The sequence below is a fragment of the Sabethes cyaneus genome, chromosome 1, assembly GCF_943734655.1.
Source record: "Sabethes cyaneus chromosome 1, idSabCyanKW18_F2, whole genome shotgun sequence".
NCBI classification, from domain to species: Eukaryota; Metazoa; Arthropoda; class Insecta; order Diptera; family Culicidae; genus Sabethes; species Sabethes cyaneus.
The window spans coordinates 426,054-498,142 of NC_071353.1; the positions used below are offsets into that span (position 1 = coordinate 426,054).

Here is a 72,089-nt window from a genome sequence, read left to right on the forward strand (position 1 = left end):
CTTACTACGTTAAGCCCTCCTTCAATACCATCCTTTTTCTTTAGCCGCTGGATGGCTTCTTCAACTTAGCTTATCGGTGGCAGTAGTACATATCCGTCGCTTAACTTACTGTTCCAAGGAAGTCGCTTTCTTCATTTTCATAGTCTTCCGCCTGCACGCCATTCAGATATGCTGCAGATTGTAGTGATGCTTCCGATCACTGGACGGTCGTCTCTCAAAATACCTCCATCCTTACTTTGAAAATTTGAATACCCGAACTCGAACCGTACCCGATTAAGAAAAAAAATGAAAACCCGTACCCGACCCGAACCCGCAAGTTTTTTTTTGATTCCCGAACTCGACCGGAACCCGTGGGGTACGGGTACAGGCCCGGGTTCCGGACCATCTTTAGTGGTTTCAAAAACACACATTAGGAACCCTTACCCGAGCCGAAAGCTTTTTTGGAAATTTTGTCAAATTGCACTTGAATGATTACGATAGAATTCCCTCTTATTCGTATTGGCTTACCAATACATAGTTTTTAAATGATCAAAATTTCACGATGGCATTATTTTTTATTCCTGAGCTATATCTAAAAATTAACGATTGACAAAGGCACGTGACCGACCGTTAGATTTTCCGTCATAACTCAGGAAAGAAACACAACACAAATTTGCTTAAATTTTCATAAAAAAATGTTTGTTCAAAGACGCTTTTGAACTTTTGAAATAAGCAATTTCCCAAAAAATTTTTTTGGAAAAAAATGGAAATGGGACCTAGAATTTTTTAAATTTTGTTTTCATTAATAAGCCCATGCCCATATACCATGCCTGTGTATAAAATTTAACGAAATTTTGAGACTCTTCGATCCAAAGCAAAATAAAACAATGGGTATAAACGTTTATCGACTGACTTCGCAGCCAGTTATTAGAGTACACAGGAAAACTACGGGGCTGGGGTAAAGATCCTATTGACTTAATAGCGGCACCACCCTGTCGTGATTCGAACCCACGATGGCTGACTTGTTAGACCAGCATCGTACCCTGGAGCCAACTGGGCGGGGGCCCTTCGATTTATATTGTAGGATAATTTGGAAAAATATCAAATTACTGCAGGCCTACAGTATAACGTTTATAATTCTGTCGGGTGGGTCTGCACCGTGGTAATCAAATCAGTTACATACGTCAATTCGGTACCACACAGCCTAAGATGTTCGCCGGGGCGCTGCGCTAATAATTTATTTAATGGAGCTCCAACAGACCTCAGCGTGGGCTTCATCAGATCATCGCCTTCCCGTAGTGCAACTTCGAGGAATTACGCGTAGTTTTTGGTCGCATTGGGTTGCTTCAGTCGCCTTAGATTATAATGTAGTAAGCGTCGGTATCGTATAAAGATAAAACAGCAAATAATTTTTGGCGTATCTTAGTCATCAATCTGTGATCCGAATCAATGCTAGCGCATCAATAGATTCTGACGTCTATAATATCTGAGAAGTGCCAGCTATCTATCAAAGCTCGGTCGATTTGTTATCGACATCATGTCTTGAGCAACAATTTGAGTTTTATTGCACTCTTATGATGGTATTTCTAACCAATTTTGGTCATGAAAACCACCATAAGAGTGTAATTGTTAATTATATTAACACAAAACATTGACGTAATTTTGCTGAAAATGCATTGAGCTTACTAGAGTACTATCATAAACACAACTTGGCAAAATAAACCCATTTTTGATTAATTGCCGGTTACGTCACTTTTGCATTAGACCAGTGGTGCCCAGGTATAGGCATGATGCGGGCCAAACGAGATCGTCCCATGATGTCGTGGGCCGAAAATTCCTCTGGCCATTCCTGCGCATAACAAAATGCAAAATATGCGGCAATAAAAACCGTTTTCTGGGAATTACCACCAAGATTTAAACCGGAAAGCATTCGGAACTACAAAATGCACGAGGCATTATGGCTGATTTGAGTGACCCCTGTGTCATCATAAAAGTTACTCGTAAGTCCACCATCTCTCAAATCAGTCCGCGGGCCGCATAAAATATTTTGAAGGGCCGCGGTTTGGCCATCACCAGTGGTGCCCAGGCATACGCGTGGTGCGAGCCAAATCAGATCACCTCATGAGTCCGCGGGCCGCAATGACCTTTGGCCGTTCCTGCGCATAACAAAATGTAAAATAGGCGGCAGCAAAAGTCGATTTTTAGCTATCACGACAAAATTTAAACTGGAAAGCAATCAGATCTACAATATGCACGAGGTATTACGACTGAACTGAGTGACCCCTGTGTCATCAAAAAAATTATTCATAAGTCCGCCATCCTTTAAATCAGTCCGCGGGCCGCACGAATCATCACGAAGGGCCACGGTTTGGCTATCACTGATCTAAACCAAAGTTTTCCTGTAACTTTCAGCTTGTTATTTCTGCTGGAAAAAGTTTGCAGCTTAATGGGTTAAAGAGTACATCAGAGGCATTTTAACAGGGGCTCAATAGGCTATTGGGACCGATATTAGTAATAAATAGTAGATTGTAGGATATATATTTGTAGTTGAAACTGAAACGAGGTTTGCTTAGAAATATCGGATATAGCAATTTAAAAAGGCTTCTTCTTCTTTTTCTTCAGCATAGAGCCGGGGTGGCTCGTGCTGTTTCAAGCACTCGTCTTCATTCAACTCGGCTTGGGCCACTCGTCGCCAATTTCCTAGTCGTCTCAGAAGTCGCAAATCGCTTTCGACCTGGTCGAGCCATCGTGCACGTTGCGCCCCCCCTGTTCCTGGTGCCGGTGGGGTTGTTGAAGAGGACTATTTTCGTCGCACTGTCGTCCGGCATCCTTACGATGTGTCCGGCCCACCGTAGCCTGCTATCTTTCGCAGGATGTACGATGGGAGTCTCCCCAAGCAGTGCTTATAGCTCGTAATTCATACGCCTCCGCCACTCTCCGCTTTCAGTTTGTACTCCGCCAAATGTCGTCCGCAGTACTTTCGGCTCGAACACGACAAGGGCGCGTATGTCCTTCGTGAGCTGCGTCACGGCTTCAAGTCCATAAAGAACTACCGATCTAATAAGGGTTTTGTACATTGTTAGCTTCGTGCGGCGGCGTATGCTTCCTGATCGTAGAGTTTTACGAAGGGCAAAGTAGGCCTGATTTCCCGTTTGGATGCGCCGCTGGATCTCTTTACTAGTGTTGTTGTCCAGCGATCTCAAATACACGAACGCCTCTACCACTTTTAGTTCGTCGCCGTCAACGGTTACCGTCCGTGGGAGACGCGCGTTTGTTTCCTTTGAGCCTCTTCCTTTCATGTATTTGGTCTTCGACGCGGATTGCCTCCGCCGTCGCAAAATTCCTGGCCATGATATCGAAATCATCTGCAAAGCCTAGAAGTTGGCTACCCTTGGTAAAAATCGTGCCTCTCGTTTCGATGCCCGCTCGTCGGATCACCCTCTCAAGAGCGATGTTGAACAGCATGCAGGATAAATCATCACCTTATCTCAACTCTCGTCGCGTCTCGAAGGGACTCGAGAGTGTCCCAGAGATGCGTACGAAACACATCACACGATCCAATGTAGCTCTGATTAGTCGCGTCAGTTTGTCCGGAAAACCGTGTTAAGGCCCAGACACAATGCATACGGATTTTACTACGTTGCGGATATTTGACAGAAAACCCATGGAAAAACTGTCAAATTGCCGCAACGTAGTAAAATCCGTATGCATTGTGTTTGGGCCTTTAAAAAGGCTTGCGTTACGTTATTTGACAATAAATAACTCTCATTACTATACGATGTGATGTAGTAAATTTAATTAAGATTCCAGCGGAAAATGTTTGCATTAAAATTTACTTTGACTTCCCAAAAAGGATTGAAAAATATATATAAACGTCTACATCACGTAATGATTGTGTACCTATCATTTCTTTACCTAGTATCTTTACTTTCCAAGAAACTGTCCATACTGGAGAAGAATACAAGTAGGTGTCGTAAACGAAACAAGCGTATCGGTAACAACCACGTAATATTTGGTATAGTACATTCAAATGAAATTTACTAAGACGCTTAAATTTTTTTTCGATTATTCTGGCAATTGGCTTTTGAGCCCAATAAGTTATTTGATCTCGATTTATGGATATTACGGGCTTAGTAATTTTCACGTTAAAAATAATTCAATGTTTTTCTTGGTTCGTGACTTTGATATTGAAAAGCATGGTGCTACTGATCTGAAAACTGTGTCGGTTTATAAAAGGTATAATTGGGTATCTTTACTGGATTTGGGGTATCGTGCCATGGTTTTACTTGCCGTTTATGTGTCGAATTATAAGAAAATTTGAAGAATGCGCAATTTTTTCTTTAGCATTAGTGAATGTCTGAAATGAATTCAGAAAAAAAATATATTTAAAATATCCAGCCGATTTCAAGTCCAAATTCTCTATTTAGACGTATTTTCAACATATAGAGAATAAATCTGAATTGCTACAGTCAGCATAACCTTTTTCCTGTTCTGTTTCTTAGTTTTGTATGCTTTTTGTCATTTAGCTCGTTATTTTTCGCATTGTTATGTCGATTACTCGGATATTTTGCTACTGAATTCATATGAAATTCCTTTGTAAAACACTTCACAGTTAGTTATTAGAGTTCAGGATAATTGGCCGCCCAGTTAGCTTCGAGGTACGATGCTGGTCTAACAAGCCAGTCGTCGTATGTTCGAATCTCGGCTAGGCGGTGCTGCTAGATAGAGTCAGTAGGATTTTGGCACTAGCCCCGTAACTGTCCTGTACCGACTGAGAAGTTTGTCGTCAAAGAAGGGTCAAGTCTTTAACGACGTTTATACCCATGGCTTTGATTTTTACTATTGCTTAAATAAAATGCACCATAACTTTTAAAAATACTATCAAGACGAGATATGGTTTACTAACTTTGAAAGTTTATGGGGTAGTGGACACATCCGGTAAAAAGTTATTTTTAATATTAAAAAGAAATATGTAATAAAATGTAGCGAGAAAGAAACAATGAAGACTTCAGATATTTGAATCCGATCATCATTATATATTTTGACGAAATTTACTTATTACGAACCTAGAATCTTCTTGTTACTAATTTTCAGTCGATTATTAGTTAGTTCAGTCAGCTTGAAAATTGATTTCGCTGCTTAATCGAGAGCATTTTATAATTCTGGCTTTAGTTTTCATAAGATCGCATAATGCATGCAAAAGGGTTGAATATGCGACCTTCTGAAAATCAAAGCTAGAATTCTTCCAATTATCTCAGTCCTGGGCCGATAGTCCCAGATCCGCGGGCACCTAGTGCTCGCCAAATCTTGCTCCATCTGGTTTTGCCATTTCTGTCGCTGCGCTCTACTGATTTATTATTCTTAATGGTAGTTCGGTATTGAAAAACTCATTTGGGAAAAATTTTTGTGTAAAAATTATTGTTTTGAAACTTCGTGAAAAATGAAATGTTGGTTGAAAAGTATCCTTCTTGAAAAAATCTCCTGCACGGCAACTCAAGCCGGCGGGATCCACCACCAGAGCAAAGTGAATACTTTTTCGTACGTATTTTCTATGCATAATTATTTTTTTATGATGGCATAGTTATTTGAAAACTGGATCAAAAAAAAAAAATATATATAATAGAATGACTGACACGTTGTGATCACAGGTCGGTGATATCGAGTGAGAGTTTAATGGATTTTTAATTAAATTTGCCACACCGAATGGCCTGGCTGGACCTATTTCGAGTGCCTGTAAAAACAAATGTCCAGCGAGTGTCTCTGGCAGAAAGTAATACCTATTATAGTGCAATAAAAATTCAAATATTATAAGAACAGTTTTATTACAACTTTAATGGGATCAGTTATGGGTTTCTTCTAATTGCTCCGCTTTTAAATTTATTTCTTCAGTGAACCTTCCTTATCAATAATTTTCCAAATAGCATCCAGGCAAAGCTTCTGAGTCGTAGCGTAGGGAAAAGTGGCTTCCATTAGCTTGATTAGCATGCCTTCATGGCGGCGCTAAGGGCCATAAAATATGAAAATATGTTCGTTCTGCCAGCGCAAGAATCCATCGTTAAATTGCTGTGGGACGAAGGAAAGGAGAAAGAACCAACCGGAGACTGCGCATGTGGTGAAAGTTCATTATCACCAATCGTTACGTCCACCATTTGCTGCACCGGCGGTTAAGGAAAATCAATTCGTTTGAGCAAGAGGGAAACGGATCGAGTTTGGGTTCTTCAGTGGGCGCATGTGTGAAAACGCCATACGAGCGAGATTGTTATGTTTAAGTATGTAGTGGTAATAGCATGATGGCCGATTTGGATTTGGGGTGTGGCATAGGAACCGGTTGCCTGTGACGACGATCGCCTTATACAGTGCGTAAAACGAATAGACGGACGAACGAAAAGGGCGAGAGAATGGCTGGTTGATCGTGTTGGTGGTCGCTCGGTCATGTACCAAGTCAAAGCATAGTTGACTAAAGTTTATGATAGTGTCGCATGCTTGTGATGCTTGTGGAAGCCTGAAGCTTTCAACATTTATCGGGTAAATGTCTTTTTCGTAATCCATGGAATTTATTTTGTATTCGCGACAGTGGTAAAAAAATTAGAAATCATTTTTATTTTTAGGCCTAGAAAAAAAAAGTCAGCTTTGCATAGCTCAAAAACAAGTTAGTATTAATAAAGCAATATTTGCCCGCTAGCATCATGCCGACACATGGCAAAAATTTGACATGATGATACGATATCCAACGGATAAATTATGCTAGGCAAAAAAGTGATTGAAAAAGATGATGGTAAAACCTTGATTAGGGCAAAAGCTGTACCCGAAGTTACCCCATCTGACAGCACGTGAGCCGAAAGTAGTCGAAAATTTTATGGCATGAAGCTTTCGAGCTACGGATGCGAACTCTAGAAGGATGACGAGGAAGTAGAAAGTGCCTTTAAATTTAGTGTAGGCTTGTTACAACTAGATAGCGCTGGCGTCTCCGTAAGCTTGGTTTGTTCCTGTAATAAATTTGGTCGAAATTACAAAAGGGACGCTAGCATTTTTTCCCCGCCACTCGTTATTCATTTTCATTTTCGATTATGCAGTGTAGCAGTCAGTGCCTTCCATTTTTTGCGATATGTACATATTTCTTTCCATTTGTTCCGAGTTCTGGTGACGTAACAATTATCGCGTGAAGTTTGCTATTCGCGAACCCTGAAGGACGTTTCGTAGCGAACTAAATGGTCAATTTAATTGATGGCATTATGTTTCATGTATCAATTTAATGAAAAATCATTCTTATAGGAACGAAAAAGCCTGATTTTGGAAGCTCTCTAATTCGACAACGTTAAATTACCATTGTTGTCGCATTGTGCAATCGTAATAATCAATTGTTATTATACGTTTTGATTTAATAGTAATAATCAAAGCAACCTAAGGCAGAATTACATAGCTCACAATCACAAGCAGCTTTTATTTTTTTTTCCTTTCAGTTTACCTGCCAGCCAATAATGCTGGTTAAATATCCAAGACGAGTGGTGCTATAGTACCGATTTAATGATTATTGACGACTACTGTTTTTGTAACTGAACAGAAATTGTGTTGAAAGTCTTGGCGGAAAATTATGTATTTTTCCGTGGGAGCGAAATCTGAATGAAGCCATTAACAGCGGCATTATTCAATAAACAAGTCTCGACTCATTTTTATAATTTGTTAACAATTACCTCCTTCCGTAATGTGGTGTTTGGCAGCAGCCTCGGAGAATAGACAGCTGATGGTTGGTCCGAGTTCGGGGACTCCTATAAACGACCGTATGAGAGACAACAATGAAATTTTTATGGTTACGAGCTTTGGTCTTGGGTGTGAGTAAGAGTAAAATCGCGACCGGGAAGCGTATGGTTCGGCCTGGGCGACATGCACATAAAAGCTCATAATTTTTATTGTTTTACAAAATGTTTCTACCCAAAACAAAAAAAGAGTCAAAGACAGGGCAAGGAAAAAGGAACGATCAGACTAAGATTTTCCCTCAGTCCGAGTTCTCATCACTTTTCCCTACTGTTGACTTGGAGTGTGCGTGGTTATGTGGTGTTAGATCGCATAAAGTCATATAAAAAAGCGTCAGCCAAACAAACCATAAACTTTTTGAAACCCTCGTAAAAGAAGCCATTTACGAGGGGTCGATAGGTGGTGACGGGAGCGTGTGTGATTATCAATTTTTGTTTGATTCAATTTTATTACAACACAAATGGTTGTAAAAATTATGGGAAATTATCATAAAGTACTACCGAGGATATATGACTGCAATTAAGAACTAATTAAGGAAGAAATTTATTGATTCAACAATTGGCACCTTTTGCTTTTCATTCACACGGTTGAAGTTATTCAATCTGGTTTATTTCAAGGATGGCAACAATGACCGACTGTCATGATTAATACAAGCTTTCAGGCTATCTGGCATCAATTAAATTTATTAAAATACGAAAAAAGAGATTGATAATTGTGAAACAAAAGATACAATCAGAAAGTTTTGTTTTTCTACCTAATTTAAATACCTATTGCTCGGTTCCCATTAGTGCGTTGCGGTCAGTGGGCGCAGGATTAAAAGTTTTAAAGAAGATATCATTTGACATTTTAACTAGAGGGTCGTAAATCACACCCGTTATTGCTACTCATCTGGAAGTCTTGGCCTTTGTGATCGTTTCCGATAATGGCGGCACAGTTCTGAAGGCTTTCGGTATTCTGTGAGCCCCCGGCAGCCTTCGTGAAACTGCGCTTCTAAGGAAAATTAAGATTTCAATTAATATCGGAGTTAATTATGAAGTCGTAAATTATAATTCTACTTCTACTTCTTTCATCGGTTGATTAATAATTTGCATATTCAGAGCAGAAGTTGCAGCTTTCGAAAACAGAACATATACCGAAGTTAGGACTGATAGAAGGATAGTGGAATAGTTTGCAAATTTTTTGTTATCTGCGATTGTTTCGTTAAGATTAGCTGTAAGCTTTCGACTACGATCATCACGGTTTTGTTTTTTATTTTGCATCGGTATCCAAATTTTTATGAATTGAAGCCGATGAAACAAAACGGTTATATTTTTTCAAGAAAATGCGAATGTTTCTAATAACGTGGCAAATGTTCACCCTAACCTGCGATTAAAAATATTTCAACCATTGCCATTGTTATGGCTCCTGAGTAAATTTGCTTCCATCGAAGTTTTCCTGTAGTATGGTTTAATATTTCTAATGACATGGTACAGTCATTATATCAACAATAGGTTTATAGTGAAGATAAATACATTAAATAATAATTTCTTACATTGAGGTCTATAAAGTATGTGTATGTGTTGATTTTTACAACTGATAATTTTCATATAACATTAAAAGTTATGTCTCTCATAAAGAAAATGCAGTTTTGTTTTAATCATATTATCTTCGATTATTTTTATAGCGCTAAATATTTGTTTAAAAAAAAGTGTTCTTTGAAACAGGTGAAATAATTGCACAGTAATAAGAAACAAGTTACATGCGTTGGTTGTACATTCGCTCGCTCGGTCGGCATAAATGTTCCCACAGTTTAGCTGTTTTTGTACATTGAAGGGCCGCGGCGTTTTGCGCGTTTGACTCATTCTTCCCAAATCGAGGCCTGAACATAAAACAGCAAAACTACGCAGGCGACTTCTCAAGTGGCTTTACATCCCGTCGGGTTTCTTCTGTCTTTACTATTCACATTTCAACCGTTGTCTTTTACCGGAGATAGATAGACGAAGGGAGTGGTATTCTGAGTCGCCTTGTGTTTTTTTATTTATTTTTTATCTGTATTTCTGTTTCTTGACATTGGATTTCTCTTTTCTTCTTCTTCTTCTAGACTATAGAGACAACGGGCAGGAAAAATTGAATATGAAAAGAAGTAAGAAAATTACACATGTGTATCAGATATTTCATTTTCAGTTTTTGTGTGCTTGGTTATCTTTCGTTCCATTTATACCCTCCCATTTTTGTTGAGTGTGCTGTTGCATGGCTTCAGTTTTTTACAGTGACCTGCCTGCCGCGGAGACAGTGCCAGTCGTGTGTACAGTGCTGACATGTTTCCTTTCTCTATCTTCCCTGTTACGGAGGAGTAAATAAGCTCACGCTTTTCCCGAAGTCAAGTGAATCCCCCGTCGGTTTTTCTTGTGTTGTTTTCTTTAATGGGAATTTATGTGGCAGCTTTGAATAAAATATTTAATTTAGATCTTTCTCTTTTTAATATCTTACGCCCGAGGAGCGGCAATTCTTAGAATAGAGGATTCGATTACTTTATTGAAATTTCGTGTCATGCCGTTCTATTTCCAATTTTGCTGAAACTTTTCAAGTAAGTAGATTATAATTGCGTGAATGATAATGGCTTTGGCTGGGGTTTGTAAATGCTTTTAATTGCTTACACATGTGTTAAAAGCGACGTCTATGTTTTATGCCATGATGTTTCAATATAAAACTAATCATGTTGCTTTGATTTTTATAAAAAAAAAACAGCAAAAATCAAAGCAAAAGTTTATGATCTTAGGATTGATGGCATTCTTTCAACTGAATCTGTTGAAAGTTTTAGCATCAAAAATAATAACATTGATCGGAGCGAATCGTTGTGTAATTGCCACCTTTATAATTATAGATCGCAAAGGGCTTTTGTTGCCTTAAATATCTACTGGGAACTCAGCTTCAGTAAACTAAGAAACACCATTTTAATGCTTCTTACAGATCGTATTTCCAGTACTAATATTTATTGCAAATAATAATTAGGGGGTAGCATATCAAACAGTGGAAATCATAGGTAATTTATTTAGTGCACAATATACATAAAACTATGGAGTCATAAAGATATTTTTTTTACGAAAAGCCAGATATTTGTTGCACCAAAGAATTGCAAAAAATTTAATTATTATATTATCGATTGTTTTTTTTGGCAATTTTCTTACCTGTAAGTAATACAATATAGCCTTGGTTATGGTTGCAGATTTGATAAAAACTGTGAAATTAACGCATTGATGCACGACTTTCTTACGCCCTTTAGTATTACAAACAAAAGTATCATTTAAGAACAAAATGAAGTAGGATGAGGACGCCATTATTAATCCTATTGCCTATATTGGTCCTATCTTCACTACAATCTATATATATCTGCAATGATAAACAATTTTCTCGCAGTTTTTCTAACCTAAGTGTAAATTTCATCTAAGCTTCAAGCAAAATGCGTTAAAAATATGGTTGTAATAGCCATTCATTGCAGATATAGCAGGTTGTAGTAAAAACAGGACCAATATAGACAATAGGACTAATAATGGCGCTCCCATCCTACTATATACTGGTATTGATCGATTCCGCTTAGCCAGTGTGTGAGTAATAGTCCCATCCGTCGTATAGGGAAGGATACGGTTCGAGTTAATCAAAGTCGGGAACATTCCGAAACTTAAAATTATACGTTTTTGTTGCTGTTATTTATTTACGACCTTTTATACTTTAATAGAGCATTCGTGTCGTGTAAGACTAGAAATGTAACATTAGATTTTCCATCATTCCTTACGGTTACAGCATGTTACCTTGATGTCGCACTTTTGGTATTCATATTTTGCATGTGAATTGCATATTGCATAAGAAGAAAAAGACTGAAAAGAGCGAAGATAGAAGCGGAGCTAAATCATGGATTTCCGACATTCGTATAGAAAAGCTACGCAAACTACGTGTTTTCAGTCTATTGTAAATTTGACTGATTCAAAGTTAAATAGTTTTAAAGGGTTGCGTGTGTAGGTGTGTTCGATCACCCAAGTAACGTCTGTCGATAATATAGTCATAAATACGGTAGTTATACGGACGTTTGTCATACGTCCGAATGCCACAAAAACGATTGCCGTAATGCATGTTCAACACAATGGACGAAAGTCATAATGTACGATAGCCATACTGTACGTTTGCCATACTCTTTATATTCACCTAGAGCCCACCAATTTTTATCAATACCTTACTCTAGTAAAAAAATTCATATAATGGTGAAGAACGGAAGTGGTTCGTCGGTTTACAAGGAAGATGTTATAAACACCTAATAGATGGCTCAGGGCGATACGATCACAGACCGCAAGTGTTGCCGACGACTCGCCGTTGGAAATTCTAGCCACTGGAAGACACTGAAGAAGGAGGAAAGGCACCCCCTCATAAGATATGCCATTTTTCTAGGTTTATTCCTAGAATTCTAGGTTTATTTCCCTTGGTCTACTGATTCTAATTAGTTTTTCCTAGTCTTCGCATCGATTCATCTTAGGTGTAACAGAAAGTGTTATTTTTTAAATTGTGTCGATTGAGCCTCTTGCAAGAGGAAGCTCAAAGCACACGGTCACGCTAGTCATTCAAACTAAACTACTGAAGAAGGCTGTAACTAACAATCGATATACGTATCTGCAGTGTATTTGTGTTAGTGGATAATTAGTATAGCTGTGTTATAGTTAAAGTGTAATTGTCCGGTGTTCAAGAAGTAATCGCCCTTAAACGCAATGTGGAGCAGTATCGAGGGATTTCCTGTTTGTGCGCCTGCTCTAATGTTTAGCATAAAAAACTACATTTCTACGGCTCAGCACGGATTTTTCTCTGGCAGGTCCGTAGCTACTAACTTATTAGAATTTACTTCTTTCTGCTTGCGTAGTATGGATCGAGGACTCCAGGTTGACGCTGTCTATACAGACCTGAAGGCGGTATTTGATCGTGTCGATCATGGAATACTGTGTGCTAAGTGCAACAAACTTGGAGTATCTGTCGCGATGGCAGAATGGTTAGAATCGTACCTGCGGAATCGCAAAATTGCTGTAAAATTGGGTACGTCACAATCTAGTTGTTTTAATAACAATTCCGAAGTTCCACTAGGCAGCATTCTGGGACCCCTACTGTTTTCGTTATTTATCAATGATATCACAAAGCTGTTACCTCGCGGAACACGATTATTGTATACGGACGACACTAATCTTTATCAGGTTATTCAAACACGTGATGATTGCTCCAGACTTCAAGCTTTAACTAATCTCTTTGCTGACTGGTGCCGACGTAACTACATGATACCGCAAAAAACAGCCTTTGCTATTTGACTACCGTATTGATGGGATATCTCTTCTACGCAAGGAAGTCGTAACTGATCTTGGTGTAATTTTGGACGCTCAACTGACATTTAGGCAGTATTATTCCATGATCATTAGCAAGCTAATCGTCAGCTAGGTTTATTTGTCAGAATCGGCAAGGAGTTTGATGATCCTGGGACCTTGCGGGCCCTCTATTGCTCGCTGGTACGCTCCATTCTAGAGTCTGCCTGTGTTGTATTGGACCCGTACTATGACATTTGGGTACAGCGTATTGAGCGTGTACAAAAAAATTTCATCCGACGTATTTGTCGTACACTGCCATCGAGAAATCCTGAGAGTTTGCCATCATATGAAGGCCTCTGCTTGCTATTTGGAATCAAACCCCTCGAACAGCGACGAAAGCATATCATGTCTCAAATGGCCCTCATGGTCTCAAAATTTTAACCATTACGACTGTCCTAATATCCTCGCTATGTTACAAATGCATTGTCCTTTGTGCCCGCAACGTCATCAACATCTTCTACTCTTAAACGTTTATCGTACGAATTACGGCCAACATGAACCCATCCGTCGTCTGGCACTGGCTTACAATGAAAGTGATAATAATTTTAACTTTTAATATTTCTGTTTTTTGTTCATTTTAAATTATTGTAATTGTTACTCTTATCCATTTAAGTTATAGTAAAGTTGTGATTAGTTAATAAGTTTTATTACCTTATAACATTCTGTGAAAAGTTGCAGGGTTTTTGTGCCGGCTTGAAACTGTCATTTGTGAATTTCAAGGTGGCTTTTCCCTACCATATTTGAATATTCTTTAAGACAACCTATGTCGGATGAAATTAATCAATAAATAACAAATAACAAATAACAAATAACAAATTACAGCATAGTGACATTTTGTTAATATTCGTGACGTGAGTATTGTGCAGGTTTCATTCAAGCGTTTCATTCAGCATTCAATATAAGTATTGTGTAGGTTTCATTCTAGCTTTGAACTGGTCAATGTAAAGTTCTGGGCTGTCATGCCAAAAAATCGAATTATGCCAAACATACATTATGACGTTTTCTCCCCCGTTATGGTGTATGGATATATAATCATACATATCACAAGCTTCGTTGAATCTTCGGCAACAGGTTTCCAGAGGATTAAATTGGCCATACTGCGTTCGATGATGAACCGTTCGGAAGAAAGTTCCCAGTCAGCATTTTCATATGTATAGTTAGATTGCAAATAAGAGTTACGTACTGATATGCATCAAACAAAATCGTATTCAACGCGCAAAAGCCGCTTATCCGTACCATTTTGGAGGCGATATACGCACTGAGGAATAATCTTGAGCGATACACTTATATAGGTATTTCAGTACGATAAGATCCGATTAAGCGCGACAAGCTTCATATAGCTATACGACTTTGTGCTGAAAATCGTATGTTTGTCAGCTACTAGCATTATAAACGACAGAATATCAACTTGTGCGCACTTTATTAGGCTTTATTTACGAATCCGAATCTGTTAAGAGATATTTACGATAATTTTCGTACATTGATATACGAGTTGGTGCTGGCTGGGTTGATGATCGGGTGTTCCTTGGCGGGACGTTGAACCGCAATTGCGATAACAAGTGCGTGCAGTCGATGTTATTGCTGATAATGTAAAAAATGAACAGCCGTTGAAGCAGCAACCGTCTGGATTCGAGAGTAGTCAGACAGATGAGTTGACAACGTTGTTCATACGGTGGAAGTGCAATGGAATTATTCCAAGCAAAGCGATCGAAGTGCGTAGCGGATGAACATTTTCTGAACTCTTCCTGTTAATGTGGATGGCTTGCTATGGCGCCCAAACTTGAACTCCGTACTCTAGGATGCTTCGTACCAGGCAGCAATATAGCGACTTTAAGCAGTATATGTTGCTGAATTGCTGAATGTTGCGCTTGATGAAACCTAACACGGAGAATGCTTTTGCCACACATGATGAAATATGCTCCGAGAAGGTTAAATTACTGTCCAATGTGATTCCCAAATCTTTGACGGTCTGCACTCTGGCCAGGTCAGTTGATGACATAGTGTAATTAAAATAGATTGGATTGCGCTGGCGAGTGAGCGTTATGATGTGACACTTTTTAACATTAGCTTCCATTCCATTTGTTGCACACCATTCCACAAGCAGATTATTGTCTTCCTGGAGTGCGATACAATCATCAACTGAAGTAATCGCACGGAAGAACTTGAGATCATCGGCGAACATAAATTTCGGCGCTTTGAGTAAGTTGCATAAGTCATTGACGAACAAAACAAGGAGCAGCGGACCCAGGTGGCTGCCTTGTAGGACGCCAGAGCAGATATTAAACGGTTGCGACAAGGTGCCTCCAATTTGTACAGACGCGCTTCGGTTACTCAGGTATGAAGAAATCCACGTTGTCAACCAATCGGGAAAACCGCTCCGTTTCAGATTTTCTACGACGAGTCTATGCCTTACACGATCGAAGGCCTTTGAGAAGTCCACATATACAGCGTCGACTTGCACTCTTTTTTCGACGCTACGTACTAGTGAGGAGACATATGACATCATATTGGTAGTTGTAGAACGCTTTTTTATAAACCCATGTTGATCTTCGCTGATAAAATGATGAACGTGAGGGTATACTGTACCCAGGATTTTTGGCACATTGTTCAACTCTAATCAATTTTAATGATTAATGGACAGCTGAGATATCACGATGGGCGTACAGCACCGCCCATCGCCTTATTCGGGGAATTCCTGTAATTTGAATTTACGAGCAATCATCTAAAGCATATTAAAAGTTACAATAATTCGATTTTGACTAAATTAGTTCATATAGGTTTAGTAATGTGAGTATTTAACGAAAAGTTTCAATTAAAAAGTGATCCACGGATCTTCTTGGTATAAAAACTAGAAGTCTATAGTCCTATAGAAATGACGTTTGTACGTGTAAAAGTGGTTGTTGACTATGATAGGCTTGATAACCTTACAATGCGTTGTATGTCATCAACAAGGTATTTCCCCTTTTAAGTAATCAATTTGTAAGCCGTTAAAAAGCAAAGCAAAGCCTAGGTGCTACATTCCGTTATCGAAACCTGACCTTCTATTTTTTATACGATAGACTTCGTAGCCAGTTGTTAGAATACAGGGCAATTGCAGGATTCCAACAGCCTCTCCCAGCCGAGATTCGAACATACGACGACTGGCTTGTTAGGTCAGCATCCTACCTTGAGGCCAACTGGGAGGTCATTGTAAGCCATTATTATGACTAATATGTATAAAATATGTGTGTAATTGATCGTAGAACTAAGTTATAGTATGAGTATAAAACTTAATGAACAATTATTTTCGTATGCTAGAAGGTTATTAGGTTCCAAAAGCGAAAAAAATTTCAAGCAAAGCCAGTTGCTAAATTCCCACTAGAAATAAGCGGCATTTTAATCGCAATACTGCCTGAGACACTCCCTTACGAGTATGCGGTACGTAATTTCAAGCCAAATATTTTTTGCCGGCGGTAGGGCAGAAGCTTTCGTTATGCTATGGAGATTCAAGCGCATTGTCCTGAATGTATGTGAGTGTGGATACATTATTTCCTGCTGCTATCGTTTTGGGAAGAGGACTAAATAAGGAAGGCGAAATATATAATTGGAAATTTGCATTAACTTCCTCAAGTTTATGTAACTTTTTATCAATTGCGATTGCTCGATGAAATTTATTTCCTATTTATTCAAGATATGCACATATACGTGATTAGATTTAGATTAGTTTCAAGAAATCAAATTCAATTTAAAAAATCAGAATTCTTATTTGATGACTTATGATTTTGCAAAATATGTTTCCTGAATTAGGCAGAATTATGGCGACGTTTGTCGAATCATTTATTAATCTACTCTTAGTCAATTCAATTCTTTTGTCTCACCCTGATAACGAGCCAAACATCCAACTCCAATGCCCCATGTCCGTTTACATTTTTTTTTAATATAAAAATGTACGTGTCAACAATCAATAATCAAAAAAAGGACTGTTTTCTCTGCTCGAAACGTTCTGGTATGAAAATTTGTTATTTTTTCAGTCTTCAGTCAATCCGACAGCAATTGACTTTTACTGCCGGTTTTATTATTACTTCGGCTACCGTTGTTGCCAGAGCGAAAGAGAAAAAGAGAGAGGCAGGAATCACGAAAGCAAATAATCTGATGAAAAAAAACTTGCTCGTGACGTTCAATGCTTCCAAAAAAAAAAAATGATCTCGAGGCCTAATTATCAATACCAATGTCACAGTCAATCGAAAATTTAATAACCGATCATTTATCATTGTGGCTACCGTCGCGTCGTCTCAAATAAAAAAAACCGATCAACTGTCATAAAGATGGAGGCACCGAGGAAACTTACTCGGTAAGAAGTCGTAAAGATGGTTCTGCTGTCTTCCATCGTTGCACTTAAAACGACCGAAATTGGGTATCACTGGCGATCCGCATTCAACATATTTCTTATTCTCAAACCATGCTCCATCCTCATTAGCGGTAGTATCTCTTGTTATCAGTCAACTTTCAGTCAAATTGATTTCAACGAATGTACAGTACAGCCGTTCTATTTGGAAAACGGTGACTAACTCTAACGTTAAATAATTCGAATTATTTATTCAATTTATCCAATTAAGCAACTTATCGTTTAAGTAAATTCTGAAATTATGGACTAGCTTTTAGCGACAGTCAAGAGGTGACCTTTTTAAGGTAAATAAATTCATATCCCGCATTTATTTATCCTTATTATCCTGACACGATAAAGCTCTACGATAACATGCTTTCATTTTCCTTTCATCATCTGCCTAATTACACGGTACAATATTTTGTCCTGCTAGGCTCACATCTGCCGAGAGCGGCTGACAGTAATAAATTCGATATGCGACAGGCAGCGATGGCTGCAAGATCGTCGGGGAAAGGCCTGGTGCATGTTAATGATGATGTTTCCGAACGATAGAGGCAGCATACTTCAGGTAACAAGGAGCAGTGGCAGCAGATGACCTGCTTCGGATGCCTTTCTTTTCGGCCATGCTGTTTGTTTGTTGCTGCGCAGGGATATTCATAAAAACTGCTCGAGTGCAGAGAAATGGGATCATGTTTCTCCCAGCTCCGAGGTCTCAAGTCGTAAATTATCCCGGAATGGCTTGATTCTCTACTTCATTCGATGGTGAGCCGTACAAAACTTGGATACGAGATTTCATTTGCATTGGCCGCGATTCGTTCTGCGTTTCTTTGGAATCACATTTCCATATCGACGATCAGAATTCGACTCGGCGGAAACTTGTTTCTAACGTAAAAAATTCCACCGAACCACGTACCATCGTCTATCAAGCTCTGCTGGTTCCCTGTTTGGTGGCAAAATGTTTGTCTTCACTGCGATTCGAATGTGGATCCATGATATTGACGTTAGAATTGATGCTGCTAAATATTACCAAGCACAATGGTATCTTTGAGCTTTGCAATCACAGTGTAGTTACAGTAGTATGTAGATATATTTTGAAGTGTAGCATAAAGTTATTTAAAATCAACTTTAGTTTGACTTTATAACATTAATTGTGAGAGTGAGTTTCATATTTGCATGGAGACGCAAGGTGGATGTTTGATAGTGTAATGTAAAAGATTTCAGACAAATCCCAAAAGAAATATTTAAAAAATATCGTTGTGTAATGATTCAGCTTTTTCCAATCTATGCTCTCTGGTCTCAACGATGATGGGATTAACTATTTTCCTTTGCCAGTATGGAATGGATCCATTTAGATTTGTATAATAAATTTAGATTACAGTGCGTTCACCCTCACACAGACAGAAAACTGGTTGCCTGGCTACCATCTTGCTTTTCTCCTCAGATTGCGCTGACCGGTTTCGGCGGTGGTTCTGCTGGATCTGGAGCGATTTCATGTGGGGAAAGCAAACAAACAAAGGGTGCTATTCAAGTAAAACCTAATCCGATTATAGCATTTTCGTTGGTGCAACATTCGATGAAGCTGCAGCAAGCGTTTTGAGGAACCTTTTTTTTTGTTGCCGTGCAAAGTTAGACGGAGAGGGTGAATTTGGTAGGGACTTTTGCCCAAACAAACGAGGGCAATGTTAACTGAAATATTTGAAGTTAAATCGTGGCCGCACTGAGAAAACTAATATTTATTTTCAGGAATTATTGCATCGAATTTGAACAAGCAAACCCAAGCACGTTTCTCATTTTTTTTTGGAAAGCTTTGTTTGATGACTGCGACAACTATTTTGGCGTTTGTTTAAGCGAAAACTAAATAAGATTATAAATCACTCAGGTTCGAACTGAAATGGTTTTTCGGGGGTGTACCACAACAGTGTGAGAGAATATTGAGGCCATTTTATTAACCACAAACTTTTCTTCGCGGAAATTTATCATTTCCGAATAAGTAAAACAAATTGATAGATAAATTATGTTGTTATTTGTATGTGCTTTGTTGTCGTGGTCAACGTGAATAATATAATCGATATTGTTGGAATAGCAGCTATTTGTACGAAAAAAGGTAAAAAACTCTCAAAGTAATACTAGAACTGATGCAATTAATGATGCACATTTTTAACAAAAAGCCAGCAAACTTACGCTAAATTAGAGTGAAAGGTAAGACCTATATATCAAGTACTTCCAGACAGTCAAGGGTCCATTTTGTCGTGCAATGAATACATATACTATTACTCTAGACGGAAAACTCACTGGAATGCGCACATTGAATAGTGTCTTAATGAACTACGAGAACTATTTAAGTTGTACAGTGAACATATGAAAGAAAATAAAAGCGCCGGCCAAGTATGTTCGATTGATTATACTTAACAATACAAAGATGTAAAGTTAAATGCGCCTTGCCAGTTTAACGACCAAAGACCATTACAGGTGAAGCCGTTTAGTTCGCAGCATGGACGCTGTTATCTGCGATGTTACTCAAGCGGAACGTTTTGCATACTTGGCGCATTGTATCGTTCTTCCCAAAATAGCAAATTAAACCTAATGTTTGTTTTAGTTTAAAATTGTTTTAACCCAATTAAACAGTGTAGCTTGGTACGGTGCTGCTGAACAACTGCAGTACTGATAGTTTAAGTCACATTTAAAATGTCGTCAGGTCTCTCACGTGGCTGCATCTGCATCTGTCTGCATCTCGGCAAGTACCACAACAAAGAGCGTATTGTCGATAAGAAAGCAATCAATCAGAATCAGAAAGATTATCGCAATGTACGTTTTAATTTCGCAAAAATCATGCTTGAAGACTCTAGGCATTTAACCACTGTGAAAAAACTGATATTTTGGCTCACCAAACCTTGGATCTTGGTATCGTATAGTGACAGGTATTGGGAGAACATATATAAATATAATTCGTTGAAACCTGCTTGTTTTAAGACGTTTTATGTTGTACACCTTTTTTCCCAGATATATGGGTGCATGTGCATTCCGCCGGTTTCGATTGAGTAGCAGTTTCGTTACACGATGAAGTGAAAAACTGGGTCAACTCACAGGCCGCCAATTTAAAGTCAAACTAAATTTAAAGAAGTGAAATATTAGGATACGTAAACATTCAGTATATTATAAGAAACCTTGCCACGCAATGTTCTTAAAAGCTTGGTACTACAAGTGACACAACAACCATGCGTTATCTTTTTCGCAGCCGAAGGAGGCGCGTTGTTCATTACGGTTGTAGTCTTCCATAAGCGCTACATTTATCACATTTTCAGCGATAAACGCTTTGACGGTTCTGGTCAGAGAGCTACAAATTTGTACGATGAGATTATAATTTTTCAAATTCAATAATTACTAGTTAGCGTATTTACATAGCTGCTCATACTGTAACTGTAATGTCACTTATCGCTAAAAACAAAGCTTCTTTATTCGAAACCAAAAGAAAAGGGGATGCATGGTTGTTTTTCTGTTGCACTTTGTTAAGGTTCAAATAGTCGTCTCATCAAATGTTTTTATGCCCAAAGTTATTATTCTGTTCGTTAAATTTTGAACAATGAATAGTTCTGTTATAATAAATTAACAGAATTATTATTATGCCCAGAAAATGTTCAGCGAAATCAACCAAGCTAAATAATTTTCAAAGTATTAGCGGATCAAGCAGTTTGGATCATGTGATGTACCTAATATTGCAGCTGTATCAGCGTTGCGATTTCTGACGTTTTGACATTTTTGTCTATGCATAATTGCAATGCTAAAATTGGATGGAAAAGTAGAGAACACTAAAAAAGTAATCTCTAGATCAATAGAACCACAAATACTTTAGACGAAAGCAGAAACATTTGTAACTTTACTAGATTTCTACGCACAGATGATACCGTACAGATGCAATCGTGCAACGAGTAATTATTCTTGTTATTTTCTTATTTTGCAGAGAGTAATGACAACCACTATCCATCGCTCAGAGTGAGTGATTTAATCATTCGAAAGGTAAGTGAACCTTGTTTTATGTCTTTGGATCCGATCGTTTCGAGGACTGGTTGCCGAGAGCAGTTTCTGGACTATTCCCTGCACAATATCCTAAGACTGTTATCGATATCCCGTCGATAGGGGATGCAAAATGCAGTGTCGAGCACGAAGCGAGCGAAAAAGAGTATAGTGTCTCGTTCGATGTTGAACTGTTTGCTCAAACATTGAGTAGAGAAAGATGCTAATGAATCAATTATTTCGTTTTATTACTTTCTGCGCCATCTCCTCGTCGGTCTACCGGAGATGGTTTGTTCATGGCAATGCATTGATTGTTAATACCGTTATTATTACGACGATGGAGGCAGCACTGCCGTTTGGAACGACTTAATGGAGAGTACAAAAAAGTATAACAAAATGTGTCCTGGCAATAAAATCAACCCGAGACGGCGTGACAGTACGAATTGGAAAAAATTGTCGAGTGTAAGTAAGTATGGCCATGCAACATTGTCTGCGCGAGAAAAACCCCTACTCTGCAATATATTGTTGGTGAATGCATAATTTTCTAATATCAGATGTCTAGATTTCTGCCCAATGAAAGTATCGTGGCTAACGTGAAAACTAAGCAACAGAATTAAGTTGCTAGTGATTAATGTGGCTGTCTTAAACTGGTTTCAAGTATGCCAGGCTTGTTTGTGCCCAAACACGTTATGGTCCTGAACACAAACAAAGTTGGACCGTGATTCTAGAGACTGAAAAATAACACCAACTTGCTTGAGTAACGACACACAGAAAAGTAACAAGTTTTAGAAGAAACGTCGCACGAATGTCGCTGGATTTAATTTATGACCTTACAATGCCTTTGGTTTTACCTCGCCAGTCGACTTATTTGACGCTGACGTCTGATTTGTGTCGTCGTGAACATGCATACTTCTTCTTTCCGGCACTGACAGCCATGTGAAGAGCCAAGACGTGTAAAGAATCTCAAAATATTTAATAAAATGTACAGGAACGAAGGGGACGACCAACTAGCAGCACGTCGGAGATAAAAGCATAAATGGCGACGTTGAAAATAAACATGTTGCAAGTTTTAGAAACAGAAAAATGGCCTCCACCGACTGTCAGTATTATATCCTAAACGATAAATATCGATACGTAAAAATAATAAACAGGGAAAAGTTTAGATCACTGCCTTGGAAGCCGTTTGTGTACTGTGCACGATTGTGGCAAACCGTCCTCAATAGTGTTGATGGGATGGTGTAACATGTACCTTTCATTTTTTTTTATTTGCAGAACATACCAAACATACTAGGTCGGAACAGCATTCTGGCTAGCGCGGCTTACGGTAAATACTTATCACTTCATAACTATTTTTCTTGAAATAACTCAACGTCAGACAGTAATACAATAGGCTATCAATATTGTTGGAGGATTTTACAGTATTAGATTACTAGCTCAGTTTGCACCAAGAAGAAATATGTAATCGTCGAAAATTTGAATCAATAGTTTGTCTTCACATCACGTTGGTTGCTATTGCATTGCGGTGATTAAATCCCATTGCGATGGCGTTGTCCTCCAGTTCAAACCTGCTGTCTCATGTTTCATTCGTTCCTTCGTTCGCGCAATTGATGCTAATCATCATAATTTATGTCTTTTGTGCTTTTTATCATTTTCTTCTTTCACGTACCGTGTCTCTTCTTTTATTTTCAAGTAATTTGTATTCCTGCTTGCGTATACAAGTTTTTCCATGTTTCTTTTTTCTCTGCTGGAACGCGAGTAACATTTAATACCGTTGCTGGTATTTCTGACCGTCTACCGTACGTACGCCTTACCTCTTCAGCGTCGTTAATTCAATTCAATGGTCCAACCGAGCCGCCATTTTAGTAGTCTCGTCAAGAGCGGATCTTAAAGCGGCATGGCATCAAAAGACGAGACTCATCAACAACCGAAAGAAAAAAAAAAATAAATGTAAGAAACAACGCGAAAGGCAACTCAAACGCACACAAAATGCCAATTCCGCCAAGTCGAAATTGATGATTGCAGTGGATGTGCTTTGTGTGTCTCGCCATCGCCATCCTTTTTGTGTGCTATCATTCTTCTATGAAACCGGAATTTAGCGATTTCAATCACGCTGAAACCCAAACACGCCATTTTGCGCGAGTTTCAGTAGTAGCGAACAACACACGTAGTCATTGAATGTATAAAAACTTGGAGTGATGATTTTAATTTAGCATGTTGAGATAATGCGATCCTCACTTCGTTGTTTTTATTCAAGTGTACGAAGCAAGAGACGTAGAAATGCCGACAAAAAATTGGTTAGTTCCGTAACAGACAAAGAACTCGACTGCAACTAAGTGACACAGGTCAGACGGTCAGTAGATATAACCCGCGATAAGTGGCAATCAAAAGAGCTCAGCTGCTTTTTTTTGGGTGAGACTAATTTGGAGAAAAAACCACATGTAGGTACTGACATATTCTGGTTCGAATAAAAAAAATGCAATTCAATTAGATTCAAGGATTTCAGTAGAATAGGGCTGCTTCTCTGAAGCTCGTTTCTTTGTTATTCTTACTTTTAATATTTATTGTCATCCTTTAATTTATTTTATTAGCTATAAAAGACTATAAATTTACCAAAACTAACACAAGTTAACTTTGAAACATATAGTTAAATCAATTCATACTAAACAATTTTTAATTTTATAATTGAACTGAATTATATTTGTCAGGGTTGAGAAATAAAATTGGTCATAAACGTCATTAAAAAGAGAACATAGTTTCTGAATTGGCTCATGTCGATTGTATTGCTTATGATGAAAAGCAAAGGAATCCTACTGCTCTGAAACGTCGAATTAAAATGATAATGTTTATCATTTGCTAATGTATTCTCTCATTGAGTGTCTTAGAAAAATATACAAATAGAGGAAGATGAAACTTTCTCTCTCTATTTCTGCTATTTATCGATTATTCGGCTACTTATCTTGTCTCTTGACGAATTGTGAAGCATGAAAGCGAAACAGGTATGTGTCTATAATTCACAAATAGTGGAATTTAAAGGAAAAGTTTAACATTTATCACACCAAATATTTTAAGAATATCGATTTCATGTGTCAAGAGTTGTGCAACGATGAAGGCCTTCGATGCATTTCTATGCTTTTGACTCCAAATTACGATTTGCTTTTGATTGAAAATTCCAGTAGTGTTTTTGAAAAACTCCTCTGACACCCAATAAAGTTCTGGGCCTCAAACCACTTCATCATGTGTATGACTTTCATGATATGCAAATGTTTTTCACACTAAGGAGAAAAACCACCAAACAGCTTTGCATATAACGATGTGTGAAGGTAGTTTTGTAAAATACACAAAAAAAATGTAAACTTCACTTGTATATTTGTGTTTATTAGGGCAGCCCCCCTGCAGAAACCACTTCTATTTATGTGCATGCGTTTTCCTAGGCTTACGGACTAGTAGGGATTATCCCTTAGTTAACTCCAATCAGAATCAGGAATCAGAATATTTTGGCTCAAACGGCACGCTCCCCAAAAAAAGTTAACTCCAAACGAGCGACAGCGAGTAAGGACAGCATGTACCCCACGTTTTTGCAGGTTGAAGGTCGTGAATATTTTTGACCTTTTGTGATTCGGCCATTAGATATATTATGCCATTCGTAATTTCGGCCATTTGTGTTTTGGCCATTCGTGATTCGGCCATTCGTAGGTAATCCGTTTATATATGCAACGAACTAAAGAAAGAGGCTAGTTTCTAATATTGTGCCGTGCGCAACTTTTCGAGTCCTACGCAAATTTATATTTTAATAATAATTATCCTGTACCTGTAATACATAGAAAATATGCTTGTCAAGTAAGGAGGAATACAGAGGGGAGGCATTAACAAAAAACTGGAGGTTTAAATTGCTAAATTGCATACATGTGTGGGATACGCAGAAAATAACCACGCTAACTATTTTTGCGTGGGAGTCTAAATAGGTGGAATCTCCGCAATACATCCCTAGTTAGTGCCAAAGCGCTTATTTAATCCTACACTGCTACGAGCTCTGTGTTGCCATTCTGGAATCATCTACCATCTCGAAAAGCCTGACAACTCTAAATAAACCGGTTTATTACTGGATGAATTTTAATTCATTAATTTTCAAAACCAGCATAGAGAGTCATTCTTCAAAACTTTACTCACGGCGCAAATCCTTTTTGATTTCTGTATATAACTACTCATTACATGAATTAAGTTAGAAAAAAAAGTTATACCGTCCATGTTCGTTATATTTTTGTATGATAATTATCATTGTAAGTATTGAATTTACCAAAGATAAAATTTCTGTAAAATTTCATAGCGAATTTTTGGGCAGGCATTGGGTCGGATGAATAAAACAGTTTACTCTGCCTCCTCTAGAAGATTTACTCGGAACAAGCAAAGCAAACTGTTTGAAAAACGAGCTGGTATTGTATTTATTAGCCAATGTTGGTCAATCCATGATAGTAAATACATACGAGCATTTTGCCATGTCATGCATGATTAATAATATTTGATAAAAGTTTATGATCATGGTTTCAAGTTTTTGCTTAATGTTATCATTAAATATACAGGGTGTTAGGTAGCTTAATGCAGATATTTCAGGGGTTGATAGTGTATCATATTTGATGAAAAAAATCCTTCTACGCATATGGCTAAATCTCAATCGTTACAGAGTTATTGAATATTTTTAGTTTTCGGTTCTGTTTACCTTAAATTAGCTGTGGTACAAAAACTATGCTAGTTAGCTCAATTCGGCTACTTTCGTTTGAAAGCTGAGAAAATTTTATACTGAAAATTTACTTTGAATCTCCTCCTATGAGATTTAGTAACTTTTTAGAAGCTAAAAGGTTTGAAATAAGTGTTTCTCAAGGCATTTTATCGAATTTCTCCTAAAATCCTGCGATAAAACTGATTACTGTTATTCACCAATTTAAAGCTTTAGTACCGTTATATAATTCGTTCTTTGGAGTAAAACATCTATCTCTTTTAGTTTCGTTGCAATTTCAATTTCAAAACCGTTCGTTTAAGGTTTTGGGTGTTGAATTAGTATCTGAAAACTGCCCGAACTCATACATCACGCATAGCACACTAGATCAACGCGTGCGACGGACACGGTTAGACGCCTATGCAAAGCACTTTCGAAACTTCTCGAGTCTCTCTGGGACATTTCTAAAAACGATTGAAGTATTTAAATGTATTCCCCGGAATCACTCGCGGACATTCACCTTTGTTGTGGCTTCGCTAATTATGTAGCAACGACAGCCCAGCAGGAGTATGGTGGTAGATTTTCTGATCGTCGGATACCTAATGCAAGTAAGTGAACAAAAATCCAGAAGTGTTCGTTTTTGTTGCACTAAACTATTTTAATGCAGAGACGTCTAAGACAACGTACCGTCGCTTCCGAGAAGGAACGTTGTTTTCAACGAAGCTTCGAGGGAAACCTCAGTCTCATCAGTATCAGTGGCGTCAGCGATTGATCATAAAATTTGGCGTATCGTGGGAAATGATTGCAAGACAAGCATAAGGCAAATTGCGGCACAGTTCCTTGTCACCATGGTGGTGTGGAGCGTGCTGAACCAGGTAAAAATGCATCCTTTCCACTCTAAAGGTTCAAAAGCTGCTGCCAGAGAATAAACCTAAGTGGCTTGAGTTTTGCAAGATTATGCATTCAAAAATGGGGGCGAACCCTCAATTTATGAATAACATTGTTGGTGTTTTTCATACGTGTCAGACTGTGTTCATCGCACGCGGTAATCTAGTGTGCTATGCGTGATGTTGATGAGTTCGAGCAGTTTTCAGATACTAATTCACCTAAAACCATGCGGTAAAAATGAAATTGCAATGAAACTAAAAGAGATAATTGTTTTATGTCGAAGAGCGAATTGTAGAACGGTACTAGAGCTTTAAATTGGTGAATCAGGAGGATCACACATTTTTAGGAGAAATTCGATAAAAATGCCTTGAGAAACACTTATTTCAAAGCTTTTTGCTTCTAAAAAGTTACTAAATCTTATGAAGTAGGATCAATTTTCAGTAAAAAATTTTCTCAGCTTTCGAATGAAAGTAATAGAATTGAGCAAGGTAGCATATTTTTGGATCTAACTAAAAAAGTTAATAACTGTGTAACGATTGAGATCTGGCCATATGCCACTCCCTAAAATATCTGTATTAAGCTACCTAACACCCTGTATAGTATCATTATAATATAATAATATCAAAAAAATAAGCAAAGCCTTAGGCTTAAACGTCTTTCTAAGACTTGACCCTTCCTTATCGGGACAAACTTCGCAACCGGCTGTTAGAGTACAGGACAATTAAGGGGCTAGTGCAAAAATCCTACTGATTCTATCTAGCAGCACCGCCTAGCCGAGATTCGAACATACGACGACTGGCTTGTTAGACAATAATATCAAATAATCATGGGCAAATTTCAAAAATCAAAGTCAATTAAACAGAAACAGAACATGAGCGAATCTATCGAACAATAAAATATTTGCTATCGTGTTTCTACAACTACGAGCGGACTGAAAGTTTTCCCATATGCATTATTTTTAGACCTTATTTTTAGGACCGTTAATATCATGTTTAGATCCAGAATCTTTCATTTCAACAAAGAACAAGTCTGTCATCACCTTTACGCACTGTTTCACACACACAGCAAGATCATAAAGAAATTTGTACAATAATATCATCTACAGGACCCTAAACACGGCTACCTTTTCCGAGGAAAGGAAGGGTCTTGAGAAATATGCTGCACAGTAATAAATTGATAAATTATGGTTTATACGTGTATGCATGTCCATTAGTGTTTTATACTTTTACGGCATGGTTGATCAGTTAAGGGGACCGTGTTTGATAAACATATCCATACTTACTTTTATGTATAGAAGAAGAAATTGGTTCTTCGGGTGCAATAGTCAATTTGCGGAAAATTATCAAACTAGTATCAAAACAAAAGGAAAATATTTTATTACTTCGTTTATTAGCCGGCATCCAATAGGTTTGTTTTCTGCTCTTTGCTTGATACCGCTGACAGGAGTAATAGCTGCTACATAACTGAAGTGTTGGTAACATTTTAATTGTTGCATTAATGACTAAATCATAAACAAACTTTTATTCGCAAAAAAGATAATAGGAATAAATAGCGTCAAAGAACAGACGGTTGGAAGTAATTTTCTTGAGGAAGCAGCAAATTGTTAGTTGCGAGGCGAATTATGACTTGGCTGATGTAGGATGAGTATCGATATGATGTACATGTGTCCAGTTTTTGCTTCGGAGGTGTTAGTTAAGTTTCCAGTCGCGAGATGGCTTGCCATGGGGAGCCAAAAGTTTCCGTGCTTTCCCACAGTGAACACAATGTAATGAAGGAATAGCGCAAACCGTGTAAATACTATACCGTATGATACAAACCGCAGCTCGCGGTTTTATGTATGGACTTCGCAGGAGAGCACCGAGAGCGCGCACGCGTATTACGCAAGGTACGTCAAGGAACGGCTCTCGCGATCGCGATGGGCGCAGTGGGTTGTATGCTACGTGTGTTCTCTCGCGCGGCCGCCTGCTATGCTATTGTCGTAGAGAACGATACACGCATACCCTCTTCGGTGGAAATATTGTTACATGCTATAGTGTTAGCATAACGAAAAAGAAAAAAAAAATGAAAAAAAAAAAAAAACGCAGAGGGATATGCGAGTCGAAAGAGAGTGTAAGCATACGAGTCAATGTAGTTTACACGGTATAAGTTTTCTTTTCCACTTTGCTCTCCTGCACCGAGACAGTCCTTCGGTCCCCTTGCCTAATCGGTCGATACGTTCATACGTCCATCCGTGTACAACGCGCGACGTTTGATCACAATGAACAGACACTGAGACACGGACCGACTGTTGTTCAACATTCGAAGATTTGTTTTTCAGTGTAAGACTGAACCTCTCCAAGTTAAGACACAATCGAAGCATCTCGACGGATCTTTTCGCGCTCACGTGAGGAAGTGTGGAGTGTCGTAGTGCATAATCGCTATAAGCTCCACCGTGTGGCGCAGAGTGTCCGGTGTTTCGAGTTCATAGCTAGAGCGTGTGGTACGTCGCGGAGGTATTCTGTCGTTAGTTTATCGAAAGAACGTAAGGGAAAACGTCGTGGACTCTGCTACTCGTCTTGGTCGTATCTGCGTCGCCTTTGCCGTTTCCGTGCCGACTGTGTTTAATGCACACTCCCCTCTTTCCTTGATCTACAGATAGTGTTGGGGGGAAGAAGAAACTTGAAAGGCAGCATTTTTTGGGTTGCTCTTTTCAATAGCGACGAATCGTAGCCGATTGCCGAAGCGAGTGGACAAGTGATTTTTGCTTTTTTTTTGGAAGCATCAGTGATCTTTCGAAATTATGTATGTGCGTTGATGTAACTCCTAAGACAACTTTCGTCCTTGAGCAAGCAAGAATACTAAGTGCAATGAGACCAAGTAACTAATAACTGTAAAAATCCAAATTGTTAAAAAACAAAAAGAATACGTCGTGTGAAGAACAAGCTGAAAGTATTTTTCCCTTTCTATTTCAACCTTTTTGGCGCAAACAAAAACCTTCCCTCGCCAACGAATTGTGATCAACCTGTCGTCCCAACGTCATAATCGTCGTCATCGCATCGCTACATACTGTGAATCATCGCCGTCGTAAAATGATAATAATAAAAATAAAATAAAATCATAAAAAATCTATGTTTGGTGTGTGAAACAAAAATAAAATAAATGTGTTTTGTATACATCGGTGCTAAATGCTGATCGATTGATTTATGATTATCGAATATCAATAATAACAATTTGTCGTCATCGTGTAAATTGTGAACCCGAACTTGATCTCATAAAATCGTTTGTTGTTGTGGTCTGTGCAAATAAAACCGAACCTGAATCGAAAAATCGAACCTGATCGATTTGACTGAACGACTCGCGGCGACACCTCGCTGATCCCGATTGGGATATAATTTTTTGTGTAACGGTTTAAAAAAATCTGCAAAAATTACGATCACTTTGTTAAACCATCCACATCACACCTCTGACCTGGCGTGCGCAATATACCACGATCCCCACGATGTCACGGCAGGGTCGCACGCTGCTGCCGGGGCCTGGTGGGGGCAGCACTCCCATTCGGTGCACACGGCCGGTGCTGCCATGTACGAGGACCCTTCCGGGGGTCAAACAAGTGTTGGCGGCCGGAGTCCACCGTCTCTGCAAAATACCACCCATAGCTCAAACCATATCGTGCAACAGCAGCAGCAGCAGCAAAGTCAACAACAGGCTGCAGCACAACAGCAACAGCAAGCACCAGCACAGGTGCCATCACAGGTTACATCGCAGCAAACAAACTCTTCTTCGGCCGGCCAGCAGAACAGTTCTGTTGTGTCCTCCCAGACTCAGATTGTTGCACCTTCAACGGCTAGCGAATCTCCTGCCAGCGTGAGCTCCCAACCTTCAGGTAATTAGTTGCTATTTTGTTTATACTTTATATTTTACGACTTCATTTCGTACTGTTTTAGCTGTATCACTCAGTTACAGTTTCCTATTTCTCTGCTTTAACCTTAAAACTTATGTTGTAGAGTTTCACTAACAAAATTTAGAATGTGCTTCTACTTATTATTCTCGCAAAATCAATCAACTCTTTTTAATTGTCAAATTTTAAAACCACCCAATTCCTCGTTATACAACATTAACATCAGGCCCTATTCATATACCAGCAAAACGTCCAGCATTCGAGACCGATTCGTCCCGTCTGCGGCACTCCTATCCATGGGGCTACGACTCGGGTGCCGATTCAGCGTATCATCCACAGTATGGACCGTACGGGCTGGGAGCCGACATCAAGCCCATGTACTACCCGGGATATCCAACCGAGGCCAACTTTCAACCAGTGAGTTTTGCACCTTACCCCAGAGAAAATTTGCAAGTGTAATCTGTTTTCTAGCTCGTAAGAACTCGTTGAACTCGTCTTTTACGGTACATTTTATTTATTTTCAGTATCATTTCGCTTTTTATAATTTAATTTTACATACCTATGCAAGGAAAAATTGCATTTAACTGCATTGAATTAATTCATAATTCATAAGTCGTGATATTTTTTTTAAATCCCATCAACTTCTAAATTAATATGGTTTGACGCAAAATAATTGCTTGAATATTAAATACATTTTTAATACAGCACACTTCAGGTTAATCACACAAAAATAGAATTGACCGACATAAAATCGGAAGGTTTCCTCAGTAACATAACTGTTTTTATGCGTTTTACAAAAACGTTTTAATCATCAAACATTGAATTATTTCAGTGAACGGATTAATGGTTCGGATGGCATAATTTTTACAATGATCAGAAGAGTTATTCAAAGTTTAAATTTGATCTACTCTTAAATTTGTGAGTTCAAAAAAGATCCAATTGTTCATTAAATTTTCAATATGTATTGTTGGAAATGTGTTAAAGCAAAAATTATAAAATTCGTGTGTTATTAGTAAATAATAATTCCAATTTTACCGCTTTTTAGAGTTTTTTTTTATTAACCCTACTTCTATTAAAAGGGTTAACTTTGCAGTAAGACTGTTTTCGCTATAAGTTTAATAACCATTTAAGGATGGGCTATTTTTATTCAATTTTCCGCAATGTGAATCAGTTTTGATCACATTTTGTGTGTAAAAACATTGTAGAAATGGATCTCACCTTTAGGTTTCTGAAAATTGCAACCACATTGGAGTTAGTCAGTTTAGATATACATTTTGAGTTCATCAAATATCCTCAATTAAAAATAAGAATAAACGAGCTTACAAATATATTTTTGAATTTATCCATTTCTAACAGAAATACTATTTGAAACCAATATTTCCCATATTTTATATCCTTTTCTTTTATTTCCTCACAGCATCATTACTACCCAAAGTACGAACCTGATGCGTACATCGCGTCCAGTGAACGTACTCGGGCAGTGACGGCGGACGCTCCTTCGATACAATCTAGTTACGATACGTACAATTCTACGGGACTCCGGCCGTACAGTGAAACATATCCCACTCCCGGTAAGTTTTAAGTGAATAATTAAATAAAAAAAAAACAAAAATTTACACCATTAGTCTCTGCAAGATTGTTGCAGAGTTAACAACTGCTAACCTAACTGAAGTTAGGTCTTTATTAGAACCAAAATTATGCAATGCAATAATTTGTCCAAGGAACCTCACTCACTGTATATCGAGGCAACGATAAGCTGACTACCGCACAAGCATCAGAATGTGTCCAAAGCAGTCATTACCAAAACGGAAGCTGGTGATAATTACTGCGTGAGAGTTTTTAATGATGATCGTTTGTCGTTAAAATGCTTTTATTATGATTCCATTACTTGGGAAAATGTCGAGACAGTTTCTGTCATCGGCTATATAATACCGGTTACCGGACTGATATCGCCCGAGTACTGCTTTTCAGCTCAGTACAATGCTAATAGCAAGCATTTTTTTGCTTGAATAATTCATTTCGATTCAGAGTCGATCTTGCATTACCATTCGAGAACGATTTCCCAAATGGCCAGCCAATGTCTGGGGAGGTGAAGATGGTGGCAATGCCTTCCACATGCGAACAGGAACATGAGATACTGAACGGCATTTTCAGTACCATCTCGGACCGAGTGGTAGAACGAAACGGGAAATGGGTGAAAATTGTGCCTTGCGCAGACGGTCCCATTTTCTCGTTCATACCAAATAGCTGGGATTTGGAAATAAACTTGGAATGAATTTTGATTTCAGTTCTGTTGAGCAGAATCGAACCGAATGCGAATGCGATTGTTTGTCTAACTATTCAACTAACTATATGTGTTCAATATTACATTATCTAAAAGTATTGAAATTTGAAAATAATAATCATCTGTATTTAATTTAGATTTTTATTTAAGATGTTGAAATCATATTTTTGAAACTTGCAATTATGAATCCGTTAGGAACGGACATGCAGTTATTATTTATTGACTCTCTGATTTGCTCTGGTGCATTGTGTACTTGTTCTACTGTTTGTGTTTATTTTAGCTACTGTATACGAAAACGAGATTTGATGCAGACATTCTTTAACGCCGCTTTCCCGGGAAAACTCCATTGATATATCGTACCACTGTTTACATTTTGAAACGGTGTTTCGATGCCATCGAATGGACTAGATTTCCTGTTTATCCATTCCGGGGTGGAGCCGGTTAGTAAACCAGCACTCCATTTCCATTGGTTGCCGGTTGGTCGATTGACTTCGAAATAGACTAATAAACTGAATGAAATCTCCATGTAGAATATAATAGAATTTTTAATTGTTACAGGGAACTTGTGAATAATTTAGTGGGTTATACCTAACGAATAACTCGAACATTACATCGTATTTTTTGAAAACACGACAACAATGCATTATACATACTATTATCTTCTATGTTATCCTATCCACGAAGATAAGTGCTAATAATGCAAATTTGTGTCACAATCGGAAGTGGCTATTTAACCTAAGCTATACCGGAGATAATTGTTAATCTATTACCAGAAGGTAACTAAGTTTCACTGCCACACCTGATAGAACCTTATGAATTAGATAATTTTGTTCAACTTGTACCAAAACTGGACACCTGTTGGGTGATTACTACGCTCACAATGTTTAATAACCAATTTACTAACCATAACAAACCTCTCGCTCCCACAAACCGGTGCTCATCACTTCCTCAGCACTACGCTCGTTATTGGGTTTAATTGCTAGCTCGCAAACGATGTAACAACAAACACTTTTTTTATTGAAATTATGGCAATTAATTTAATTTTTATGTTTGGCAATAATTCATAAAAAGATCGTTTAAGCTGAAGCCACAAAGCAGTAGCGGCAGCAACAGTAGCAGCAACAGCAGCAGCAGCAACAACAGCAGCAACAGCAAAGCTGTCTCGAGAAAATACACTGCGTTTGTGATGTAAAAACTGGGCAAAAATATTCAAGGTTGTGTATACTACAAAAGTTGCATTCATTGCTGTGTCAAAACATGTACCTACGTATTGGTGTGTTTTGCTATTGGGTGACCGCGGAGGCCGGCAACATTCCGATTCTGCTGTTTTTATGATCAAGCCGAAACATTTATTGTTACAGCCTGTTTATTGTCTGTTCGTTTAGTAGAGTATCCCCTTTCTCAACTTAACATTGAGAGTGGAAAAAGGTTTAGCCAGAAAGAAGCTACCAATATTCGCACTGCGATGACAAATGATCGCGGTAAGGGATGCTCAGAGACAGGTGATAATCACGTTTATGAGCTAGCCTTTAATGAATGATTGAATTGTTAAATTAATTTATCGCTCGCTCGCGGATGAGCATGAGATGAGGTTTTCGTGTGCCACTGAATAAATGGGCTATTCAAGAACCTATATCGTTAAAATGGCCATTAAAGAGAGAAATGGCTTTTTCAAATGACCGTCACTTATAGGTTGCGGAAGCTTTATTGGCTGGGTTATATTGGTCTTGTTTTGACGGCGAAGAAGCGGTGATTTTTTCACCCACTTTTTGTTTTGCTCTACCGGTTCGGTTGCTGAATTAGGCATGATCGTTATTCACGCGACGCTAGCGTATGCTACTTTGTAGTAAAATTGCACCTTCAACTGAACCGCCGAACTAGTGTGAACTACTAAAAAAACCTACCTACCTACTGATGGTAATCAGCTCATTAATGGTCTGTTTGTTATTTTTTCTTCATTTTCATGGCTTCGATTGTGGATACATAAACTACAGTTGGTTCCAGTCTTTCCGTGGGAGTAAGCGGTGTAGGTTCCTGTACACCTTCCAACCCGCTCGAATGGACTGGCAATGTGACGGTGCGGAAGAAGCGAAAACCCTACTCAAAATTCCAGACACTCGAACTGGAGAAGGAGTTCCTATTCAATGCCTATGTTTCCAAGCAGAAACGATGGGAGTTGGCCCGCAATTTGAATCTTACAGAACGACAAGTAAGTTTTTTTTCTCTCTCTCTCTAATCTACTGACGATTTGGAAACAATCAGTAAAACAATTTCTTTGTAGGTTAAGATATGGTTCCAAAATCGGCGGATGAAAAACAAGAAAAACTCTCAACGACAGGCAGCACAAGCCAACAGTAGCAGTAGTAGCAGCTCCAGTCATAATCATGCACAGCAACAGTCACATCACAATCCGCATCATCTAAATCTAGGGCTGGGCATGCCTCTGCACGGTTCGAAAATGCATCAGTGACCCTTGGAGCATCATCAGGACGACGCCAATGGACAGCTGAAGATGGAAATGTGTGACGTCCCGACCGCACCAATGTGCAACCACATCCCGCACCCTCACTTGATCAATTATCATCATTAAGTTGAGTTGAGATTGGTGCGCAAGTGAGGATGGAGGCGAATGGTGTTTCACGATGAGCATAAAATGAAGCTCCCCTTGATAATACGTAACAAATGCGCTATTAATAACGTGCAAGCAAGGCCACCAATATACAGCTTCTGCCGAGTGTCGTCTATGCGTGGAAAAGGATTACTAAACCATATATTTAATATGTAGATCATATTGTATGTAAATAGTACAAGTAAGCTGAATTGAGTGAGGTTAGGAAAGATTGCGGAGGAAAACTTTTCTTCTAAAATCTTACAGAGAGGACAGAAGAAACGCAAAGTTAGTGATTAAAAAAAACGACACGGTAAAATTCATTGCTTGAAAATTAAGATAAAAATTGAGACTAGCGGATATGAATAGGGAAAATTTTCTTTCCTTGCCTATTATTAAATGTACAAGAGGAAAATTTAATGAAGGCAAAATCATGTGATTATAATTTTAGTTGAGTAACACCGGTCCTTCCGTTTCTTCTCTCTTGCGCAGTCAACCAGTGGTAGAGTTTCTTAGCCTAATTTTGTTGCTCAGTTTTTTTAGTTAAAGCTAAAATAGTTTATAGCCTAGTACTTTTTGTCGTGATTTTTTCGATATCATTACCAAATGTGTAAATCTGTTGAATGAGTTGGGAAACAGTGGGTAACTAAAAGCAGGTTCTTGTATTAGTTTTATAATATGAGTTGACAAAGAAGAGTTTAATGTTCCTGTTGTTTCGATCCGTAACCGTTCTTGTGAGTACATTGTTTGGCTGATCGTAAGCAATGCTCATCTGGATGAAAAAAGAAAAAATGTATGCTCGTCATCCGGCTTACCATAGCTTACAGCAAAAATAATGGTTTCATCAAAAATATCGATTACAGTTTTTCGCATCAACGAGTTGTTATTCAGTTGGTTTCAATTAAATTGTGTTCAGTTATAACTGTTTTGCTCATTTATACACACATTGCTGCTCTTTCTACGAAACGAAACCAAAATAATCAAAAGTGTGAACAGTGACTCCTGAACAGTTGGAGTGAGAATCTTTCATACTGCCTCATTACTTTTTTCAGTTGGATTGTTAAAAGAGAGTTTACTTACTGTCCTGTTAAAATTTAAGAAAACTACCGGGATGATTGCAAATTTCTTTTACAGTGAAAAAGTTTCTAATTTATGTAATTTTATTTGTATATATACCATATGGCTAGCGGTAATTTCGATATAATATAAATAAATCTAGTAATAAGCGTAATAGTGCTAAAGTAGTGTTATGTATTTCCAGACGAAGAAAAAATCTCTAATGAAATCGAAACAGAGCATAGCATCACATTTCATAGATATAGCCAACAATACAGTTTTGACATTATCAAACGTGCTCAAATTTTCACATAAAACCATGAAAATAATTTTATTAATGATATTAGAAAAGTCTTGTCATGTTCGAACTTAACAGAGAAACCGAATCGTACTGTCAAACACCGCTACCTACTTAGAGAAAGTGTTCTCCTTCTTGGTTTGAATCCGTACTAAAAACTAACTCCATGCCCAGTAATATTGCATTACAGTAGCAAACCTCTCAGACGAATTTCAGTAAAGAAATTAAAATTTCTCGCTTCAATTTATGAGTAGAATTGTTCCTGTGACGTTTTTGGAACCAGCAAAAAAATGTTGCTAGAAGTACAGCAGTTTAAAAAAAGTTTCCAAATTTGCGGGTGAAAAATCATGTAAATAGTATCTCTCAATTAGAATGAAAATTAAACTTTTGAATATTACAGCAAACGCGGACCGTATGTTGAAGTTGGAATGCACTCCGAGAACGACGATGAAATAGAAGTACATCCAAAACTAAGTCTAGAGAAGTGATTGTAGTGAAAACTAAATGGAATAAAAATGAAAACAAAAAAAACATAACTGACGTAGTAAGAGAACATTTTAACAATTGTAATTTAATTAGTTTTAATGTAATAACTTTAAATAAACGTATTAATATATTATTGCAAGATTTATTTTATTGGGGCTTGTTAATATATGTACTGGAAATAAAGCTTGTATTGTGATAAAGTAGGATTTCGATTTTGGCAACAAAAGTGTTCGTTTTTGACAACACGAAGTATCCAAAAATACGCTTAAACATCTATTAATTTCCGCAAACATGTTCAAAATGACCCAAAATGATGACGTTTATTTGTGCATGAAAAAAAGTTTAAAGTTGTAGAATCTTTCGAAAGGTAATAGTTTGATTGACGTAGGTCTACGTCTTACCGCAGGGTGACAATAATTTGCTGGGGTCGACCTGATAGTTCTTGTCGGGCTTCTTGAGTATAAAATGATTACAATTGTAGAAAAATAATTGAAGAGTTATATTTAGCCGATTTTGGACCCATTTGTATTGATTTTTTTCATATCAAAAAAGGGTCATGATTTTGTCAGTTTTTTTCGATTCAAAATGTAAGTTTGCTGAATGTCAAACTCAGAGGATGTGGAAAGGGTTCAAGCATTTTTTTTCGGCAACGTTTGCGTTTATCGGCATTATTTATTCACACAGCCAATGATCGCTTGATGACACATAGAACATTCGCATTAAGCAAAAAAATGATTTTATTTATGAAACAGATGAAGAAATAAATATTCAGTTAAAGGGTTGTTGTACTTGGGATTGAATACTGCGATGCTAATCTACCTGTTTTGCCCTTTTTAATGCTTCCGTGTTTATTATTTTCATTCGTTTTTTATACAATATTACCGCATTTATTTTTCTGGAAGCGTATATCCCTCCAAAAATTTTCAGACATAGTTGGTATCGCTTGCTGAACATTGCTGTATCGCCTCTATTCTGCATACCAATCGGATTCGTTTCGATCAGAAGGTTCACTCCGATCAATACTGTATGCTATGACGCTCGTTGATCGGAATTAAGAATATCAAAACATAGAATCGTGGCCAATAGCTCTCTATTACCAAGAATCATGAGAAAATAGACAGGATTTTTACATATGCTGATTGTCATCAGTCAGCTCCCTAAAGTCATCATAAATTGGAACTAAACCAAGTGGAAAATTACAGATTTAATTAAATCAACGATAATTAACATTTTAGTTCATATCCCATATATCAAATGAAAGACAAACGTTTGTTATAATAGCAAACCTAGAATTCAAATTTACCTAAACGATCTCTTGATTGAAGAATATGTTTGCTCTCATAATACTGCAAAAGTAATAAAGATTAAGTTTCTTAATTGAACAGTATTTTATCATAAGTGTAGTCATGAATTTTTTTTAATTTGAATTTGTTTGGTCGTTTATTTCGATACTGAACGGCATGATACTGAAGTAACGAATAATTACAGCCAAATTAAATTTAGCGTGTCACGTAAATCACCTCGCAGAATAAATGCTTAACATTCGGGTGATTATTGAGATTGGAAAAGATTAATGCACATAATATAGAATATCTCGGATTGTGCAGATTTAACAAAAATTTAATATGAGGTTTTTAAAATTCTACATGCATTTTAGGATACGATTGCAAAACCCTCGAGATTCAACTACTCACGAGTGTCATCACTAGAGAATCGCTCGCCGCAGGAGATCTTCGATATTTTAGGGAAGAAACTAATATCAAGTATAAATACACTACAACTTCCGAGCGCCTTTGCGTGTTTGTCTTTCACCCCACTTTCAGCTCACCTCGCAAGATGTAGCAAACAGAGCTTGTTCTATTATTAAAAACTTTACCCTTGTCCTGTATTCTGTCCCGGTCCCGAGCGATGAATTATCTCCATCCAACATGGAAGAAAATAGAATTGGCTAAAACCTCTTCGTTCTTCCTCAGCAGCAGCAGGCTATCGCGCTGCTTGTTATCCCAAACCGTGGGCTGGGAAATTGGAATACCGTGTTAACAAATCTCTTTCGTGCGCCGCCATTACTTTTCGGGGCATGCGGCGCCCTCCGGTTCACATGTCGATACCAAGACTAGAGGGATGTGATATCTTCATTAAAATTATTATGGTTTCTGTTCGGAACGAAATGCGACTGCAGCCGATTGAGCGAGGGTGCAAAAGGCACGTTGTTGTTATTCTTTGACGTCGGGTTTCGTTTGCTGTGAGTAATTCAACACGACAAGCGAGGGTGCATATTTTGAGTGGGAAGCCGCGTGGATCAGGTTTTGGTTGGGGGAATTTATTCTTGGAAAAGCGTTTATGTACGAGAAACGTCCGAATTCTTCTGTGTATATGCCACATACAAATAAGATGGCGACGGAAAAATAAGAAACCAGTCTAGTCGATGGCAAGTGTACTTATCGATTTTTTTCCCAATAATATGTCAGACGTAAAACTAAGGGAGAAAAATCGATAAATCATTTGTTAGCAACCGACGGTTTTTAATTTAAATTATGAAATAAACTATTTGGAAGCATAAATGAAATGTGAAGTTCATGTTGTTGCAAGCTGAGAATTTTTTTTCAAACCATGTAAGTAAAATTTAAATACTTTTATGATTGAAAACCTCGCTTAGATCAAACTACTGTAATTGTAGAGGTATGAGGTGGGACCATCACCATTATCATCATTATTATTATCATCATCATTACATAAGCAATTTAAATGAACAATTTTAAGAAAATCTTTTGTGCATTTTGGTATTTTGCATTGAGTTGATGGTCAAATGGATAGTGAAGTCACTAATGGCTGCTCTAGTCTCATTTTACTTGGAATTTGCTTGTAATTAAAGGCTCATGTTCGAGAAATATCCATCTATCTATCTTTTAGTTATCTAATATAATAAAACCAAGGTGGTGTTTATATGATTCTTTTTTTATTGTTTTGTTTTGGTATGCGTCAGATTTGGATGCAAAATAATAATGAAAACCCACTCGAAAAGCTGAAAAATAGTGAAAACCTGATATTTCACTTTTACCGTCGTCCATCGCACAGACAATACTTTTAGGTCACCATGATCTGCCAGAGCCGATTTGCTTACGGCGTTTTGACAGACACAAAGAATAAAGTGAAAACAGTTTCACGAACATAATTATTATTTTGAGCATAAAAACTGTATTCGAAATCTTAGAAATCAATGACGCGTCTTTGAACCTTAACTCCCTGAAACAAATATATTTACCTTTGCACATTAGTCCCAATACTTGTTCGGCATATTCGAGCACATTTATTCCGCTACAATCATAGCTTTATTTTGTTTTCCTCGGTAATTTTTAAGTGTAAATTCAATATTCTGTTGATTGTCGTCAGGTTTATTTGATTCTTAAATCGATTGAAAGCAGTAATCCGAAAGAATTGCACTGTTGTGTCTCGATAATATCAAATATCTAACTGCATCATTTGACTGATCCAGAAAATTTCGTTATTTTATAATATTAATTGAATGTTATATTGTTAACTTTTTACAGGGATCCTTAAACCTGCGAAAAAGCAGACGTTTTTTTTAAATCCGTTTCTCTTTATTCTGTCGATAATTCACACATTAAAACAGTTTACCGCAAAAGCATAATTTTATGAGTTTTTTCACTTTTAAGGAGTCAAATTAGAAATGAAATTCATGTTGCTGAACTGTTGTTACCTATCCGAATGGCATGATTATTTTATTGTCAATAGATTATCAGTTTTTGCATCCAATGGTGTAAATAACTCAATTTTTGGAAAATTAACCCTTGGTTCGTTTTGGCAGATCCCCGACCATGTATAGACCAGATATCTTAGTTGGATCGAAGAGTGTTAAAATTTCACGGTCATAGTTTATGTCCGCTTGAACGAAATTCAGTGCTTGAAAAATGTACCATTTTTAGGATAAAAAATTTGTCAAGGATTATTGCTACGAATCTCATAGCCTAACCCGTAATTGTCCACACTACAGAAAATTACAAATGGTAATCGAAATACGTGCATCTGTAGAGATTGGCATAATTAATGTAGTTCTTAACTTTCTGAGCTTGAATCCAGCACCTCTAGAAAAATCGATTCAGCTTTCAGAGTTTTGCCATAAACTGTAAATAGCAACGTGCAAACAATGAGATGATTTTTTTAACCTGACTTGTATACAACAGGGAGTCATTTGTCCCCTAGCAGGATATTTACAGTATTAATAGAAAATATGTGTGTTGCTGTCCCAAAAATTTATTTCAAAAATCATTTTTGCTTTTGCATCATGTTTGTTTCTGAACAGTTTCTGAAGATTTGAGGGTTCTTCGTTTGGGTGCTCTTACCATTGCGTCCAGTATTTTGAACTATTGTGGTATGCCCCGTTTATTTCTTCTACTGTACGCTTCAAGCTTACCTTATCACTTATTGAGGATAAGATACCCAGTCAGCATTTTCATATATATAATAAGAATGCAAATAAGAGTTACGCACTGATATGTATCCAACAAAATCGTATTCGAAGCGCAAAAGCCGCATCCGTATCATTTTGGAGGCGATTTACGCACTGAAGAACGATTTTGAGCGATACACCTATAGGTATAGATATTTCAATACGATAAGATCCGATTAAGCGCGACCAGCTTCATACAGCTATACAACATCGTGCTGAAAATCGTATATTTGTCAGCTACTACCATTATAACCGATAGAATATCAACTTGTGCACGCTTTATTGGGCTTTATTGACCAATGCTAATTGACCAATGTTAAGAGCTATGTATGATAATTTTCGTACATTGATACAAGTTGGTGCTGGCTAGATAGGTTGGAAGCTGGGGTGAACAGGTCCCCTTGTTACCCTGATCAGCGACGAAAACCAGATCACCCTAGGCTCTAGTAGGCCATTTTTGAGATACTGCAGTCTGCGTCCTATAAGTGCTCCACAATTGCAGAGCACACAGTCAGAGATTAGGCAGAATGAATCTGAACCCGTGAATGGAGAGCTAAAGCCACATGATCGCCTGTCGACTCACTACGAAGCGGCGTGTTGAGGATAGACGAGAAACATAACTGAACTTATGCTAGCGCATCATTCAGGTCCTGTTTCTCCCTTATTCTCATCTCCGCCCCCTTCGTTTCTTTGTTTTTCGGCAGAGAGATGCTGCTCGATAAGAAATGGTCCACTGCATCAGTGACCGGTTTAATGCAGCAAGGGCAAATTACTGTGAAGGGGTCCTGGTACTCCGCAGGCTCTGTTGCGGCTGAGTATTTATAGAACCCCCTCCAGCACTCATCCCTCGGCACAGGTCGCGTCACACCTTGGATTAGGGGTTTATCCATTCAGGTCTTTACGTAATAGCCATGGATAACAGCTGTTAAAACCATCCTCCTTTTAGGAGCTTTGAACCCTCTGCTTTGGTTCTCAGTAGCTTCAGATTCGTTCGAACATGCCTCTACAGAGTGCAGTTTGAGGGTTTCTTTATGTCTTCGGTATTAGCATTTGTGACACGTTCAACATAGCTCTGTCGAAAATTTTTGTCTTGCCTACTTTACCCGGATTACCATTTTTCCTATAGGGATGGAAAGAAAAACAAAGAATTTTTTCATTCATACAATTGTGAACAAGAAAGAACTCGGACTCAATGATATCAATATACCAGATATTCATAAATATAATTACGAGGGAAGCCATCATCAGTTCAATGTCTTGCTTATGTATGTGGATAGACTTGCAGTAAAATGAATTTGATTGATTTAATTTCACACTAATGCTGTTATACAAGGGCCAAAAAGGCAGATCCACGAGCAATAGCACTTTTTTACATTCCAGGGCTAGCCTATAGGCATATATGCCTTTCCCTTACCCGGTCTCCATTTCTCCAATTGTCCTCCAACACTCGCTATTCCAGCATTTTCAACAATGTCGCACATCCAGCGGGTTCGGAGACTGCCTTGAAGGCATCGGCCACTATCGGGTTATCTATTGAATGTTGTCTTTATGCGGCATTCTTGTTACGTGGCCAGGCCTTTATAACCTGCCTTGTTTTAATCGCTTGACAATATCCACATTTTTATGTACTTAGTTAATGCGCCTGCGCCAAATTTCAGTGCCGCCAAGTGTTGATCGCAGGATTTTACACTCGAATACACCAATATCTCGTGAGTCGGTTTCGATCAGCGTTGACGTAGAGTGCCACTGAATCTTAGTTTTATAAGAATTGCTGGACTATAGCTGGCTATGCAGTCCATAAAATATGCCATCACCACTATCTGCCGTTGCCAAAATAAAGCCGTTTTTCCTTATTTTGGCGACTTCCTTATCAGGTCGCTCCCCTCTTTTTGCATCCAGTCTACACTGTTGTCGGTTCGGTAATTAAGCATTATGTAAGAGAACCAAAGCCCTTTTTCATATTTGGGGCATTCTCCTCTTGTCAGGGTCCCCGTCCTTTTGTCTATCCCCCTCTATACTTACTTACTTACTTACTTACTTACTTACTTACTTACTTACTTTCGTAAGTGGCTTGCCATCCTAAGACAAAGCCTGTTGAAAAAGGTTTCTCCAGTTAACTCGGTTGAGGGCTATCGCTCTCCAATTCCTCGGACACCGAGTACTCTGCGCCAGATCTCGCTCCACTTGGTCTAACCATCTTGCTCGCTGCGCTCCTGGTTGTCTTGTTCCTACCGGATTTGAGGCAAACATCATCTTCACAGGGTAGTTGTCCGTCATTCTTGCAACATGCCTTGCCCATTGTACCCGTCCAGCTTTAGCTACCTTTGGGATACTGGTTCGCCATAGAGCTGTGCGAGTTCATGGTTCATCCTCCGTCTCCATACTCCGTTCTGCTGTATGCAGTCGAAGATCATTCCTAACACTCGTCTTTCGAAAACTCCGAGCACTCGCAGGTCCTCCTCGAGCATTGTCCATGTTCTATGCCCGTAGAGAACAACTGGTCTAACAAGCGTCTTGTATAGGGTACATTTTGTACGAGGGCTTTGCCAGCCCATAGTAAGCACGATTTCCGCTGATAATACGGCTCCGAATCTCACGGCTGGTGTCATTGCCCTCCGCTACCAGTGGGCCGAGGTAGACAAATTCATCGACTACCTCAAACTCAGCGCCGTCGATTATTAGCCTACTGCCCAAGCGGCGTCGATCGGTCTCGATTCCGCTGGCCAATACGTACTTTGTTTTGGACGTATTTAGCTTTAATCCAATCTTTGCTGCTTCGCGCTTTAGTCTGGTGTACTGTTCAACCACCGCCACAGATGTTCTGCCGATAATATTCATGTCATCGGCAAAGCAGACGAATTGTCTAGATTTGTTGAAGATCGTGCGCCACGCGTTGATATCCGCTCGGTTCATAACACCTTGTAGCGCTATGTTGAATAGCAGGCTTGAAAGACCATCATCTTGACGAAGCCCTCTGTGTGATTCGAATGATCTTGACAATCCAGCCGAAATCTGAACAGAGCACTGTAATCTGAACAGAGCACTGTGACCATCCATCATAAATTGAATCAGTTGGATGAGCTTCTTGGGAAAGCTGTTCTCGTCCATGCCTTTCCATAGCTATTTCCGGTGGATGGTATCATATGTGACTTTGAAGTCAACGAACAACTGGTGCGTGGGAGCTCTGTAGTCACGGCCTTTTTGGAGGATCTGCCGTAGTGTAAATATTTGATCCGTTGTAGACCAACCTTCGACAAAGCCGGCTTGATGAGATCCCACAAATCTGATCGCAAATGGTGATATTCGGCGGAAAATAATTTGGGACGGCACTTTCTAGGAGGTATTGAGAACGGTGGTCGCTCGATAGTTCTCACAGTCCAACTTGTCGCCCTTTTTGAGATCGGGAAGATAACGTCATCTTTCCACTCCTCCGGTAGCTATTCAGTATTCCAAATTTTAACAGTTAGCCTTAGCCGGTGCATGCAAACGGCCAGCTTTTCTGGTCCCTTTTAATAAGCTCCGCTCCAATGTCTCCTTTTCCAGCTGATTTATTGTTCTTTAGCTTAACGGGAAATTAGTAGTCATTAACTTTTCGTAGGAGAGCCCAATTTCGGAAGCAGTTTTTGGGTCCAAACGCGGGGTTCTGTTTGTAAAAATGTAAATACTGCTTTCTTCTTGTCAATCTGAATACAGCGAATATATTTTCGTGAACAGAATTTTTGTTTCAAACAAAAAACTGCTTTTTGGCAGAATTGATGACTGCTAATTTCACCTTAGCTTCGCCTACCGTTGAGGCTGGCACCTCTTCCCCGTTTGTTACACTGTTGAAATCGCTTTCCCCGCCGGTTCTAGGAAATCTCTGAATGGTCCGTCAGAATACTGCCATTCTTGTTCCGACACCAGCACACCTTCTGCAGCGCTACGACGCCGAAGTAACGCCGAGCTTGGCTTCCACCGGGGTTGGTTACCCAATCTTCTGTAACATGTGACCATGTCCCATAGTAAATATAAATAAATAATTCCGAAAATTGTATTCGTGTTGCATGGCAGGGGGTAGGAAAAATAGTTGTTAGATAAAATTCCCGATCAAGACACCGTGGTTACCAATGGCTCCAACGCACGGATCGACCGAGGAGTCATGTAAAACTTGGGAGTTCGGTCTAAGCCTGCAAGAGGGTGCTAGCCAATCAATAGAAGTCGGGGCTTTTTGTTGAGACCGTCCATTGATCGGACGTGTCTCCGCTGTTCTGCGAGAGAGTGATGTTCCATGCGGTTACCATTTCGGGCATGAAGTGTCGTGGATAAGCCAACTATTGTTGTTTCGCAGAATGCCGCGCGTGGCCAGGAGATGGCCTCCCCATAAAGGCTTACAGTAACGTACAATCCCCGCGTGAAAGTTAAATCCACGTGACGGTTAGTTCCTTCCTCCCAGTGTCCAAAACTAAGCATCCATATCCATACCGGTGTGCGATTCCGCAAATTCTACGCCACATGGTAGTGAATTGTGCACAAGCGGCGAAGTTAAATCCTCACGTCAACGAGTCGTTTTGTAGTGCGAAAAGTGGATATTATCTCCCAAAGTCTCCGAGAAGCATCCTCCCGTCAAGTGGCGGTCCGGTGCGATTATTGGTTGCTTCCACCTCCGAAAATCACCCTCCCACAGTGCTACGGTCGTGTGTTCAGCCAATTCGTCAAAATCGGTCGGATAGGAAGCCCCCTTGAGATAACCGGTAATCCTACATGCTCGAATCAACATAAGTAGAACTCATTTATTTACACTTCACCAAGGTTGCTCGTATCCCGGCTAGTATCACGAGGAGGTAGGGATAGGAGTTGTTGAATCAGAGGCTATGAATCACTGTAAGGTATTTTATCTGAAATTAAATTAAAAAGAAAACTTTCCAATTAAATTCTACTATGTACAGGGTGTTCAATAAGTTCGAATATACATTAGAAATGTATTTAATAAATGAAAATACAAGATATTCTTTTCTGAGTCAATTTTTATCGAAGAAGTGTTTATTGAGAACCTTTACGACATATTTGGTGGAAGCACCCCCCTTTGTGCTTTATGACGAGCTTGAAACGTTTCTCAAAAGAATCACACGCGGCACGCACCTGGTCCATGGGCATCTCGTCCCAGATCTTGGAAATGAGCTTCTTAAATTGGTCCATAGTGCTCACTTTATGTTCGCTTTGCTCGGTCAGCATGTACGACCATACATAAAAGTCCAGGGTATTAAGATCCGGGGAGCTGAGATGCCACAGAGTCTTATCGAGAAAATCAGTCAAATTCTCCCGGCGTGTTGAAAGACGTAATGATCTTTCCCGTAGAGGTTACGAAGTGCCGGGGCCACAACCTTCTCCAGAACCTCGGTCTTATAGTACGGGGCGTTGATTTTCACGTTTTTCTCGATAAACACCAGTGGAAGTTTCCCACGCTTGGATACGGCCCCCCCAAACCATCACCGACGTGGCGCTTTGGAACCGCGGGATGTTTATGTGGGACGGGGGGATGCTGGCCAACGGCGGCGCCCACAGCCGATCATTTTGGACATTGTGTGGCTGTTGCAAGATGAAGAGTTTCTAGTCAGAAAACAAGAACTGCTGACCAGCGTGCCGCGAAAGTATCAGTTTTGCTCTGTCCAGCCTCTTCTTCGTTGTAGCCTCCGTTACCCCGTGAACCTTGCGTTTCTTGTACGGCTTGCATCCCAGGTCCTTCGCCATGATGGTGTGGGCAGTTCCGATCGACTCATCCAGGTCAACAGCGATCTTCCGGATCGAGCGGTTAATTTTTCGACGGACCCGCTCCCTCACCACTTTGATGGGTGCTGGCGTCCTCGCCGAACGCAGCCGCCCGGATATAGCACAGTCCTTGGACACCGCCCGTCTCCCGGTGCCGGCGGATGGTGTTATAGATGAAATTCCGCTTCACCCCGTGGGATTTCAACCACCGAAATATGTCGCGCGTCGGTTAGCCTATATATAAGGTTAAAGCTGACACCAATACCAATACACAGAATGCACATGATGATTTACACAACGATGAAAAGTTGTATTCGAACTTATTGAACACCCTGTATATTTATTCTTGACAGATTTCGCCTTCGACTTGCAGGCTTCCTCAGTGTCTGTTTTCACTGAAGAAGCCTGCAAGTCGTAGGCCAAATACGTATCTGTCAAGAATAAATATACATAGTAGAGTTTTGTTGAAACGATGGTTCTACAATTGATTAAGGGACGGTAGGGGAAAGATATGAAAATTTTTTGGTGAAGGATGGGGAAGAGCGGAAAAATGAGGAGGGGGGATATTGGTAGCTACGCTTAACAAGTAGTCGTTTTGACTCCTACCTTTTGTCCAATGCTGGAAGGTGCATGAGTCGAACCCAACTATAATCTGAGATTATAACGGGATTCGAACCCACAACACTCGCCAGGGCATGTAGTTCGCTGGTACTTGTATCTTTGAACCATAGAGGCGCTGGACAAAAGGAGACTGCAAAACCCACTCATCAAAATAGCGACGCGTCTAGTTGGGTTATAGACACAAATTGTGCCTCTTCCTACGTCTATTGTAGATAACCGTCGACCGAGAAGTTTAAATCTAACTGGTTTTTACTGGCAGGACGACGACACTATGCAGGCCCTTACGACTTGTTGTTCGTCTGTCAGCGTGTGTTAGCCGCGTTTTTCAGCGCGGGTTTTCGAGGAAAGGCTCCGTTCTTATGAAATAGACTAATCTGATGTTTTTAGTCTTGACTCTTGACCTTGAAATGCGGTCATACATATATATTGATATTTTTTTTTTGAAACGATGGTTCTACAATTGATGAAGGGACGGTAGGGGAAAGAAAGAAAGAAAGATTCGGGCTTTTTTGCATTATAGAGCATTGTGCCTTAGACTAATATTAACAATTTTGTTTTCATATGGGAGACTCGTTCCTTCTCTCCTACGGCTGATCATTCAAAGAGAACATAAAATACCATGGATTGGCGCTCTGTGGCTTATCTGAAATAGAAAATTCTAAAACGACATGAACATTAAGGGATAGGCCAAACACTAGATAATTTTATAAGTTTTGAAACAAAAAAAGGAGGCAAACCTTTCTTGAGATGGCTATAGTACCGACTTTGAGTATGAGAAAAACAACGTTGAAGTTTTCATTCATTGTGTTATCATTCCAGACATAGCCAAATTTTGATCGTAACACTTTTTAGTAATTAGGTTTCCAACGCTCCAGAAGTGTGCAGAGTTTTTGCTTCGGCCAAAGGTCAGGTGTTTTTCTGATAAATTTCGTGAGCATCAATGTGGTTATACCGCGGCGGTACTGTAAACCCATTATTTGTCCATACAAACTTCGCATAAAATGATTTTTTTAAAATATTTTTATTTGCTGTATGATTTCTTGCAAGCTTATTACAAATATTTTATAAAGTTTTTGTCCTTCCGGTGTTCGGTCACTGAAGGGGGGGGCGAAAAAAACAAAGTGAATTTCTTAATCGAGCAAAAAAAAACTTGGGTTTAAGTATTTTTATTTAAAGTTTTTACGTGAAAACCGAATCTATTCGTGCTAATAATTTATACGTTATTATTTTCTGTGCAAAGGTCTTCGAAAAAAGACAAAAACAAAGGAATTTTTTTTGGACGATTTTCGGAAATTCCATTGTTCGAATTTCCATTTTTGTTTCGTGCTAGAAGCGTTAACTCAACTTGTACACTAATTTTTCGAGTTTTTCAGACTGTAGTGCCCACAAACAATTGATTGTATAAAAAAATTCTTGACTCATATCCTACAAATTATTTTTCTGCCCCCCGATTTTTCAAGCCAATTTCCAAGGGGGGGGGGGGGTCGGGGGTCGGGGTGATAAAAACTTTGAAAATGATTTGTAATGGCCTTATCGTTAGGATAAGCTCAACATATGTGACTATGTTTATTAATAATGTATTCTGATTTGACTTGATCTGTTATACATTGGACGCTTACTTTTATGCATTTAGTCCAAAAGAATTGCTCAACCAGGATGAACATATTACAAAAGCTTTATCGCAGCATAAAAAAAGTTCAAACGGTATTTAAGCACCAATGGTTATTTTTCAAAAATGTGCAAAAAATGGAAATCCACGTTTTCTCCACAGAAGTGATGGGTATCAAGGGATACTATTTAAAATGGTATCCATTTTGTAAACCAAAAGATTAATCAATAGCCGGTTTTTAGTATTATAATAATTATAGTATTATAGTTTTCTGCGAAAAGTGTATTTGTGTAGGCTTGAATAAATCGATTAATATATTGGCTCGAAATTGGACTCTTAAGACAAACATTTAGTGCATTTCCATGATTCGATGATTTCGATAATAATATCATTTACATTTCGGGAATTAATTCTATCTAACAACGCCAATATCAATCAGTTTTTATGATTAAATATAATACGTAAAATGTAAATTGAAAATAGTGCCTACGGTGTGTTGCCACGTGATTTTGAGTTGTTGAAGTTTGCTGTTGCCTTCAAAGCCTATATTTAAACGTAGCTGTATATTGCTGAAATAATGCAAATTCTTGTGTTTATTTGTCCAACTCGTGACAGGTTTACGACGGGCGTACCTTGGGTGTATCAATCATTCCGTAAAAAAATACATGCTGCCGTTACTAACACCCGAACCGTAGGGCAGGCATTCGAACTGGTTCGTACGGATAATCAGCAAACGGTGAACTTGACCGAACGACAGTTGCCATGCGTCAATTTTGGTGTCCACCGGCAATCTCACATATGCACACTCACACTGCGGAGTCACGACACGATCCACCCGCGTTACCGAGGTGAGGTCGAGATGAAATGAAGAATAGCGCTTTTCTTGTTCACCCCTCTTCGAGCTTCGCAATCATTAAGCTTCATATATAAAATAAAAATTGTAATAAAAGAGTAACATAAAGCGATCCGAAGAGTAAGAGTACTTTTCCTTACTCATACCGTTGTAAAGCATTACTTACACAGCCGAAAGAAACATTAACTTTTATAAGGGACATAGACCGAACGGTTCTCGACAAACGAAGAGAAGGAGAAAAACAACATGGAAACGAACAGCACGACAAGCACCCGTAGCAGCATTTATATTTTCGTCAGAAATCTAATAAAAAGTTATAATTTACGTTCGGATACCCAATCGGAGTATGCTGCTATCTTTTATGCCTTTGCTGCTTGGCTTGATGCTGCCTCGAGGTGCCTTTTTAGGTACAGCCATCAACAACCACATCTGTGTAGTGGTGCTGAAAGTTACACAAAACGCGCACCCTATCGTGCTGCTTTCAAACCGAGCAGCGCAGCGATCGAATGAAACCGGGCGAATCGTCATACACCATATTAAGGATTACAGTTAACCTTTTGCCGGTCAAAAGTCGTTGCAATTCGCACTCACTATTGAAGCAGTCTATCTGTTTTACCCTTTTTGCAACGCAACCCAACCTCTGAATGGCCATGCCACTCACTACTGGCGTTTTTTTTCCAAAAGCAAAAATATTTTTGCAATGAATTTTGAAAATAGTACTGGAATCCTATGTGCCTCGAAACGATTTTTGTTTTCGTTTGAGTTAAATTGTATAGTTAAAGCCAATTTGGTTTTTTCAATGAAAATTTTCCAAATTGTTTGTCTCTAATCTTATTTTTTATTTCGTTTTGTTAGAACTGCAACGCTGCAGATTAATACATATTTTAGTCAAAGTAAAAAATATATTGAGTTCGAACGTTGATTGTATAATATTTATAGGTAAAAATTAATAGGTTAAATTCACCCCACCCATTCCATGCTTATGATTTATGAATATGTCGTTCTTATAATTTATAATTAAAAGAAAACAAAATAGGGTAGATGCTCCAGTAATGGAGGGATTATGTCGGGGGATAGTGTGTAAAGACAATTTAAACGCTCAATTTATCAGTTTCCAATTGAACTACATGATAATATGGTGTACCATAATGTTGGCTTTAAATACATACCAAAATTATACTATTCTGCTGGTTGATATATCTAAAATATTGCTTTTCCTGACATTAGTATGTGCTCCTAAAATAGTGGTAATGTTCCTTTAATAGTGGAACATTTGCCTATAATAGTGGAATATTGTTTACCGCCTTAGTAACGCTTGCAGTGAGCATGGCAACAGGTGGATAACAGCGTAGGATTGTTATAATGCTATGAATTGTTACAAATTTCTTATGGAATTGTACTTTATTGGTCTGCTGAAATAGAATTTGTAGTTTTAGCATCAACATCTTGAATTTTAACTGTGTATCTTAGATAAAACTTTTAACAAATATATATTTAACAATAGAAAACTGAAATTATTCTCGAAATCCGCCAAAATTATGATATATTTTGAGTTTCCACCACTACTGGTACTACCACAACTACTGGAGCATCTACCCTATACGTAATAGCAGTATTTATTGTTTTATTTTTACTCTCTAGGCAACTCTAGGTATTTTTTTATCTAGGCAATGAAAAATAAATCTTTCGAATCGTCTTTTGCTGTGCTCCTAGTTTTGTAATAAAGTGCTTTAATATTGTAGATCAAATCAAATCAAATTTCAATTTCGATGAAAATTTATAAACAACATAAAGTAAATGTGTTGTGCTATGAGATTTTAATCAAAATTATTTGTGACTCAACATTATTCAAGCTCACATGGCATATGTAAGCGAATATTGGCAAATGAATGCAACGTGGATGTGATGTAAAATTAGAAACCAGAAATCATGCATGATCATTTGCAACCATCGGTTCAATTTGGGTTTGCCTTACTGTCTGTATTTCTTGATACCAATTTTCCCTGTGTGTTTCGACATTAAATTATTCATTTGAATATACGATATTCCTGGTTAGAATAATTTTAATAACAATTGAAGCGATATAAAAACAATATTCTCAATATAGGTGAATTCCGGAAAATTTAGGTTTGACCAGATAGACAGCGCACATCTGGTTAAAACAATTTTCTAGGCGGCTGAAGGAGATGTACGGTTCAGCTGGAGTGGAAGAGTTGTACTCTATCGACGCACCACGAGATGACACACATACAGCTGCCACATACAACGGTATCGGAGTAGCAATTTTATTCCCTGTAATCGTTGCGGGAAGTTGCCACCACCAAAATCCACGCTCCCGTTCGTCCGGTTACAGGCACCGTGGCTGTGGGTAAGCCTGACATGCGGCAAACGTTACTTTATTTCTTTCCCGAGGACTCAGCCGTCGTGTAACCCTAAGCATACTACTCACTCCGATCGGAACTGATGACGAGGACGGTTTGTTTCACGTTGATACACATACAAACCCGAAAGCGAACGTCGAGAGCGGGAAAATACATACGAATTTTTATGTTATGTACCGCCGAGTGAGCCGAGGAGGAAACTTTATAGCTTTTTTGTTTTGTAGGAAAGATTGTGTGGTACAAATTTTGGGCAGTTTTCTATCAGAAGTCTTTCATTCTGATAGCATCTTTTTTCAATCTACTTTCAATTCCAAGAACAGCGGTGACGAGCTCGACACACCACCAGTTTTTTCTAACCGCTCACACTTGTCACACACACTTGACACACGCTGGCAGTTGGCTGGTCCACGCTCTTCTGGGGGCGACTGGTGGACACTTGACTGAAAACTCGTTCAAGGATCAAGATGGACCAGAGAGTGCTCCGCGAGTGCTGCACCGCAACGATCGTGAATGATGAACGACTGAATCGAAGATCAACATTTTGAGGTGGAGGATCGAGAAAAAGCGTCGACGAAGATCTACAAAAAAGGGGAAAACATTTTCTTCGATCTGTTTTGAACCGCAATTCTTCGCTATGGACGAGACGATCACATTGCTGAGGAGGATGCATCATCGGTTCAAGCAGCCGTTTAGTGAGGCCTACGGACAAAAAATAAACGAACTTGCACCGGTGTTGGGCAAACCCGCCAAAGATTGAATTCCGTGCTTTGCATGAAGTAGCTTGTCTAGTGTTTAAACAAATACATTGTAGTACTTGACATTCGCCGCGTGAAGCGTGAAAGCGCCGATACCGAAAACATACAAATCTTCGCAGATAGACTGTTAACGTCGCGCGTGTGAGTCCGGAATATTGTGCAAATTTTCATCCCGTTGCCCAACACAAGGCAGTTATTTGAATAAAGTATGGTGTCAGAGGCAGATTGGTTCCACCCAAGGATCCAAGGGGTGCCAAGAGCACGGAGCATGCATAATTTGTGCTACATTGTGGATTTCCCTCAACTCGTTCCGGTTCGCGTGTGTGCATGTGCTCAAGTGCAGTGTGTGAATGCAATTTGCAATTTTACGGCATTTCCATTTTCGGTATTGCGTGTTTCGGAAAATGTATGAAAAAAAGTGACTGCTCCCCTCTCTGCTAGTAATCCGTAGCAAGAATGGTGAATGATACAAGGATGGTCAGCGAAACTGGATGTTTTAGCCATGAATAAATTGAAGCAGAAAATGCGTAACATATGGAGCCAAATGTTTAATACCGAGATGGAAAAATTTACAAACGGAGTTTATCGTCACGGGTAGTAGAGCCCACAGCAACACGGAAACAAATGTAAAGAATGCTGTATGACTCCTTTGCCTCTACAGGTAAGTTGAATCGTTTATTATCTTGAAATCTAGTTTCATTAAATTGGGTGTAGCTTCTCTAACTCTAACCCGCAAAGGTTGTGAGACACACACGTTGAGGTCATCCTGACTCTGTGGTCGCATAGACGATGATCACTTTATGGCAAACAGAACAACCGGTTTGAGAATGAATCCCTTCACAGGAGTGTGGAAGTGGATGGTTTCTGGATGGCTTCAAGATGAAACCGGTTCCAAAAGAAATATTCAAAGATTGAACTGTGAGGCCAAGCTTGTGTGAACTGTGACTTGCTTAAACGGACATTTCACACCTTCGAGTGTGTTTATTTGTCGGACGTAAACTCCAATTTATTGTTGTTTGCGTACAATGATCTAGTGAAATCTGTGTATCAAGCATACCTAAAATTGGCACGGATCATACTATTTGTTGTTTACTATTTGTTTCTTTATAAGTAATCAAAAACTAGTATGTTGTAAAAAGTGTTTAAAAGTCCATTAAGTACATATTTAATAATGAAAACTACTACATAGAATGTGTTTCTGTATGTGCTTACGCTGTCATCGGAAGTTTGTGGAAAATTATCTGTATAAACGAAAGGAGCTTTTTTAACCTTAGTTGAAAAAATATATAGTTCATGCAAATTATAGAAAGTTCATTAAAAGTTTTCTAATTTATTGTTCCAAAATAGATGGGTACAATTATCGCGGACAGCTCTTGGCTTTCGGATGTAATTGCGTTTACATGATTGCTGAAGGTTAGATTATCACCTAGTCAGATTATTGAAACTTGCCATTTATTTTTTGTCACAGCGATGAGTACTGCTGATCTGTTATGAAATCGCATGGGTATTTGGTGTGATCCGCACTGCATTCCTCAGCTATAATTGCTATTAAAAGAGCGATATGCTTGTTATTTTATATGCGTGCGTGTGTGTATTGTGTGTTTACACTTCCTTCAAAGTTTGCTCACCTTTACCGACCCACGTTCTTTGCACCAGTATTTTTTATGCAAAAATAATGTAAATTCTTCATTATTTTATTGATATATAAGTGCCTATTATATGTTGAATCAATGACTATATAGTAAATAATTAAACAGCGATGGCCCGTTGGGTTATTTTGGCCAACTCAAAATGTTTCTTACCATTGAGTTAATTTTTTTCTAATTGTAAATGTTTGACAGGTATCTCTATCCGTTAGGTACATTTATGTAAACTCTGATAAGGCCATTACACATATTTTACAAAGTGTTGGACAACTGAAGGCGGAGGCGAAAAAAAACAAAGAGGCGAGGGTGGCTGACAAAAACGTGCAATGGCCTAACTCTGCCGTATGTATAACTCGGAAAAGAATACTGTCGTCAGTAAATTGCAAAACAATTTACAATTTTATTTAAACGAAATAATCTGAGTTTTCCGAAAACTCTATCGTCGTCTTAAGAGTGACGCAAGTTATGTCTCGTTGGCTAATATATTTTGTTGTGCTATGCAAAGCTCTGAAGTATGAATATAAAACATTACTTTCTTCTCTCTGTTTTCTCAAAACTGGATGCAAATGTTGGGTTCCTAAGCAATATTGACCTGCATTCTAGGCAGAACCGGAGCCGGCTCAGCTGGAAATCGAACCAAATTGGTAAGGGGTTACCGTTGCATCATTGTTGTAGCAGTCGGTTGTTAGGCCAGCGGAAAAGATTTATGATTGCAGGAGTAGCATAAAATAATAAAAATATTTTCATTTTGTGCCGGCTTCTATCGCTCCTTCTTGCATCGACCGTATCCTCATTTTTGGCTTCTATTAACCCTTTTTTTGTTGCTGATACCATAACCCGGTAGGAGTTTATGGGATGGAAAAGAACCGTTTGCCGATAGACGGTCTATTTTGCATTTTACGTTTTCTGTTTATGTTTCATATTCATGCCAAATTAAAAGAAATTTTGCTCTCGTTTTTTTGGGCATCTATTATCTCGCCGGGTTTTGTAGCATTTGTGTCAACAATCTATTCGAATAGTGAGAAAGTTGTGCCCCCTGGGTCTAGCTACAATGTTCAGAGCGCAGTTGTTGACTTTCCTAATTTTTTATACACGCACTTATCGGTCATCCCTGTAGGTATTTTTTTTCTCGTCACTAATGAAGGTTTGTGAAAGTTACCTAATGTAAATGCAAGCAAAAAAATATTTTTTTCTAGTATTAAAGTTGAAGGGGCAATTCAATCAGATTTCCAAGAATTCTCTACGCACGAGTGTCGCAGGAGGGCTGCCGGCTTGTAATTTCGTAGAAACACATTTGCATATTAATAGTAGCGTAGCATGAGCCAGCACAACTGGTGCTTTCCGCGCGTAGTGAATTAATTTGAATGCAAATAAAGAAATCCTTTCAGCAGCCATTTAACGGCAGCTAAGATAAGGTGGCCACCCAACACGAACCCAGACAGATTGTATTGTGTGGAACCAGTTGGATGTGCGTTCGTTTCTTGATTAGTATGAGTAACAAATTTGTTCATTATTGCAATAACCTGACTTACTATTTGACATCGTTTAATTTTTATAATAATAATGTAATAAAATAATGTATGGAATAAAACAATTGAGTATAATAATTTTCCTATTTGAAGCTGTAAACGAAATTAAGCGATTAAATATTGAATGTGCTATTGTTTTTGGAGGACCATGCGTCATCTTTAACAAGGAAAAACTATGTAACGGCGCCAGTAAGAGTAATGATCACTATCAACGTCAAGTGCTGCCTCTTTTCGTTTTGTTTGCCTCGTCCGCTGTGCGTTTCGTAGTGTGCATAAAAGCAGAGAAGAGCCATGCTGAAAGAGGCGTGGCCAACAGTACGCCCAACTCTGTGGCAATTGCGGCAACGTGGCGCTTGTGCTTTGTTTACTCCTAGTCGCATCGCATATATACATATTTTTGCTAGCCCGCATTAACCGGCATCCATGTTGTCGCTTTGCGTTGGGCACGAACACATTCTTATTTTATTCGGTTCGGTGACAGTCCGCAGAATCATACGCATACAAGTATTACAGTAGCAATTAGATTGTTCGATATCAACTGCTATTTTTGTAGCTCGTTTTGACTTCCACTGCATGTTCCTTGGATAACCGGTAATTAAAATGTCAAAAAAAAAAAAAACAACTGTCTCATGACGTGCTTAACTTTGATCAAACTCAGTGTTTGTTTCTTGAAATTTGGTGGAAGTTTCCGGGAAGTTTTCCGGGTTCCTGGCTGTTTATTTGAGTGTCAACAGAAATCCATTTTTAAATATGGCTCTGTGCTATGAGCTGTGAGCCATGCCGAAGTGCTTTTCTTTGAGATTTTATAAATATACCTATAGTTCCTTGTTATAAATAGTCTAGTGAATAAATATATGTTATTTTAACGTTTAAACGTTAACGTTCAGGTACGTTTAAATTATTCAGCCATCTTGGCGAATTTATTTTCCAAATTGTAACACGAAATAAAAGTGGAATTTTAAAGTTGTAATGACCGAAAAGCGGTAAAAAATAAGTTTCAATTTTGTCTCTCTTTTGATTTTCGCATGGAAAATAATAAAACGTGTACACAAACACATTTTGATGCCATGTGCCAAAAATTAAAAAAAAAATACAAACCTCTTTTTGGTTTGATTCCTGCGCAGATTTCTGAGTTTAACAAGTTTGTTTTTGAGTTGATTCCAAAGTACCAAATTATAGTTACACCTAATTGTTATAGGTAACAAAAAAAGAAACAATATGCGCTTTTCATTGTAGATAGGTTTTTTGTTTTGTACATTATTTTCCGTCGGAATTTATTTCACGGCTGCTGCTTTATTGTTTTTCAATTGCAGAAGTTCTAAGAGTCGTATGAGTGTGGAAGAAAGTTGATATTCATAGTTTCCATGTGCCTGCTTGTAACGCTGATCCACAAGCATGCTGTTGACTAAAAAAGTTTCTAGACTCCAACACGTGTAGTGAAGGCAACAATTATTTCGACAAGTCAGTGGGTGGGTGGGTGAAATCGGCAATTCGATGAGTTTCCACATAATATGATACTGATTCCAACAATTTCAATTGCAATTTCAAGTTTGTAACAGATTCAGATACAAGTAGCACATTCAGTTATGGATGAGCTATTCAGATTCCACCACTAAGAATAACATATTTCGCTTTAATAACAAATTATGTTACTTGCAAATTACTTTTATAACAAAATATGTTACTTGCAAAAATTATGTTGATTACCATCATCATTTCAAAAGTGTATTAAATACGTCACTTCATAGTTACTAATACTTGCTAATATATCTTTATTAGCTGTGTTATTTTTGGAATATCTTGAAATGTTGACAATTAACCTTTAACACAATGTGTTACAATTAAGATAAAATCATTACAGGATTTGTCATGAATCAGGTATTAATTAGAGGAAGTTTGTCGTGAATAAAATACACATAGTAGAATTAAATTGGATAAGTTTTCTTATTTTTTATTTTTAGGTTTTTTAGTTATAATTTTTGATATTTTAACCACTTACGGAGGCTAATTTATACCAACGGTTGTTATAATATATTATAATATATCTAATTAATATCAACTGTTGTTAGAAGATTTGATAACAAAATAACAAGATGTGTTATAATTTTGTTATGTCCCCCTGATCGGGAAGCGTCTGTCTGGTATAATGCAATCAAAATTTTGGCGAGACCGAATCTAAATTTTGTTTCGGTTCTAAAATTGAGTATTATTTCAAAATGTTCTCCCTCGAGCAGCACGTTCCTCAGAATTGGCAGATTTATTCCCTTTTTTCAAGGCTCGGATGCTTTGTTTATAAATTACACGTGTTTTAGTTAATAGAAGGTTGACAATTTTAACCTAGTACAATCATATTGTAACCTAACATCTCGTTTTTGTGCGTGTTTAATAATGAATCGGATAGGATTAAAAACCTTACTGATTCGGAAACTCTTCTAGCTTGGCAACATGCAACGAACTACACAAGCAAAGCAAAGCAATGGGTATAAACGTCCTTAAGAACTTGACACTTCTTTATCAACAGACTTCGCAGCCGGTTATTAGAGTACAGGAAAATTGCGGGGCTAGTGCAAAGATCCTATTGACTCACTCTATAAGCAGCACCGTCTGGTCGAGACTTGAACATACGACGACTGGCTTGTTGGACCAGCTTCGTACCCCGGAGCTGACTGGGCGGGCTAAAGGGTGTCCCACATCAAATTGCACCACGGAAGAAACGCTGTAGAAAATTACCTAATTGACCGATTCTTTTCAAACTTCCAGTCAACAAAACATCACTCATTAGAAAGCTTTTGGCATATTTGTTTCATTCAATTTCAATACCAGAACCGTATACTCGCTTACCTTACGCTTAACTCCATTCAAAAAGTTTTGTACAACATAGCTACAGCTTCATCTGTACGGAAACCCACTTTTTCTTCATGTCTTCCCCAGACTTGACCTCCTTGGGATGCTTCCGTAGTGCCTGCTTCATAACAGACCTAGGGCCTTAGTTCCGGTGCGTTGGAGGCGTTCGTGTCCTTGGGTACGAAAGTGACTCCGTTGGGTTCGTACCACTCCAATACATCCTTTGAATATTGGCACGAAGGTAGATCCGGCCAGAAGATCGTAGGGCCCTCATGTTGCTTCAACAGAGGAGCAGATGCTTCTTGAGACACTCTTTGTGGTAGATCTGCCCGTTTACAGTCCCGGTAGTCACGAACGGCGCTCTCCGTTTGTCACATGACGTATTTCTTGGCCAAATCATGTATTTCTTGGGAAACTATGAAAGTTTCTGCATCCTTACTTCCTCCGGAACATCAAACTTGTGCTGGGCGGTGAAGTACAGTAGCCCCGGAAGCTACCGGAAGTCCACCTTGACGGAAGTCTGATTATTTATGATGAAAGAGTTGAGGATTTTTCGGGTGCTTGCGCAAAATAAATTCGCGACGTTTCTTTCCGGGTGACCCGGAAGCTACCGGAAGTCCACCTTGACGGAAGTCTCATCATTCATGATGAAAGAGTTGAGGATTTTTCTGGTGCTTGCGCAAAATCAATTCGCGACGTTTCTTTTCGGGTGACGCCATTTTTTCCAATTTTCGAAAAACTGAACGCGTTAAAAATAGAGTGTAAACAATACACTCTAAAGTACTTCTATTCAAATTTTCAAGAGATAATACCCAATGGGTAATTTTCTATAGCGTTTCTTCTGTGGTGCAATTTAATTTGGGACACCCTTTACCTACGAATCTAACAAGCCTGCTACAAATGTCGCCGTTATCATCGAATTTTGCGTTCTTTCTCCTTGTTCTACTTATGTAGTGATACTATAAACACTTTTGTGGTATTTTCTACGTCTATTGTAAATATTACTGTTATAAACTGTTATGAAACAATGTCACATTATATTATTATGGTATACAGTTTGCTGATCTATCTACTCCTCCGAAAATTTTTGATGGATATATTGATCATTTGCTCAGTAATAAATTATTTCAGGGTAATTTTACGCATAGGACTCATTTTATTTATTTCAGCGTTCAGTATGGATTATGGCATATCAATTCAGCGATTTTATTAAAAAAGACATCGAAATTTAAAATTGCTCCGATTTGATTCTAATTTTGTGTACTTATACCTTTGCAGCAAATTTAAGACCCGTATTTTTATTTGGCACTTCGGGTTCTTCTTTCTGAGTCAACGGGGTCCCAAAAATTACCATTTTTATTCAACTTTCTTTCTTTAAAACTTCACAACTTTTGAACCACTGAACCGATTAAAAAATTTTTTAATACCAAATGGAAGGTATTTTAATGAGCTTTTCAGAAAATATCGAACTGAAGCCTAAAGCTTTTTATGATTATCAAAACATTAAAAACATTTTTGTGTTTTCATGGTGTGATGGTCTCTCAGTTTTTATAAAATGGTAAGAATACAAAGGACACGCATGGCTTTTGCTTTTACGTATAAGTGTGTTTTTTAGTCAAATCAGCAAAAGAACTTTTGGAGTATTCATTAAATCCTTCCAACAAATGATGAAAATTAGAATAGTTTTACTTACTACGACGGGAATTAGAAATAAACCTTACTGGGGGAAAATCAGGCCACCATTTTCCCACCAATGACGCCTGGGTTCGTATACTAGAAATATATATAAGCATATACAGGGATACCTCGATATAAGACAACCTCGTTATAAAACAACCTCGATATAAGACAATTTTTACCTCGATATAAGACAAATCCCTTTGACATAGTTGGTAACGACACCAGAGCAAATTATCCATTCCAAAAGCGGTGCCATAAAGATGTTCATTATTTCAAAATAATCCAAAAAATTGTAATCAACTAATAGCTCAAACAATATTAAATAGTTCAAAAAACGTAAACACACAACACAGAGCAAAATTGGCTACTGCTAATGTCAAATTTTTGTGAAAAAATCATGATTGACTGAAGTTTTTGGAGCGTCTTAGTAGAATACGAAACCTAAAAATAAAAAATAAGAAAACTTTCGAACTCGAAAACAGACACTGAGGAAGCCTGCAAGTCGTAGGCGAAATACGTATCTGTCGTTAATAAAATACACATAGTAGAATTAAATTGGATAAGTTTTCTTATTTTTTATTTTTTAGAAAAAATCATGTTTCGATATAAGACAATTTCGATATAAGACAACTTTTTGAAATTATAAATTGTCTTATATCGAGGTATGCCTGTAGAGTAAAGTATCCAATGCCTTCACCGGTGTGCATCAGTTAATAGGCCGTATGAATAAAAGAGTAAGGAGAGTAAGGAGAGTAAGGAGAGGATCGCCCCTGCGAAATGGTACTTTCCACGAAAAAATTTTCATTTCACGAAAATGGTACATTCCGCGTAAGGTTTTTCCCGAAATGGTATTCGGCGAAATGTTACACAATAACGGGGAAGTGCTATCCGGATCAGCTTTATTTTACCTGGTTAAGCAATGAGGGGGAAGGGGGGGGGGTGGTTGTTTGCTACTTTACTGTGAAGAAAAAAACCAAATTTGTATATTAAACTACCCTTGCTTTCATAGTTAGGTAACTGCCAAAATGAATCATCTAAGGTTGAGCTCCTCAGAAACTTGCAAAACTCGAGATTGTGACAAAGGTCATCCGAGATTCCCGATTTATGTGCAACACAATTTAATTTGTGGCTATACGAAGTTTGTCAGGTCAGCTAGTATATAATAAAGCGCAAAGGGGTATTATTTTTTTTATTTTCATTTGATCGGGCAATGGGTGATCAATCGCCGGACATATCCATTTATCCAATATTTTTTAAACAGCATTTTGTTAAACCGGAAGTTATCACATCAGTTTACACATTCATTTCGACTTTCACTTACCCATTTCTATGAAAAAGTAATTGTATAAAAGGACTTCAACATTTCATTGACCCGGAAGTCCATTTCCAAAGCATTTCTGACCTGTCGTTACCCATGACATTCTAAATGTGCTCATATATAAGTTTCCGGACATTTCAATTCCTTACAGATCACAATTCTTAAGCTACTATTATCGTTAGAGATATTATGCTGCAGTAAGCAAAGCTATAAAAAAACTCTTGATTACCTTTACGATTCTTTGATTCAGCGAGTTTTTAAATGAAACCTACTCATTCGCCGGTTTAAGACAACCGACTCGTAAGGATGACGATGGAATAACTGCCTAAAAGTGCTCACAGGAAAGATTATAATGGAATCATTTCGATGAGTAGCTTACTGGCGCTCGAATTTAAGGTTCGTGACATCGTCCCATCAGTGAGTTTCGCACGGGTGATGTTTAGTGTTACAGAGTGCATATCTTCCTTCTGTGAGTCGTTTTTCGTTTGTTTCGCTGTGTTTGCTTGATGTCGCAATATTTTTATATTTATCTCGAAAGCGGATTTGGGGAACAATTTGTCTAAGTTTTATACACGTATATACATTTCTAGTGTTCAAATGTGATTTGTGTCTTACATCTTGGTGTTAATCTAATACTTTGAGTACATATATAATAAATTATTCCTTTGTGTTCTTTCTGTATAGACCGTAACACTACGGTGCAGCTTATCAAATTGCAATGAGTTTATGAGGAATTATGAGTTGGTACAATGAATAAAATATTCATTTTTTAGGTGTTGGTTTTATATTTTAGTTTGGCAGATAATTATTTTTCAACAAACATTAGATTGCATAATTTTAGGCGATTTTTACGGTACATTTTATTATTATGATTTTTAATATTTTTTAGGTTTTACCCAATATATAATAATTGTTTATACGATGAATTAGTTGTTGTTGTCAATGTTACTGATCAATAAAGACTGAGAGTACTTGTTTTAAAAATAGGAAGTATGCATTATTTTTATCTATAGAAAAAAATTCAAGCAACCTGGAAGAGTGATCATCAATGTTAGCCCGTTTATTTTTTATGCGTTTGGTGATTGACCAACAACAACAACGTGCTCCTTGTTAGAGTACTCATTTGGGGTCTAGGGGCGGCAAGCCGATATTTACCCCATTTTAGAAAAAGAATCAACTTTAGTAATTTTGAAAAGAAAGAAAAAAACGAAAAGAAAAACTACAATTAAACTGGTTAACCTAAATATAAACTTGGCTGGCATTTTTATCCGTATCGCTTTACCTAATAAGATGCATGCATTTGCATTTGATTCTAATATGCTAACGAAATAAATGATTGAAAATTTCCTGGCCAGTTTCGCCAATAACAACACATAAGAATTATGTAAACTTTCAAATGTTGAAAAAACATCAGCTTTTTCAAATGAAGTTATTGCGATTACGAAAATAAAGTTATGAGAAATTTTAAAATCTTCAATTGAAATGTTTGAAATAAAAACACGGAAAATTTTCTGTTTTGTTCAGTTGTTTTTAGATTGCTTAGTTTAGTTTTAGATGGCAAATTGTTTAAAGAGATTAATTAATTAAAACTAATTGTAAGTGACATGTACCCAGTTAAACCGAGCCCAGAGTGACTGGATTAGATATAAATTCTTGGGTTTCGAGAGAGGCAAGTATAAGTCCTAGAGCAATTATTTTTTGATGTATCATCAAACTATAAATTTCTCACGAGTACCTATACCTAATGCTTTTATCGTAACGTCCTTTCAGAATAATGATTGTCGCTAATTCAAGTAAACTTCAAGCAAATTAGCTTTCAACTGAAATGAATTCTTTCTTGTTTGCTCTGTTCGTATAACAGCGAATAAAAATTCCTTTCGTTGCGTTCTTCAGAAGTAATAAAAAGGGTCATCGTACGACTTAAATGACTACATATCTGCCTGCTCAGAGGTTGACGTCATCTCGTACATCACTTTGCCTCATTGGCTTCAAGGCTTGAGACAGAAAATGCATTCCATGTCTGTAATGATTGGGTTCAATTTGAAGCTCTTTTGATGCAGCGACTAAGTGGCAATCTGAAAAGCAGACAGCGTTAAATTTTCGCCACTTTTCATTCTATCCGTTCGAGGCGGAACAGACGCCGGTTTGCTGCGTGCACAGACTTTCGATATATTTCGCCTCTCTATCGAGTACCACCTAGCGTCGAGCGTCGCCAGTGTTGACAACTGGCTCGATCTGTTGGGCGGTGGGTGCAATGGCGGTGAGTGAGGTAGTGTTTGTTTTGATCACTGCTACCAGCGTAATTCCCATTAAAATGAGGCAGTGTGTAGAGCAAAATTGGTGTTAGTGGTGGTTCTCTCACGAGAGATGTGTACTCTTCTGTTTGGATCTTAGGCACGAAGGCGCAATTTCAGGTTAGTGTTCAAGTTAGAATTTGAAAAATTTAGCAATCCAATTGGCATTTAAATTTGAACAATTTTGGGAAAAAGGCGTTGATATTGGCCGTCATTATTCGTATAGGAAGTAATCTTTGCTACAGGATTGCATTATCCTACGGCTATTATTGTATATATTGTAATTGTATTAAAGAATAAAACATTGAACAACAAAATCAAAGTTCCAATTTGATTCAAGTATGGAAAAGTGAAATATCTTTTAGGCTGAAATATAATGAAGCTGGAACCTTGTTAGATTTCGATTAAATATAGATCTTTTTACTCTTGCTTCAGTTACCACTAGAATGTTTCATGACTTCTGCAGCGAAGTCTATGATCTACATGATTTATTACTTCTTAGTAAGTCTTTAAATTCCAATTTTTTATATGTCTCTGATATTGATTTTATACCTAAGATAATGTAATTGTTATATAGTAGCAAGCAATTTCCTAATATTGTCAGACTAGTCAAAATTCTATAGATGCTATTCGAAGTGTTAGTTTATGCAAGATAATGCAACCGATCGCGCGAAGGACATATGTATTTACCGTAATCCAGTCGAATTCAGGAAGAGACGAAATTCTAGATCGATAACATATAGTGAATTAACGTAAAAATTTTGGAAATGTTATGTTTATTCAATTATGGTCAATGTAATTTTGAATGATAATTGTAACTTTAGTTTTCATAAATGAGAAAACTTTTTTGATTTCATCTAGACTAGATGATATTGTTTCTTTCTATTTCTATTGTTTTGTCCATTACTGAAATTGAGAAACTGTAATTTAAAACATTGAAATTTAACATTGAAAAGACTATTCGGATTATTAACGCTATCTTACCATTTTTTACATTTTTTCTCAGGATCGCAAAAATGTTGTTACAAAGAAAAAATATTTAGATCAATTGATTATGCATATGGTAACCTAGGCCGTTCGGTATTTGATATTTGCTGAGTTTTTCGACATTTTTTAATAAACATAATTCGAACCATAGAAGACTGGAATATGAAAAATGTTAATTAGGGATCATATTTTCAAATTATAGTGACGAAAGTTCCCAAAGTTTCTCGATTTTTTTGCTGAATTAAAGAATATCACAATTGATTAGAATAATTGAATTATAATAAATTAAAGAATGTCCGAGTTCAAGAATGTTATGTTTTTGCAAAGCTAATTTGTAAATAATGGAAAAAAACTTGAAAATTTTAGTAACCAGTTTTCATAGTGAACTCTAAGACACACTCTTGATTGTAAAGTTACGGATTTTTTCAGAATTTCAATAGTTTTTTCTCGAAAACCTTTAATTTTTTTTATCAATCCCAATTGTCACTATAAATATCACATTTTGAATTTTCTCACTGACTATGAAAATATTACTCATAAGGTAGCCTGGGGCCAGTGGGTATACGGGGAAAATGGAAACGCAGCTCATAAATCGCTTTAGCCGCATTTTCTCCAACTGAACCTTTATAGCAAATAAAGATATAATCTCAAGGCATTCATTTAACTCAAAAACTATTGATAATTTAATTTTTTGGCGCTCCAACCACCAAAATTGGACTTTAATTTTGAACGTCATTTTCAGTTCGTGTTGAAAGTTGGACTTCTATAAATGATGTTTAGGTCGCATGTGTTCGTAAAAGTACTTGTCTTCTGATAGTAAATAGACATAATTAATGTAAAAACAAGTTACATAAGACAAATAGTTGTACAATTTTATAACTTGCATTGATCGAAATGTAGGCGACATATCAGAGCGGAGGGAGCAAGTACAATGCATTTAAGAACAAAACTTCCAGTCTTTGCACACTTTTTAGATATACCACTGAACATTTCTAGTTCAATTACATAATATTTATATCGATAAAACTTTAAAATAGAACCAAGAAGGACAAAACCAAGAGGACCAAGAGAAGAAGTCCATTAATATGGCTTATAAATGAGCAAAAAGTTCTATCATATTTCGGCGACACATAGTTTAATTGAATTTGGGGAGTAACTATTTCCTACAATAGTTTCATTAGCAGCTCTATCGTCTTGTGCATAGTAGAACAAACAGGTCACAATCGTATTTTAGAACCATTAAAAAAGGTTATTAAAAATTACATCTCGCGAGGATGGGTTACAGCTGCGTATTCAAATACATTGCGTTACAATTACTGCATTACTGTGGAAATGCTCCCGAATTGTTTTATAATAATTAAATCAACCGTTGTGCCATTAAAAATAATCTGATTTTGTTGCGACATTTTTGGATTATGCAGCATTCTGGCATCAAGATACAGCAAAACTTTATTCAGTAGTATTGGAGTTAATAACTAAGTTCTACAAATGTTCTATAACTTTTGCTTGGCTAAAACTGTTCGGTTAAATGAATCCAAATTGAGTCAAAGTGATCGAACCATCCCTGAATGAATTATGAACTGAGCGTACACGCGAGGTACGATCTGTGACACCGCTTGGGTAGTAGTGTAGGTATGGAACCATGAACTTGCCTAGCTCCAGAGCGAACCCAGTATTCAAAAGGTGACTAAAGTCGGACGGATATGCAGGGACGAATCGGCAGGGCATGTTGCAAGAATGCCAAACAATTGCCCTGCGAAGATGGTGTTTGTTTCAAATATGGTGGGAACAAGACGACTAGGAGCGGAACGAGCAAGGTGGTTAAACCAGGTGAAGCGAGATCTGGTGACGAGTGCACCGTGTCCAAGGAAGTGGAAAGCGGCAGCTCACGACAATAAGCAAAGCAAAGCCATGGGTATAAACGTCCTTTAGAACTTGATCGTTCCTTATCGACAGACTTCGCAGCCAGTTATTAGAAAACGGCATGGTTACATTTTGTTAGCTAAACTGGGGGAGGCGATGCCATGTAGTTTACCATGTAGTTTATGAATATGTGCGGCATTTTTCGCTGCTGATGTTTTCTCTGGTTCGTTGTATGAAATGTCAGCTGTAGAAGAATTAAGCAAAGTGCTCACAGATGAATTTGGTTCACATCGCATAGCAACAGAGACATCGCGTATAATAGCGAGAGAAATTCATATGTGAGTTCGGCGCTTGTGCTCAAGGTTGAAATTTTATATGCTTGAAATCTCATTGAGTTTTTTGCTGCCATGAATTTCTCAACGCTTTTCACGGCTACATAAATGCCATAGAAAAGAAAATGACTCCGGTAACCGAATCATGCAAAGCTGATGTGTTAAAATGCATTAGTATCACCGTGAAAAGTGGAAGAGAGGAGACACGAAGAGAATCTCTCATTATCACATAGGTCTGTTTGAAAAACTACCCGAGAAGTGTATTTTTGCCTATATTGTTGGCTTCGGGACCATTTTCTGTTCGGTCTGTATTGGGGATTGTTTGTGCATGAACTCCGCTAGATAAATAATTAGATTTGTACAAATAAATCTACAACACAAACAGCTATCTTCAACGGATGTTTTTAACAAAAGTGGTGTGACGAATCTCCGTTTGATGGCTAGGGCATGCATTGGTCATTGGTCAATAAGTGCATACCTCATCTCTGAATTGACTAATCGAGATATTTGTGCAGTCATAGTAAAGCTCGTCGTGGATGATGTCCATCGATGCTATGTTTACTGTTCTCCATACTTACCATTTGACGAACCGCCTTCTAATGACGATTTCCCAAACGTGGTGAGATGAGATTTCTTCGAAATCCGTATTGTGTTTGGATCAGAGATTAAAATCTCCCCGGACCCGAAAGCGGCCGTATGGCCTCTGAGAGACAGGAATTGGTCGTCAATCGCTATTTCGCAAGTGCTGATGTTTTTCGATATGCGAAATGACATATTTTACTGATGGAAACCGGCTCCGGATTCATATTGTGCACCCGGAAAGTGTGCAGAAAAGTAACTATTACGAGCGCAGTCGATGATTTGTTAAAGAAAATCAACATATTTCAAACAAATTTCAAATATCTAGCGACATTATCTAAAAAAAGCTATGTCGCGGTCCCTCAAGGAATACCGAAATTACTCCGGAATCATGTAACATACGGCCATGATTTGTAAATATTATGAAAATAGGAAAGAATTTCAGAAAATTTCATATATCTGGCAAAAAAATATTGAAAAATAGAAAAGTTACGGCAATTTTGGCAAATTTTCGGATGCTAAAAATGATGTAGACCTTAGAAGGGGTCAATTGCGATTTCTGGAGCATTTACTACAATCCTGCTGCCGCCCTATTTTCAGTATTAAACCTCTACACTTCCACCTTAAGCAAGAGGCACTGACATGTGCTTATCGACTACACGCGATTGGTCTTTGGCAGTCTGTGGACTGTCCCATTGGTCATTTTTGGAAAGGACAGGACTCTCCGGATAGGACCTTCTCCAGTAACTTTCCTCCTAGAGAGGAGTGGTTGTCAGGCTACATGGAAAGAAAACTATGTGGTCTGTTATGGTTTCTTGTATGAAAGTCGCGCGAGTGCTGGTGTTTATTGCCGTGGACTAAAATTGCAGTTATCCTATTGGTTGGATAGTTACTGTATCGTTTTTAAGTTGACATTTTTGCAATCATGTGCGGAACTCAGTTCACGCTTCAGAAAGAACTGATAGGCAAGATTACCTACTTCTGTTCTAATAGGCAGGCCGCTATAAAAGCACTTTGTACGGTTATTTAATTCAAAATTTAAAACAGCCATCGCTTTCCACACTCAACTGGAAGAACTAAGTATTCTGAATGCCGTCCATCTGGCTTGCGTTCCTGGTCATTCTGGTATAACCGGAAATGAATGGACCGAGGAACTGGAGCAGAAAAGTTAGTTTTCGGTCCAGAACCTGCATTATCAATGGCGGCATGTTGGATAAAACAGAAGATTCGATCTTGGTTATCATCTGAGCATAAACGTTATTAGAACATGTTCGTTTCAGGTCAGCAAGAAAAAATCCTAAGTTCGGTGCCGATTTGACGTTCCCTCGATTAATTAGAGTAGGGTTTTTTCTAATTCCCGTCGTAATAAGTAAAGCCATTCTAATTTTCATCATTTGTTGAATGGATTTAATGAATACTCCAAAAGTTCTTGTGCTGATTTGACTAAAACATACTTGCTTTCCGATCCGTGAACTTTGAATTCACTGAAAAGCGACTATTAAAGCATATTATTGAAATTACGCAACTGACTTTATTGCTAAAATTCGTCGTACCGTTTTAAAATCCGCCCATCAAAATTTTTCATCGTCCGAGCTAAAAATTCACAACAATGTTTACAAAGCTAACGCGTATGTATTTATGTAGGACGGTATGACAAATGTTATTCTGCAAAATTTCTGCAGGTCAGGCAAGTTTTCCTGGCTGTAGAATAACGACAATGCCTTGCGTGAGCTATTTTCATTTATGAATGACGGATATTAAAACGATTAGTCGACATTGTCTTCTTCGTCGCACGAAAAAAACGTAGGAAATTTGGCTGGTAGGGCTTCTTTAATGATAAAAAGCATTTAAAGAGATCTCAGCTCACTTTGATTGATCGCGAATGATAGACAACTAACTAAAATATTGGGGAATAACTAGTTTTGCATTGTGTGTCATAAAAATGCTGATATTTTTAAAAATTTATGTTGGATAGGATGGGAATAGGCAATTACGACGATGTAGCAACATACCCTACCTCTATGTTTAATGAAAAGACACGTTTTTGTCAAATCCGTCTATTTTCTTTTGCTTATATCTCTGGAAATACTTGTTTAGGAAGACTATTTTATCATGTTTCCAAAGGAAATCGTCCAAGGAATCCGAAAAAAATATTAGTTTTTAGCGGCAGTGCTGCTAAATATTTTTTAATTCGATTTAAAAGCTAAATTTGCATTTTTCTCTCAATTAGTACAATTTGATTTAAAATTTTTTAATTTCATCGTATTCCTCAGATTTTTTACACACAAGAATCGCTCAAAACCACGAGGTGTTCTTTGCCGATCCAGAGTTACAGCGATTTGAAGCAATCTACCCTCGATTTTTGATAAGTAATCAAGAGTAAAATTACATTTCATTGAAGCAGTGAGTCTCTATGCATTGCAAAAACATTGTGCGTACCGCGTGGAAGCATGTTTACGGTATATAATAAGTTTTTTTCTTAACCGTATTGCCAAATTTTGAGTTTTTCTCAGCATTACCCACACTAATTAAATCAATATTAGTAATATATCAGCAACAAACAAAGGAGGTAAAATATAGAGGCTATCAGGGAGCTGAAAAACATTTTACAATGCTACGGGCAAATCGCTAGAATATTTTACACCATTTTAAACTTATATTTCCATAACTACCGAATATGTTACGACGAAGACTTGCACTTCAGAGGTCAATTATATAGTATTTAGTTTTTATGTATATAGAATTTAGTTAAGTAAAGAATTGGATTGGACTCGAATCCAATTCAAGTCACTTCTGGGGTCCCTCAAGGCTCTCATTTGGGACCTCTTCTTTTCATTTTGTATGTAAACGACATTTCCTTCATTCTCAAGAAACTTAAAGTGCTAATATATGCCGATGAC

At 38.0% G+C, this 72,089-nt stretch overlaps 1 protein-coding gene across 1 annotated transcript; it reads left to right on the forward strand.

Annotated features, from left to right (window-relative positions):
• The first annotated feature begins 19,976 nt into the window (after positions 1-19,976).
• LOC128743806 (homeobox protein abdominal-B) lies at positions 19,977-35,707 on the forward strand. The gene is made up of 8 exons (XM_053840482.1): positions 19,977-19,994; positions 21,427-21,480; positions 22,750-22,801; positions 30,567-30,938; positions 31,198-31,370; positions 32,371-32,524; positions 35,232-35,446; positions 35,519-35,707. The coding sequence occupies exons 1-8, from the start codon at positions 19,977-19,979 to the stop codon at positions 35,705-35,707; spliced, it is 1,227 nt and encodes a 408-aa protein (XP_053696457.1).
• The last annotated feature ends 36,382 nt before the right edge of the window (positions 35,708-72,089 follow it).

Excerpts from the sequence above, each read along its gene's own strand:
- LOC128743806 (XM_053840482.1), top strand. Across the intron at positions 22,802-30,566 it reads TCTGGCTAGCGCGGCTTACG|GGTCGCACGCTGCTGCCGGG; the intron begins GTAAATACTTAT and ends ATGTCACGGCAG. Across the intron at positions 32,525-35,231 it reads TGAAACATATCCCACTCCCG|TTGGTTCCAGTCTTTCCGTG; the intron begins GTAAGTTTTAAG and ends CATAAACTACAG.